This window comes from Musca autumnalis, unplaced genomic scaffold (genome assembly GCF_047663935.1).
Source record: "Musca autumnalis isolate F117 unplaced genomic scaffold, ASM4766393v1 scaffold_2, whole genome shotgun sequence".
Taxonomy (NCBI): Eukaryota; Metazoa; Arthropoda; class Insecta; order Diptera; family Muscidae; genus Musca; species Musca autumnalis.
In genome coordinates, this window is record NW_027411755.1 from 159,156,042 (window position 1) to 159,228,130 (window position 72,089).

A 72,089-nucleotide genomic window follows, 5' to 3' on the forward strand; every position below is an offset into this window, starting at 1 on the left:
GCAATAATAGCTCTGTTCCAGAACTAAGAAGTTTTTACAATTTTTACCACTTTTATACATTTTGCGCAAGATCTATTTAACAGGTCACGTAAGTAGCACAACAACAACTCCATTTTGACCGAAAATTCTTCAATATGTCAAAATGTTTGTTTACGTTTTCATACAATTTATTCACAATAACAAAATATTTGACAGATTGAAACCAATCAGCTGGCAGTTTTACGCCACCTTATAATTTCATCATGATTTTGCGTTCCCGTACACAAAATTTATATGAAAATCGTTTACAACTTTTACAACTTTTACGACTTTTACCACTTTATAAAGTACGGGAACAAGCCAAATGTATTTAAAAAAGTGGTCAGGCATTAACCCATTAATGCATGAAGATCCCTGACGACTTTTATTCATACTTTTTTATTGTTTTAGAATGAGAATAAAAAAAATAAACAAGTTCAACAACAACTTTTATCCTTTATTTATAAATTATCTTATAGTGCCGTTACACTATAGTTTTTTGCCGGGTTAACCCAATTTGAGAAGATTTATTTGACGTTTGTGCTATGAAATTGACATTTTAAATCCAAATCCACTGGGTTAATCCGGTTAAGTGTAACCGTGGTATTAGATTTACAGACCGTCTGTTATATCGGACTCTATGCAATGGGAACACTTAGCGTGTGATATACATACTGTTACGGAATTAGATTTAACTAATGTCCGTGTAGACGTTGTTTTATTCCCCGATACGATTTGTACCAAATAAAACAGGGTTCGTTTTAGATTACGTTTCTACAATGCTTTATTTACTTTATTACACTTATTCAGAACCGACTTTAATTACAGAGCACACAGCAAGTCTCTAGTTAGCACGCAGCTCTTATTTAACCGATCTGTTCAGTTCAACGCTTAAAACACAACTACTCAATCTTGCCATTCGTAACTCTATTTATACCCAAAATCTCCTTGGTCTAGAAATATCTAGAACATATGGCAACCTCTCGAATCTGTGCAGCGAACACACAGACACACATTCGCACTAAGGCCTCCATCAGACCATCTGCTTTTTCACATGTATGTTGTCACTTTGGGTATACTAATATACAGAACAGCTGATTTCATACATGTGAAAATGCAGATGGTCTGATGGCGGCCTAAGCGAACAACCATACTCACATACATACAAGTAGACAAGCACAGTAATGACGTAATTACAACAACAAATGAATGTAAGAAAAGAAGTGACAAACTAAACAATAATTACATGACTATGGCAAACAAAATAAAAGCACATGAATGAAAGGTAAAGAACATCTAGAATAATGAAGATAATTCTACATGATAATTGTTGTTGCTTAAATAGAGTAACTGCGTAATAAAAACTTTACGTTACAATTCAAATTTTTGAATTAACGGAAATTAAACTAAACTAACTTAAACCTATCAGTTACATTCGTAACATTGCCTCCCGCTTAAGCCTGTTCGTCCCGAATAGGCACAGTTCCCTCTCGGTGGTATGGGCATTGGTAACACTGCCTCCCGCTTAAGCCTGTTCCTCTTGACTAGACGCAGTTCTCGACCAATTCCGTAGTGGTGGCAACCAATTCCGTAGTGGTGGCAACCAATTTAGACGTACCCTCTACGCCGTCAGCTTTGGATGTTTGCTCTTCTGGACGACGTTGCTTTCTCTCCAGGAATCTTGACGTTATACCTTCTTTCTTTGTGGCCACCTTCTTAAGTGTCACCTGGTCTTCATCGGACTTGTCCTTCCTTGTTGTACGGCCGCTTTTCGATGGACGTTTCCTCGACGTACATCTTCGCTTTTTCCTCCTCGTTGCGAGATTTTTCCGCTTTCGTACTGGCCATTTTTCGGCGGCTTCCACCTTCAGCGTACGGACATCTACAGCGATTTCGTCAGATTCTGCGCTAGGGCGACACATGCTTTTCTTCTCTTTGTAGCCCACATTAATCGGTATTTCCACATTGGACCAAGTCATCACACGGTGCTTTATGTCCAGGTTTATATCGAAGGCAATCATGAAGTCTACACCAAGTATAACTTCGTCCATAATATCGGCCACTACAAAATCGAAATTTACAGATTTTCTACCCATGCTCAGCCTTTGGTAGGCCTTTCCATGCACCGTTGTAGTCTCGCCTGTGGCCGTCCGCAATTTGACTCCATTTAACGGCAATACCTTCCCTTTTACCAAATCCGGTCTAATAATGGACTTTGTTGCACCGGTGTCCAATGTCAAGGTACGCAATACACCATTGACGAAGCCTTTCACCGTTAAGTTGTGGTTCTTCTGCTGGACTATGGCTATAGAAATTGTGGGACCATCGTTTTCATCCTCTGCCAGCGGCGCCTCGTGATCGACGGAATTCATTTTATTTGATTCACCTGATATCTCTCTTTCCAGATTCTTGGCCACCGGTTGGTCGTCGCTTTTTGAAGGCGGTGAGGTGGATCTGGGCCTTGGTCGTTCCAATATGCATTCTCGTGCAATGTGTCCAGCTTTACGACAGTTATAACAAGTCTTTTTCGTTCTAGCAGCCCCTCGTTTCACACGCATCAGTGCATCTTTCAGCAGGTCGACAACGGTCTGGGAATTGCTGTCCTCAACTTGCAGCCTCCGCACGTTGTAAGCTTTAGGTTTCACCAGCATCTTCGCGGTTTCTTGGGCCAGGGCAAAGGACACGGTTTCTGCAAATGTTCCTATCGGTGCCGCAAATTTTATCTCGCAAATTTTATCTCTGGATCACGAATACCACTTGCAAATGTCTCAATCTTTATGCGGTCCACCAATGGATGTGTCTCTCCTGGATATGCCAACTGCGCCAACCGCTCTATATCAGCCGCAAAGTCTTGTAAGGTCTCATTTGGCTTCTGGATTCTTCCCCTCAGTTCCATTCGGTAGATCTCTTGCTTGTGTTCACTACCGTACCTACGTTCAAGAGCAGCCATTATATCTCCATAGTTGTTCCTAGAAGCGGCGGGAATACTCTGTAATACGTCAGCAGCATCACCCTTCAATGCCATAAGGAGTGATACCGCCTTGTCGTTGTCGTTCCAAGAATCTCTAGCAGCCAATGTCTCGAACTGTAATTTGAACACATTTAAAGAGGTAGAGCCGTCGAACACTGGAGGCTTGATTTTTATCGTGTTATGAATAGCTCTAACTGGGCCGCCTTTGATTTCCAGTTCCGACATTTTCTTCTCAAGGTTCACAAATTTCTCATCATGGGCCAGAACTTTCTCGTCAACAGACAAAATCTTTTTATCCAACTCTTTAATTTGTACCTCCACGTTCTCTACTCTCTTTTCAATCACCATAGTGATGTTCTCGAGTTTCTCGTTAATTTTTCTAGAATTCTCTTCCAACTCCTCTTTTAAGTTTCTTGAATTTTCTTCAAACATCCTAGAATTCTCTGCCATTAAGGTTTCGGTGATTTTTCTAGAGTTCTCTTCTAACTTTTCCTCTAATTTTCTGGAATTTTCTTCGCTCTTTCTGGATATCTCTTCCAACATTTTACTGGAATTTTCTTCCATCATTCTACAATTTTCTGCCTTCATTTCCATCATAAGTCTGGAAGTTTCTTCGCTTTTCTTATTCATTTCCATGGAGCTTCCTTCTATTTTCCTAATTTCCACCATCATCATAGCCAGCATTGATTTCAAATCGTCTCCCCTGGCAGCTACCGACGAAACTTCCTCAACGCTGGATTCGTCCTTTGCCGATAACTCGACTTCCTCCTTACCGTCGAACTCATATTCATCGATGTTCATTCCACGGCGCTCGAACTCTTCCAACAAGCGTTTTTGTAGTTCGGCCTTGTTGCCAGTAGAAAACAACCCCAACTTACTTAGCTCCTTCTTCAAGTCTTCCACTCGTAGATCCTTAAACTTCATTGTAGGATGATCGTAATCTCACTTCCTGACACCAATTGTTACGGAATTAGATTTAACTAATGTCCGTGTAGACGTTGTTTTATTCCCCGATACGATTTGTACCAAATAAAACAGGGTTCGTTTTAGATTACGTTTCTACAATGCTTTATTTACTTTATTACACTTATTCAGAACCGACTTTAATTACAGAGCACACAGCAAGTCTCTAGTTAGCACGCAGCTCTTATTTAACCGATCTGTTCAGTTCAACGCTTAAAACACAACTACTCAATGTTGCCATTCGTAACTCTATTTATACCCAAAATCTCCTTGGTCTAGAAATATCTAGAACATATGGCAACCTCTCGAATCTGTGCAGCGAACACACAGACACACATTCGCACTAAGCGAACAACCATACTCACATACATACAAGTAGACAAGCACAGTAATGACGTAATTACAACAACAAATGAATGTAAGAAAAGAAGTGACAAACTAAACAATAATTACATGACTATGGCAAACAAAATAAAAGCACATTAATGAAAGGTAAAGAACATCTATAATAATGAAGATAATTCTACATGATAATTGTTGTTGCTTAAATAGAGTAACTGCGTAATAAAAACTTTACGTTACAATTCAAATTTTTGAATTAACGGAAATTAAACTAAACTAACTTAAACCTATCAGTTACATTCGTAACAATACATATTTTATTATTGTTCTTGTTTTTACGTTGTTTGTTGTATTTGAGACAAATGAATTTACTCTTTAGACTATAATAAGCGCATCATTTTTGGGTTGGATTGAAGTCAAAAATGTGATATTTTACGTTTAACGAGTATTATAGCTCATTTAGATTAGCCATAAATCCTCGACTGGATTTAATAAATCCAGTACAAATCTCATTGCATTTAGATATACATTTTGAAGGATTTAGATGGCATTCAGCTGATTTTTGTTCATAGCACAATTACCAAGGTAGATGCATCAGCCCATCTGAACAAATTTGAAACGTCAAACGAATTTTTTTTTTAATTGAATTTAAATTGAAAATTTATTCTTTTATACTGAAAATGTTAGCACATTATGCTACTAATGCTAACTAAAGAGCAAATAAAGAATTATTTTATCGCAGTTTGCCCATCTAAAATAAATAAACGAATTATTTTATCGTTTAGACATCATAAATATTAGTCTTGGTTGATTAAAATCAACTTTGTACATCAAAACAAATTTAATTTTTCCGCCTTGTTTACAAATTTTTACATTTTAAATTATTTTTAGTGTAGCAATTCACCGATGCATCTACCTTGTTTCTTGTGCCAGCTTGCAACTTTTTGTATTTTCTAGCAACATGTTGCAAAAAACAGAGTTGTATACGAGGATTTATGCCAGATTTAAAACAAATCCACTCAATAGGAGGATTTATTTTTGTATGGGAAATCTGGTAGATTTTGGCTGGATTTAGCAAATAAAACCTGATAATGGGCTAAATCCGGCTAATGGTGTCATATCTAAATGGCATATTATCGTGTTATAATGTACTGAAAGATAAGAACGTCTGGAGGGAGGCAATCCATATCTTTCCAAGCATTATGTGGCTATAGTACAATTTGGATAATATAGGTACACATTTTTATTAATATTTTATTAATATCCATGCATTTACTAGAGTTGTGTCGTTCATGAACGAACCGGTTCAAAGGAACGATTCCGTGAAAAGAACGAACGGATCCGTATCCAGCTCATTCTTTTACATCGTTCATTTAGATCTCCGATGGAGTGATTGCTGCTAACAAAACCACCGCGATTAGCTTTGCATACACACAAGCACACAAGCAAGCAAAAAAAAAACAAATGCATTGGTTTTGCAGTCAAACTCTAAACAAACGCTGCGTTAGAACAAGCAGCACAAATTTCCACACAAAACAAACAATGATTCAGAGAGCTACTCTCGCTCAGTAACAGCACATCTCGATCATATCTTTCTTTTGCATCATTCGTTCATCTGGTTCTTTCATATCAAATCCAGAAACAAAACCACCCCCATTACCCCACAATTTCTCATTCGTGAACGAACAATTTCAAAAGAACGATTCGGTGAAAAGAACGACGGAGTCATATGCAGCAGAGAACGAACGACTTCAAAAGAAAATAACACAGTCAAATGTATTGTTGAACGAAAAAGAGCCAACGAACGATCTAAACGACCCGGATCTTTTTGGTGAACGGAATGAAAAAGATCGATCCGCTCAATGAACGAGATTGCCCAACACTAGCATTTACCACAGAAATGTCCAGAAAATTGACGAAATTGCACCACCAATTCCGATATTGCATTCGTGTCGTGTAAGCAGCCACTAACAGGTCCATTATATAAACCGACGTCTGTGGGTATATTGCCCGTAATTTCTAGCCCTAGGTAACCGGGTAGGTAGCTACCTATTAGTTATTTTTACCTACGCGTTTGGTAATTTCTACATGCCATTTACCGAGGCGTGTAAATTATGAAAACATGTGGTAACATGCTAATTTTCATTCATGATTTCGTAAAAACATTGCCACATATAAGTGTTTTACAATTTTTAACACATTGGCAACGATCAATCAGGCAAAATCCTTGGTGTAAGTAACACGGCCGTTTTCGACCCGGTAACGTTACCTATGGATTGAAATTGTGAAATTTTGCTTACACGGGGGATATCTATGAACTCATAGATAGCTACGCGTAGAAATTACGGGCATATGTAGAATATCGTTACACAAAAAAAAAACATTAATTTCGTCCATACCCACTATTTTCTCATCATAGCTGTGTTCCAGAACTAAAAAGTTTTTACAATTTTTACGACATTTACACATTTTACTCGAAAAAGCGTTCCCGTACACAAAAAATTGTAAAATGTTCACTTCTCTTTAAATAAAAATGGCGCTGAATGACGCTCTCTTTAAAAACTTTTTACACGACAAATTTGGGCGAGTAAAAAAATAGTAACATGGTTGCCGGCGTCTGATTGGCTGATACGCCGACTTTGACATTTGTTCCAGTTTTTTTGACGTATTTTCCATTTTTCCGTTCCCGAACTATTTCAAAAAACTTGTGTGTGACAACAAATTTTTTGCAGTTCTCTCTTTTACGAGTTTTACCATTAAAAAGTACGGGAACGAAGCTCATATTTCTGAAGTTCGTATATTTTTTAATGGTTCAAAGCATTTTGTTGGGTTCTTTGTGGACTGCGCTTACTGGGTAGGGCCGATCCCCATCCCCTTTCAATTCGGTTGCATGGATCTGCTCTACGCCATCTTTTTCCTCTTTGACTTTGAGTATCCGCTTAATTACTCCGGAAACGTTTTACAGTCATCTATATACAACTGCGAGGAACAACAAAAATATTGGTCGTGTTTATATCATCATTCTATGCAAGATCATCTAATATGGTTGATACAGTCAATGTAAAAGTTAAAGCATAGATTGAGAAACCTGGCTGCATATCGTCCGTTTTATCGGACGCTTTAAAAATATTTATTTTCTCCCTATTAATGGAAATTAAATATCAAACAAAGGCAGATTTTGGTCGTTGTTTTGTTTCGAAAGCATTTATTGACATTGACATTCCGAAGGCATTTATTGTTTGCCTTGTCATCGGAAATAAAAGGACTTAACAGTAAGGTGAGGACTTTTAGTGCACAGTGATATTTATTTGAAGAAAAATGTTTCTACAAACTATGATAAAAATAACCGTGGCTCGTCCGCAGTCTCGTTACTCGTTAGCTACGATTCGAACACGCTCCTAGTAAGCTCCAAGTCTCTTAGCAAGCTCCAGTCTCTTAGCAAGCTCCATGCTTTTATGGGTACTTTACACGATATGTTTTTTACATATGAGCTGTCACTTTGCTTATATATTTTGTATGGGAGAAGTGACAACTCATATGTAAAAAACATATCGTGTAAAGTACCCATTAGTAAGCTCCAAGTCTCTTAGCAAGCTCCAGACTCCTAGAAAGCTCCAAGTCTCTTAGCATGCTCCAGACTCTTAGAAAGCTCCAAGCTCTTAGCAAGCTCAACGCTCATAGCCAGCTCGACGCTCATAGCCAGCTCCTTAATATTTACCGATCTCTTTCCCCCACAGCAACCCGAATGCCATCGACTCGAGACATACACCCAACTGCCGAGCTGACAGCCGCCCGATTGCCCAGAGGCGAGTCGTGTAGAGCCGAGTCCACCCGACAACTGCCGAGCCGAAAGCTACTGATTGCCACGAGCCGACAGCAACCCGAGTCGTGTAGAGTCAAGTCCACCCGAAAACTGCCGAGCCGGAAGATACTGATTGCCCCGAGCCGACAGCAACCCGAGTCTTGTAGAGCCGAGCCACATCCGACAACTGTCGAGCCGAAAGATATCCGATTGGCCGACCCGACAGCCGCCGAATAACACAGAAACGAACTCAACTAATAATTAATATTGCATCCACTCTCCACACACATATATTATTCGTACATCAAACACAAGAGTTCACAATAAAGATTAAACTTGTAAAAACTCGTGTTTTACTTAAGGTTTGTGGGACCTTAGGCCGACCCTGGCATCGACTGAGCGTACCGCAGCCCTAGATAAAATCACTCGTTATAACCGATATGAGTCCTTTAAATGGAAACTTTCCATGAAGATCTATAGTCAGTAGCCCTGGAAAATAGAAAATCTCTTTCATACGGGCCCGAGCGGGGAAATGTGACCTCCAAGTAAAATACCTATAAACTTGTATATTCGATGAAAAATGCATTCAATGCACTTAATACCAGTGATGCCAGATAAGTTTGGTCGAAAATCGTAAATTTTCGGGAGCCAAAATCGGCAAAATATGGGTAAATATTGCGAAAAAACTTGTTTTGGGGATCGAAAACGGCAAAGTGCGAAAATGGGTTTAAATATATATTTTTCAGCTTATACTATTTTATAAGACAAATTTATGCATAAATTAGCAACGGCCCATGTATATTTCAGGATTTTTTAACCCACGGGAATGACATAGACCCACGGAAATGATATTTAAATATTAAATTTTGTAATATTCATTTGAATGAAATGAAAGGCATTGTTTTGATTAACTACAGCCTTGATTTTGAAACCGGTCTATTTGGATATAGCTCCCAAGTACAATTTAACATATTCACAGTGGTGTAGGGTATCATATAGTCGGGCCCGGTCGACATGATCCTTTTCTTATTGACTATTTATTTTTCCTCTGCATTTCTACTTTTTTCTTTATGGTTCCATGTTGTATTTGATGGTTTGTTTAAAAATCCTATGATACATTAATTTATTTATATTTAATAATTATCATAGATTGAATAATCACAAATTTTAGAGTTGGGCAAGATAGTTCCTGTAACGGATCGATCTTTCTAGTTCCTTTTGCCAAAAGGAGCTAGTTCCTTAATATAGTTCCATAGTTCCGAGAGCGATATAGTTCAATGAATCTTTCTCTTTCATCGTTCTTTCTATTTCCTTCGTTCCAAATAGTTCCGAGACCTATATAGTTCAATGCATCTTTCTCGTTCCTCGTTCTTTTTATTTCCTTCATTCCAAATAGTTCCGAGAATGAAGTAGTTTAACGAATCTATCTCTTTCTTTTTGTTTTCATCTTTTGGTGGATTGACATACAAATAAATAAATTGCAGCAATGTAACGAGGATGTGATTTACATTTTTTTAACATTGTGGCCGCATCTGAATGATGAAGGAACCGAACGTGAATGATCGAAGAAAGAAAATGAATTATATAAATGAAAGGAATTATATGCACGGCTGGAACTATATGAACTAAAGGAACTATATAAATGAAAGAGCCGGATATAGTTCCAATAGTTCCTTGTCCGGAATAGTTCCTTGGAACTAGTTCGTTCCCATGGTACAATTATTACAGGTAACAACAAGTGCCAGCTGATTTTACTAACCCGTAATACTAGTGTCAATGCTGATATGAAGTTTTAATATTTTGATTTCTGTTTTTTGTCTAATTATGTTTACATTTTCCAGAAGAAAATATTTTTCCCAAATGAAAACTCGTTAAGGCCAGAACAGAATCAATCGTCGCTTGCTTTGCTTGCTTCCCCAAATGTCAAATTATAGAGGAATGCCAGAGCCTCTTTGCAAATCCGCCTGCGTTCCCCATTAGGAGGCTTTGACATTCCTTTATAATCATGGTTTAATTAAAAAGGTTAGCTAAAGCTATCTGCCAGTTTAAATTTTTTCTTTCGAGTGTTCCTAAAACTTCAAAATTATATACACAATGTGTGAATGTGTGTGTGCTGTTTGAAAAATATGTCAAACAATTTTAAAAGCAATAAAATTCAATGATTTTTAAAATTGTTTTTAGAACATTTGTATGGAAGAAATTCTTCAGCTTTGCATTGAAACAATCATTTCATCATATCCACAATTCGATTATGTGGAGAAACTTTGACACTTCATTCATTTTTCGCGTTTTTTATAAAATGCTCAAAAAATGTATTGTAAACAAACCCACTTGTTGCTTTAATGTTTAGTAATTTTGACGTTTTAGGAATTCAGGAAAAACCAGGGTTCTATAATTTGTTTTCATCTAGATCTACCTCTTTACTTATACCATGTTTATAATTTTACATTTGGGAAGCAACTGACGATTAATTCTGTTCTGGCCTTTAGATTTTCAATTTGAATGTTTCCATATCATTCCACTAAATGCATAATTTTTCGCAGAATGTAGAATTCTTGCAAATATGTTTGGGGTCGATCATGGCACAATTACCCAGGTAGTACACCAGATGATCGAATATGAAAAGTCAAATCCATTTATAAAAAAATTATTTTTGTCGTAATTTCCCCAACAACATAAAGAAAGTTTTGACATAACATATTAAAAATTTTACGATGCCACTACATGGGTAATTGTGCCATTGGGTCGCTGGTAATTCATCGAAAAAAGAGAAGCTGCTTCAAACTTTTGTTTTTGAAATCAAAATAACAAACGTTTATTAGGGCTTTATTCTTTTCAAGTTTAACAAAATTCCACGCATATTAACAAATATTGTACCGCCTCTATAAGCGGTGTTTTAGTGTGCGACACGTCGTTCGGACCTGGAGGAAGTTACATGTAAATAATATGAAGACGTCTTTATGGGAAATAGTTTTTTTTTTTCTGATGAATAATTTATTTTATTCAACCTTTTATTGTTCTACATTGATATACATGGTAGAATAAGAAAAGGTAGCAGCAATACACAGATGACTGAACTGGGTTGTAACGTTAGTGTCAAACTTCATATGACATTTTATACATTTACCATGATTGATATAATTCAATGAAAGCTTAAAGGCCTGCGTACATGGTAGAACAAATATAAGGTAAAGTTAATACTACAACAAATACAACTCGAACAACAACCACAAAGGAATTTGTTTTTGTTTGTAACGTTACTGCCAGTTGTATTTGTAAACAAAACAAGGAAATGTCTATAAATTATTGGAATTTAAAAAACTAATAATTTTTCACATTAGGTTCAATATTTTGGAAAACATGAATGAAAATTCGTTACATTTTAAATTTTTTATGTTTCCACATCATTCCACTAAATGCATAATTTCTCGCAGAAAGTAGAATTCTTGCAGAAAAATTTGGGGTCGCTGGAAATTCATAGAAAAAGGAGAAGCTGTTTCCATGTTTTGTTTTAGAAATCAAAGAAGCACATGTTTATTATGGCTTTATTTTTTTTAAATTTTAACAAAATACCTCACATATTAACAAACGTTGTATCGCCTCTAAAAGCGGCGATTTACTGCTCGGCTTATCGTTCGAACTTGGAGGAGGTTACATATCATTGATATGAAGAAGTCTTTATGGGAAATGTTTTTTCCGAATGATATATTTTTTTCTAAAAAAATATATGTCCCCAATGTACATCGAAATAGAAATAAATGTATAAAATGTCATATGAAATTTGACACTAACGTTACAACCCAGTTCAGTCAGCTGTGTATTGCTGCTACCTTTTCTTATTCTACCATGGCCTGCGTACATAAGCTGCCTTACCTGCTTACCTTGCTTACTTCTGATAAAAGAATAAAAAAGAAAAGGGCAACCCAGTTCAAAATTCCCTCGGCCTTCTTTATTCTTTTATTTTTATTATGTCAAAAATGAAGCAGGAAAGCAAGGCAATCAGGCAGAGCAGCTTATGTACGCAGACCTTTAGAAAGGAATACACCATTACCATAAATTTGGAAATTATCACATAAATAACGGAAAAAATACTCCCCACGGGAATGAAAAAATGTCAGGAACATGCACAAAAAAACACTAAACAATTCAACAGTTCTCAAACAACTGACTATTAGTCTGTTCCTTTAATTTTAAAAATGGTAACAGTGGCAAGAAGTGGTAAAAGTGGCGAGCTGCTATCATGGCACAATTACCAAGGTAGTGGTATCACATTAGCTGTTCGAATATGAAATGTCAAATCCCTTTATAAAAAAATATTTTTGTTGTAATTTCTCCAACAACATAAAGGAAATTTTGACATAACATATTGAAAATCTTACGATACCACTACCTGTGTAATTGTGCCATGGCTGCTATCATATAAATTGTATGCTTTTTAAAGTAAGGGAACACTTTGCGGGTAAAAAGTGGTAAAAACTGGTAATCTCAGGCACGTAAAGGAACACGACCTATGCTAGGTTTACATTTACGAAATCCAATCGATTTCAACTGTCAATTCCATTGCTTAAACGTCAAATTAAATTCAAAGGGTTTCAGATGTGATTTCATTTGACGTATTCGCACAAGGAATTGACAGTTGAAATATACTCGATTTCGCAAATGTAAACGTACTCTTATATTTTTCTACTATCTTTAAAACTAGCGGGAATTTTCGCCACCTTGACAGATTACATACACATAAACAAAAATCGGTTTAAAGCATTTTTTCTTAATAAACACACTGGCCCTCGGGAATGGCAAAAAATAGGAGCACGACTAAAATGTCTCAAAACCATAAGTTGTTGCAGGCCCGGCTAAAACGAAAACCTATCGTAAGAAGCTTGAGCACAAGCATGCTGGCCGTCAGGGATCCTAATGATTTTGCCAAAAATATTCCTCATGTATGATTTCTTTCATATAAAGGTGGGAGGGGGTTTAACAGCGAGGTTGAAATTGCTTAAGTATCTTTCAAGTGACAGTGGCATTATGCCTATTCCTTTTATTGAGCGATAGCCAGAATACTTTTTCCTAAATATAATCTTGTGCGTTGATGAAGCACAATTGTAAAACGTGTGTATTGTCAAAGTAGTGGCGTGTTCTAGAATGATGGAATGGTTGGCTAGGGATCGCATGTTCGAAAGACGACCAGTCAGGGGTGATCAAAGAGGTAGGATATTACCAGGCGCAGAGTTGTATCGAGTGGGGACCTAAAGCAAAAGCGGGCGGAAAACAAGGCGAATTGGATTTCAGGAGATTTATAAATATGGACGTTTACATTGAACAGCACGTTCAAGATCGAAAAGGTTGTAAAATTCGTACTATTGTATGCATAGATATTCAATAAAATATAAACTTGGACATATATGAAGGTACTGGTAAAATAATACGATCGCGTATAATCAGGGAAAGAAATAGGAGTGCAGTCATTCGAGCAATCTGATGACCGTTAAATTTCAAAAACCAGATCAGGTGTTAATATAGCATTGCCATTCAATATCCAAAGAATCATCCCTGAAGAAATACAGAAAAAGAAAACGATTGGTTACCGAAAACGTTAGAAGAAAAATCGGTAAAGAAAATGGTGTTGGCTGGAAAATTTGGCTTGTGGCGGGAGAAAAGAGGGCTATATAAGCCGTCTGGTTGAGAAAATCGTCATTTTGGAGTGGATCGTTACGTTAACCTGTTAAAACAAGAGTGAAAAATAAAAAGATTATTTTGTATTTGCTGTGTTTTGTGTGTGTATTTAATATCTCCTAAATCATTGGTTTGCGAGTAACACTGGCCTTCATAGCAATTGACGGAGGCCAGTGTATTTATTTAATTGCTGGAGGAAACATTTTGGATATCTTGGCTGGAGTTTGTTAGTGGCCCCTTGTGTCTCGCCCGCAAACGTGATTATTCCGTGGCATAGTCTGGTGTGAGTGCGGCAAATAAATATATGTATCCGTTGGATGGATGATTCTGGTCTTTGTGTTGCAACTGCCGTCGAATCAATGTAAACCAATCCATGACCAAGGGGAATCTTGCGACATATTGGAACCTAGAGCGTCTGCCGTTACTGCCGCCATTGGTGCCTAAACGGAAAGTGGTGTTGCTGCCATTTTTTTTGTATTGTGAAATCTGAAACCAGAAAAAAAAACCAATTGATTATTGTTTTAACAACAGGTAATACTGTGTCGTACCTTGTGTCGTCTTTGTTGAACGTAACGATAATTTGATTCAAGAACATCACCTGAAAGGAAAGAAAATATAAGCTCTTCATTGAATATTCGGCAAATGAGCCAGAAATCTATCAGACAAAGAAATAAGGAAAATAAGGATATTAATTAGAAAGAGTTAGCGTTAAGTAAATTAATAATTAAGTTTTGTACAGGGAATAATACCTAAGGTGAAAAATATTAGTAGGCGTAGGGCAACAGTAGACTTAACTTTGAGCCTTGTTTTTTTTTGTATTTTCTAGCGAGCCGTGATCAGAGGAACGGCAAAAGCAAACTGGTAAGAGAGCTCTTTTAGTGGTTGTGTAGAGTAAAGCGCTTGTGCCGGTAGTGGGCACTAAGAACAAGGAAAAAGCTTAATCCTATTGGAAAGCCTTAGAAATTGAGCCTGAAGTCGTGAGAGATAAGTCTAGGTATTATTCTCCTAATTTGTTCTTCAAAAAATTTATTGTTCAATTATTGTGTAAGGAAAACAAAAGGGAATTTCTATTGAAAATTTAATTTTAATAAATTGTCTAATGTAGTGTTGAAGATTAATTAAGATGTGTTGCTAATTGTTTGTGATTGCGTGGAGAACGCTATGAGGTAAGTGTGGGAAGTGGAGTGTGTGGTTAATGGGGTCCAGGAGAGATTATCGATGAGGACCATCTGGACCATGGTAGGGTGGGCCAGTGTAGGGTCGGGACAGCAAGACCCGTGTGTGGATGTTTTCTCGTAAAGTAAGTAAATGTGAAGGTAGGAAAGAAAATTCACCCTCATTCAATGTTTGTGTGTGAGTCCTGTTTTGGCGGGTTGAGACCCCATGCCGCCTTTGAGATGTCTCTAGCTAGTCTGGTGGCTAAAGCGGACGCCCTAAAAGCACACATAACAGAGATGGCGCCCAAACGAAAAGAAAGATAAATTAGTACCTGATGCGCATTTCAAAATGGCGCGGAAACGAAGTCGTTTAAGAACTGTGATGTTAGGAGATAAACAGTGCAATATTACCACCTATGCACCGAGAAATAGACAACTAATGAACTAAGTAATAGACCTAAGGAAACAATTCATAATCTTTATGCAAACTATGATTTCCGTTGCAGCCGAATTTGTATGTAACAGATTATGTTGTGCAATAATAATTATAGTAGGCAAGAAGGAAATGTTTTCTCAATTTAGCATCGGGGTTGTGCAGTAGCTCAGAGATTCGTTGATGAATAATGAAGTATTGCCAATGTCGTATTTGTTTTCTTTTTAGTTTTTTTTTATATAATCAATAAACAGGAGATAAAGCATGAGATTTACACAGACTTCAGCTTAGGGAAAATAAGCAACAGCCAATCGGCTATTTAAGAGATTCAGCGATTGTAGTGTTGCAAGTACCGTGCTATGAGCTTGTTTTTTATATTATTGATGGGAAGATGTCATAGTCAGCGAAGAAGTACATGTTTTAACGTTGTTTTTTTTTATCTGTTTGGGGAAACATCCATATATCTCTATAGAGAGCACTGTAATGAAAATTCAAGTACAATACCACACCACATCCATACTGCCTCTGAAAGAAAAGCCGTACCCATGCAAATATATGTATGAATTGTCCTTTAGTAAATTATTGCGTTTATATGTGTTTGTGTAGTTCGTAATATTGAGGTTTAGTAGAATTATTCTTGTTAATTAGCATTTTAATTGAGACTACCGCTCGTTTATCTAAAAATACGATCACTCTTGTCAACTTAGTTGAAAAAAATACCAACATTTTCTGAGAGGCTAGGGGATATGAATTATAACACTAGGTCTAAACAACGAAACAAAAGAGGTAGGCCAGAAACCTTTGATTTCAACAGATCGGTATATTACCCAAGTACTCGTAAACAAAGAAGAATAGGCATCGGGGACGAAATGGCGGAATCGAATCCTAATATGACTCCATACCAATTCATAGACTTGGCCGATTCTATAATCAGACGTGAAAATAACAATATGCCAAGTGGGGGAAGTAACCCGGTAATGAATGAGTCAGGTGAACTCTTAAACTCTGAGGTAAGAAGTTTAGTACACGAGGAAGCAGCATCTGTTCAGAAATCCCTGGAGGATAAAGTTAAAAGCTTGGTACAAAATGAGATGTCAGAGGTGAGAAAAATGATTGATAGTTTGACAAGGGGAATGAAAGATCTGTCGGAGGTTGTTCGCGCACAGACCGGGTCTACGGCGACGGCAAATCAACCAATTTCTAATCCAGAGATGGTTAATTCTGCGCCTATGCAAATGCCATCAAACGAGGATAACCCCATTACGACATTTACAAACAGTCAACAAACGTCCAATAGAGCGACATTTAGTTCTGCACCTATACAGGTACCAGCCAACAGGGGTAATCCTACGATGATAAATACAAATAGTCAACTAACTTCTAACCCGGCGATGGTTAATTCGGTACCGATACAAATGCCGACAACCAGTGGTAACCCCTTGATGACCTATATAAATGGTCTGCCAATTATCCAATATCCTAGTACAAACCCCACACCGGCGGTTAATCAGGGGATAGTGCCAGTGAATGCACCAATGAATGAACTTTTGAGAACTAGGGTGGACAAACTAGGTCTGAATTTTAGTGGAGATCCGAAAGATCTTAGGGTAGCTGATTTTGTATACCGCTTAGAAATCATGAGGGAACAATATGGTATACCATGGGCCGAAGTCCTGCGGGATTTTTCGTTCCTTGTCTCCGGCCAAGCCAGGGAATGGTATTGGTTGTATCGCCGAAACAATATGGGGACTGATTGGGAAGGTTTGAAACTTGCATTGCTTAGTCAGTATCAGACTCCTCAGTCGAAATTCGATCTTCTTCGAGAGTTACTGGAAAGGAAGCAGAGGTACAATGAACCAGTGAACGCTTATTTCCATGAAATGGGAATATTGCGCTCGAGGTTAATGCAGCCCGTCTCCGATAACGATATGATCAAAATATTGAAAGGTAATATTCGTGAAGACATAAAACGACATGTCTATCAGATGACCATATCGTCGGTTGAACAATTGCGCATAGAGTGTATAGACGCAGAGCGAAACTTCCCGAGACGTGAAACGAAACCTATGACTGTACCTCAAAGACCAAATAGGCAGGTTAATGAAATCTATGAAGAGGAACAATGTATCAACATCGAGAGCGATGATGTTCTGGCGGAAGACAATATTTCAGCAATCCGTTTCCAACAGCAGGCCAAGCCGCAAATTAAGTGCTGGAATTGCCGTGAAAACGGGCACCTTTTCATGGATTGTCCGGCGGAGTACAGAAAGTTATTTTGCTATAAGTGTGGTAAGCCAGACACAGTAACTCCGAAATGCCCGAATTGTCGACAGGGAAACCAGAGGAGGGGCGTGGAGAATACAGGGGACCCACGTCCGGCGGAGAACCCTGCGACTCAAAATTAGTACCGGATATATCGGTTAAAATTCTAGCGAGAAAAAAAGAAAACCCCGTGAAAAGTAAAGTATACAATACGGAATTTTCTCCAGCGGAGAGACACTATATCCCACTGGAAGTGCGCCAAGAAAATTATAAGAGGACAAGAGAGAGAATTTTTAATTCGGAAATTCACAATATCCCTAAGAAAATTGAACATTTAAGAGAAAAACAAAAACAATGGCGTCAACAAAAGAAATGTTTAGTCGATTCCCTATCAAAAATATCAAAAAGCACAAAAGATCCCAGAGTTTTTGCAAAAGTTAGTATACAAAATAAGAGCATTGAAGGTCTTCTAGATACGGGAGCCTCAGTTAGTTTGTTGGGTAGAGACTGTAGGGAACTAGTGGAGGAATTGGAAATTCCCATCATTCCAATGACCAGCAGGGTTGCCACAGCTGGCGGAAAACAATATATGGTTTTGGGCAAAATACAAGTTTCGGTACAATATCAAAACCAGAAAAAAAGTATGATGTTATTTCTGTGTCCAGAATTGGAACAGCGACTGTACCTTGGTATAGATTTCTGGCGAATCTTTCAACTAGCTCCCGACGTAGTGGGGGTATCGGAAATCAACGTTGAAAAGATTACTACAGATATGGCGGAAAAAGACTCCAAGTATAAACTGAACCCGCATGAGTTGACAGAGGATCAAGAAAAGAGACTAAATGAGGTTATAAGTAAGTTCCGTACTTTCGAAAAAGATGGTTTGGGGTGTACAAATCTCGAAAAGCACAGTATAAAATTGATTGAAGGGTCAGAGCCGGTCAAAGACAGGCATTACCCGATGTCTCCAGCTGTCCAGGCAATTACATACCAGGAGGTAGACAATATGTTGGCTTTAAACGTTATAGAAGAAAGCGAAAGCCCCTGGAGCAATCGGACAACGATCGTACGGAAGCCCGGGAAAAACCGCTTTTGCCTAGATGCCCGGAAGTTGAACAAATTGACGATAAAAGACGCCTACCCACTGCAAAATATTGAGGGAATATTAAGCCGGATTGATGAGACTTATTTTATTAGCAGTGTGGATTTAAAATGCGCATTCTGGCAAATTGAGCTGGACGAAGAGAGCAAATCGTACACCGCCTTTACTGTCCCAGGTCGTCCATTGTATCAATTCCGCGTGATGCCGTTTGGCCTGTGCAATGCCGCACAAAGATTATGCCGTCTGATGGACAAAGTCATTCCCCAACGATTAAAGGAGAATGTCTTTGTATACTTGGACGACCTGTTGATAATATCAGGCGATTTTGACGAGCACCTGCGTCTGCTAAGCGAAGTTGCCGAATGTTTGCAGAAGGCCAATCTCACAATCGGGTTGAAAAAGTCTCAATTTTGTTTTCGACAGCTAAAGTATTTAGGGTTTATAGTCGGGGAAGGGGTTTTGCGTACGGATCCAGAAAAGGTAGAAGCAATTCAGAGGATTAAAGTCCCCAAGAATGCTAGGGAGGTTAGAAGTTTTCTCGGTACAGCGGGATGGTACCGCAGATTTATAAAGAATTTCGCTACCATTTCCGCACCCCTCACTGACACTCTTAAAAAGTCCATCAAATTTACCATGGATGAAAATGCGAAAAAGGCATTCGAGGACCTCAAAAAGGCATTAACATCAGCCCCTGTTTTGCGCCATGCTGACTTCTCAAAACGGTTTTATATTCAGTGCGACGCATCAGAGTATGGAATCGGTGCTGTTCTCTTTCAGCTTGATAGCGAAGGAGAAGAGCATCCGATTGCCTTCTACTCGCAAAAACTGAATAAATGTCAGCGAAATTACAGCGTCACTGAGAAGGAGTGTCTCGCCGCGGTAATGGCCATAAAACGATTCCGACCTTACGTAGAGCTCATGGAGTTCACCGTAATAACCGATCATGCGAGTTTGCAGTGGCTAATGAGCCTGAAAGACCTCAGTGGTCGGTTAGCTCGTTGGTCATTGCAACTCCAAGGGTACAATTTTAACATCGAGCACCGTAAAGGGAAGGAAAACGTGGTAGCTGACATGTTGTCCCGTATGCCCAACGCTGATGAAATGGACATCGATCAAATTTTTGACTTTGAGACAGTAGAATTTGAGAGTGAAGCCTATAAAGAGCTAAGAGAGGTGGTGGAGAAAAATCAAGAAAGTTTACCTGACCTCAAAATCATGGGCAATATGGTTTTTAAAAAAGGACATGCGTCATACGATCCGGAAACACAAGAGTTTCAATGGAAACTGTGGGTTCCTGAAGCGTTAACGCAAGTCTTGATAGAACAAGCCCACAATCCAACCACTTCTGCTCACGGAGGGATCGCAAAAACTTTGTACCGATTAAAAGAAAAATATTACTGGCCTAATATGGCGGTCCAAGTACGTAAATACGTCTCGAATTGTACAACTTGTAAAGAAACGAAACCCACCAATGAAAATACCCAACCAACCATCGGAGAGGAAGTCGTCACCCAACGTCCCTTTCAAAAATTATACGTGGACTTCTTGGGGAAATATCCACGCTCTAAAAGAGGCAACGCGTTTATTTTTATAGTGGTCGACCACTTTAGCAAATTCACCTTTTTAAAGGCAATGCGTGAGGCAACCGCTTCAAATGTGGTTAGGTTCTTAGTAGAAGACATTTTCAGAAAGTTTGGGGTACCTGAGACGATCCATTCGGACAACGGGGCACAATTCGTGGCAAAAGCCTTTAAGGAAATGATTGAAACTTATGGCATTAATCACCTCCAAACTGCACCGTATGCCCCGCAGTCCAATGCATCGGAACGGGTAAACCAATCGGTCCTTGCAGCCATAAGAGCCTATTTAGAAAACGATCACCGAGATTGGGATCTGTATTTAACAGATATCGAATGTGCTTTAAGAACATCGATACATAGTGCGACTGGTGTCACCCCTTTTTTCGCCTTGTTTGGCTATAGTATGTATACCCATGGGGCGGATTATAGGTTGGCTCGAAAGCTACATTCCCTGTCCGATCATGAGATCGTGAAATTGAATAGAAATGATAGACAGGAACTCATCCGAGCTAAGATAAAAGACAATATGCATAGGACATTTGAGCAAAGTGCAAAGCGGTATAATGCCAGGGCCAGAACGGTTATTTTTGCCCCAGGACAGGAGGTATTTAAAAGAAATTACGTTCTGAGCGACTTTGGCAAGAACTTCAATGCAAAATTTGCACGCAAATTCATAAAATGCCGTATTGTTAAACCGGTCGGCAATAATATGTATGCTATAGAAGATCTAAAGGGGAAATCAATGGGCGTGTGCCACGCCAAAGATCTCAAGAGATAGTTCATTAGTAGTAAAGAACTTTAAAAAGGCCAGGACCACATTGGATAGTCACTTTCAGTGATCTACAGTGCTGTGCAAACCGTTGACAACTGGAATGACTGTTTCACATTTTATGTAGTTCTGATGCAAGGCACATTTATAGAAGGTAGAAGTGACAAACAGCTGTATTTTTACTTTTTTTTGTAAATTGGGTTTCGTGAATTTTGAAACTTCGAAATTTGCTACCATAAAATACTTCGTTTCATCATAAACGTGTAATAAAAATTACCTACGAGAGTTCTGAACGCGTTATATTTACATTTTGATTAAATTTATTCTATTTTAGATGATTTTCAAAATGTATTTATGTCTTTACTGAAAAGATTTTTTTGGAGAGACCCTATTATTCAATATTTATCTTGACAATTAATTTTCAATAACAACAATGTTGATTTTGTAAATTTGTCAATTGTTGTAATTCATGCATATAACTTATACGAATTTGCCTTGTTCCGATGCAATTTATGGTTTGAAGTGCAAATGTTTTCCTAAGTCCCTTTTATATAGACTAACGGCCTGTTTTTGCAACAAGAGTCTTTCTATACATTCGTTGATTTCATCGGCAAAACCATATTTTTTTGTTTTTTTTGATCAAATATTGTCTTTCTGGGGGTGACCAGCAAACAGAACTTTTGATTTTCCACATATTGTCCTCACAATTTTGGGGTTCGTAACAAAATAAACGAACGAAAATGTCCGAAAGAAGCGATTTGCATTACAGAAATGTCTAAAACAAATCTTGAACTCACGTTTGGTTCTGCCCAGCACATTTGCAACTGAGAAAAGGATTCAAAATCTGAAGAAATTATTTTTATTTTGATATTATATTGTGAGTTAAACCTTGTGTTTGTTATCTGGAGAAACCACAAGGAATACTGTTTACGTAATAAATTAATAAATTTTGTGTAATCTTGTGATTCTACGTGAATTTATATCACTTCTGCTGATCGGGTCCGATAAGAAGACAAGGCTATTTGAATTCATAATATTTCTCCGGTTATTTCCTGAAAAAAAAATAGCTAGACTTCATGCCTCTAGTACCACGACTGTCCATAAAAATACCTCCAGGTCAAAATGAAACACCGTTTAAATTCTGAACCTTTTTGTACGAGGGGTCAAATTCTATTATCTTTCGACCTGGTGATCCGGTACAATTTTTAAGCCATACAACCTCAATATAGATTTAAATCGACAAAAAGTAGTCGATTCCGGCACTCCAAAAACAATTCAATATTTTATGCAAACTCTCTAAGGAAAATTCGATTTTCTTGCAAGTTATTGACTTCTAAAATTTTGCCTATATTGGTATAACAGTATCCGTGAGATGTACCTCCTTCCATCTGATGGCGATTTTAATACTTGTACGCGGAATCCAGCTCCGGTTTCGGTACTGTATTGTCCCTTGGATTGGATCCATATCCATAATAGGTATTCGTACCACGGAGTGCAAACATCTTCCGATGTTTCACACATCTTCCGATGTTTCACACATCTTCCGATGTTTCACACATCTCTTGGGAATAATTAAATAATCATTTTGTGTCTTGAAAATGAACCAATAACAGATCAAATAAAAAAAAACATACATATATTCCCAAAAATGACGATGTCCCTGGAAATAGATTGGAAGTGGGGGGAGGCAGCCGAATTGCAGATAGTTGGAGCACTTCGATATATTCGTTTTTAGTTTATTCTAAATGATAACAAGAGGCATTCCTAAATGACATGTAAAAATACAATAGTCCCCTTATTGGGTCTGTCTATATGTTCCCCGAAAAGGAATAAACGTCGGACATTACAAAAGATATTACTAATTGATACCATCACTTCCAGCTTTCACTGAATCAGTGTCCATTCCATAACTCGTGTTTTAAGTCATCAGAAAACGCCATTTAATTAAACACTTGGTAGTAACTCTGGAGAGTCTAATCAATTGTGAGTCAACAAATGCAAACACATAGAGATTAAAACCGAAATACACTGTCAACCATTTCCAGTACGAACAAAGATATCCACTTTACATCCTTTGTTGGAAAAAGTCCCACAAATTCTTTGAACGTAAAACCCAGTAATAACTTGGGGGATGTCATTTCCAAAAGAAAGAATTCCAAAGTATGTTGTTAGTAATAAGTTCCCGCACTTTATTCACAGTTTTACAGTTTACATTTTTTTGGGGGTATACACCACGAAAACCTGTCTGAGAGTTACATCTGATCAAGACACATATTTCCAGGGTGATCTCAGGTCAATTGCCCATGTGAGATTGTATTCCGCATATCAGCCGTATATATTACACTTCAAATAGTTTTAAAATCCAACCGAAGATGACCACAATTTATAAGGACAAAAACAATAACACCATTGTGGTGAAGTAAATACGGTAATTGGAGGACTCATAGCCACAAAGGGTTGACACCGAATTACATTGCAAGTACAAACACACTAAAGACAGGGTAAAACTCAAAAACAGGACATCACAGCTACGAACAACAGAGATCTGTACCTGTAGCCTCAATGAAAACAGGGTGGGTTTAAATCACGATTGTTCCGGAGGGAAAATTGTATTATTTTCCCCATAATTCTCCTGAATCGCACACCATTTAACTGAAAGGGAAACCGCGAATGAGGTTTGTCCATTACGTGCGCAAAATATAAGATTTACCTTGGTGGAACTATCCTATGAATATAGCCCGGCATGAGACAAGCAGGGGTGGGTGTTCCCCACGTGGTGTGCCAACCCGGCCATGCACATCAATTGCGGCTGCGAAGTCTCGCCGAACTTGAATGTTTGTTGCAGGCCCGGCTAAAACGAAAACCTATCGTAAGAAGCTTGAGCACAAGCATGCTGGCCGTCAGGGATCCTAATGATTTTGCCAAAAATATTCCTCATGTATGATTTCTTTCATATAAAGGTGGGAGGGGGTTTAACAGCGAGGTTGAAATTGCTTAAGTATCTTTCAAGTGACAGTGGCATTATGCCTATTCCTTTTATTGAGCGATAGCCAGAATACTTTTTCCTAAATATAATCTTGTGCGTTGATGAAGCACAATTGTAAAACGTGTGTATTGTCAAAGTAGTGGCGTGTTCTAGAATGATGGAATGGTTGGCTAGGGATCGCATGTTCGAAAGACGACCAGTCAGGGGTGATCAAAGAGGTAGGATATTACCAGGCGCAGAGTTGTATCGAGTGGGGACCTAAAGCAAAAGCGGGCGGAAAACAAGGCGAATTGGATTTCAGGAGATTTATAAATATGGACGTTTACATTGAACAGCACGTTCAAGATCGAAAAGGTTGTAAAATTCGTACTATTGTATGCATAGATATTCAATAAAATATAAACTTGGACATATATGAAGGTACTGGTAAAATAATACGATCGCGTATAATCAGGGAAAGAAATAGGAGTGCAGTCATTCGAGCAATCTGATGACCGTTAAATTTCAAAAACCAGATCAGGTGTTAATATAGCATTGCCATTCAATATCCAAAGAATCATCCCTGAAGAAATACAGAAAAAGAAAACGATTGGTTACCGAAAACGTTAGAAGAAAAATCGGTAAAGAAAATGGTGTTGGCTGGAAAATTTGGCTTGTGGCGGGAGAAAAGAGGGCTATATAAGCCGTCTGGTTGAGAAAATCGTCATTTTGGAGTGGATCGTTACGTTAACCTGTTAAAACAAGAGTGAAAAATAAAAAGATTATTTTGTATTTGCTGTGTTTTGTGTGTGTATTTAATATCTCCTAAATCATTGGTTTGCGAGTAACACTGGCCTTCATAGCAATTGACGGAGGCCAGTGTATTTATTTAATTGCTGGAGGAAACATTTTGGATATCTTGGCTGGAGTTTGTTAGTGGCCCCTTGTGTCTCGCCCGCAAACGTGATTATTCCGTGGCATAGTCTGGTGTGAGTGCGGCAAATAAATATATGTATCCGTTGGATGGATGATTCTGGTCTTTGTGTTGCAACTGCCGTCGAATCAATGTAAACCAATCCATGACCAAGGGGAATCTTGCGACATATTGGAACCTAGAGCGTCTGCCGTTACTGCCGCCATTGGTGCCTAAACGGAAAGTGGTGTTGCTGCCATTTTTTTTGTATTGTGAAATCTGAAACCAGAAAAAAAAACCAATTGATTATTGTTTTAACAACAGGTAATACTGTGTCGTACCTTGTGTCGTCTTTGTTGAACGTAACGATAATTTGATTCAAGAACATCACCTGAAAGGAAAGAAAATATAAGCTCTTCATTGAATATTCGGCAAATGAGCCAGAAATCTATCAGACAAAGAAATAAGGAAAATAAGGATATTAATTAGAAAGAGTTAGCGTTAAGTAAATTAATAATTAAGTTTTGTACAGGGAATAATACCTAAGGTGAAAAATATTAGTAGGCGTAGGGCAACAGTAGACTTAACTTTGAGCCTTGTTTTTTTTTGTATTTTCTAGCGAGCCGTGATCAGAGGAACGGCAAAAGCAAACTGGTAAGAGAGCTCTTTTAGTGGTTGTGTAGAGTAAAGCGCTTGTGCCGGTAGTGGGCACTAAGAACAAGGAAAAAGCTTAATCCTATTGGAAAGCCTTAGAAATTGAGCCTGAAGTCGTGAGAGATAAGTCTAGGTATTATTCTCCTAATTTGTTCTTCAAAAAATTTATTGTTCAATTATTGTGTAAGGAAAACAAAAGGGAATTTCTATTGAAAATTTAATTTTAATAAATTGTCTAATGTAGTGTTGAAGATTAATTAAGATGTGTTGCTAATTGTTTGTGATTGCGTGGAGAACGCTATGAGGTAAGTGTGGGAAGTGGAGTGTGTGGTTAATGGGGTCCAGGAGAGATTATCGATGAGGACCATCTGGACCATGGTAGGGTGGGCCAGTGTAGGGTCGGGACAGCAAGACCCGTGTGTGGATGTTTTCTCGTAAAGTAAGTAAATGTGAAGGTAGGAAAGAAAATTCACCCTCATTCAATGTTTGTGTGTGAGTCCTGTTTTGGCGGGTTGAGACCCCATGCCGCCTTTGAGATGTCTCTAGCTAGTCTGGTGGCTAAAGCGGACGCCCTAAAAGCACACATAACAAAGTCCCAATTTACATTAGGCGAGTTTACTTGCGGCAATTGTCAGTTTGTAGGTGAGAGAGGGGACTGAAAGGCAAAGGGTTACCATGTGCCTCACCTCTCTCTCCGTCAAACTGACAATTGCCGCAAGTAAAATCGCCTAATGTAAATTGGGACTAATTTAAAAATAAAATTAAAATAGACTTTGTCCATTCTTCTAGAATAACTCGGTGTACTTCATTTATATAAAGCGGCCCATACACTATTGGTTGGCTTGTCCAACCGATGAACTCCTTCGGCACGTGTGTGTTTGATAAGTGTGTAGCAAAGCAATCAATAGGGGTGTCTTTTTACTTACTAAATGTTGCTGAAACATTTTTTTCGGCAACTTTTCCTTATACAACTGTCAAAATCTGCAACATTAGTAATAAATTTAAATACAAATTATGACTTGCGCCAATGATCCGGAGCTGAGTTCCACATGGCTATTGTGTTAAGGCCTCGGTACATAAGAAGCATGGCTTTCTGGCTGAAATCATTTCTGCCTCTTATGTGACGAGGCCCTTAAGGCCTGCGTACATAAGCTGCCTTGCCTGCTTACCTTGCTTACTTCTGAAAGAAAAACGCAACCCAGTTCTAAATTTGCTCGGCCTTCTTTATTCTTTTATTTTTATTATGCCAGAAATGAAGCAGGAAGCAAGGCAATCAGGCGAAGCAGCTTATGTACCGAGGCCTTAAAGGTTAAAATACATTGAACTTTGTTGCTTGCTTCACGCTCAATTTCATGTAGAAGAATAAAGGCCAAGTACTACCTAATTAAAATGCGATCTTGCATTTCTTTATTCTTGTACATAAATTTATGCTTGGATAGGGGTGAATTTCTCATTCTGTTCGCACCTTAAAGGCCTGCGTACATAAGCTGCCTTGCCTGCTTACCTTGCTTACTTCTGATAAAAGAATAAAAAAGAAAAGGGCAACCCAGTTCGAAATTTCCTCGGCCTTCTTTATTCTTTTATTTTTATTATGTCAAAAATGAAGCAGGAAAGCAAGGCAATCAGGCAGAGCAGCTTATGTACGCAGGCCTTAAAGGCCTCGACACATAAGAAGCATGGCATTCCTGCTTAAGTAAATGACTAAAGTTCGACCTAATTCAAATGTGATTCTGAAATCTTTTTATTAGGTCGAACTTGGTCGTAGGTCTTTTATCATATATGACTTCAGCAAGAATGCCATGCTTCTTATGTGTCGAGGCCTAAGTGCTTTGAAAGTAACTTCAATTTTTTTGCAAGTGTCAGTTCGAAAAAAATCGAGTTTCACACAACTGTCTTCAAGTTACTTGCATGTGTAATCACCGGGTAAAATATTCATCCCTGCTACAACTATGTATTCTGTTACAAACATCGAAGGCAAGTGATATTTATGACGTCGTTATTGCCAAGCTACAAGTACCGCCGACAGAAATGCAAAGCAAACTCTGTTTTTATTTTAACGACGGTGAAAAAAATCACGCAAAATCTGTTGTTGAAGTCGAACAATTTTTTGTGATTATTGCGGCCGACAAAAAACGTCAATAATTATTTTTGTTTTTGTAATAAAATCAAGGCAAACGCCAACATAAGAAGTTAAGGGAAGAAATAATTAACGACTTGTAGGGCGTGAAACAAGGAAAATTGTGTTATTTGAATTACCAAAAAAGGTCAAATGAAGAAAAAGGAACCTATATGCGGAAAATTTCAATAAAAAAGAAATGATAAAATCATTGTCGGAAGAACTATTTGTTGTACAATAAATTAGTAATTATTATCAATCGATAGGGAATAAATTAGTGTTGTAGGGACGCGCCGCCGCCGCTGCTCCTGTCGGGAAAGTTGTCAAAACGACGAAGAACATTCACAAGCAAAAATATTCGCATACAACATTTTCATACATCGTCGTTCCGTACCGTCAGAGTCAGTAGTTCGTGTCTGTAGCTGTGTATGTGGCTCTCATTGCGTATACGTACCCGAAGAAGAAGAGGAAACCTAGAAGAGGTGCTAGCTGCTACTCTTACAACTGTTGTTTTTTTATTCTTTTCTTCTTGATTTTGTTGTGTTATACCCAACCGTGGTAACTCCGCCGCGATAATAATCTCAAATAGACCAATAATACCGTAAACGAAGATCACCCGCAAGTGACGCTATAGTAAACGGGATAATATGCGGAGGATGTTTTTTTGATAAAGAAAAAAAAAACTAAACAAAAAAAGACTATAAATGAAGTAAAGCTTTTTTGTTGGAAAATAGTGTCCTCAATTTAAGGATTGTAGCTTCTTCGGCTTCACTTGTATCAAATCCCGTTGGAATTATTAACCATATAGAAGGTATGACGCCCAAATTGTAATATCTGTGCAAATTCGTGTTAAAATTAGCTTTTTTACAGTTTCGAGTTCAATTCCATTGTTTATTATTAAAGGCGAACTGGAACTTTTTGTACATGCATTTGAAAGTGTGTTATGATGTAAGATGTATAATATGTTCTCATATTTCCTTGATATCCATCATCATAAATGCCACCAGTTTTATGGAAAAATTAAAACTATGGGAAATCGAATGTAATCATCATATTGAAGAAATATTGACATCATTAAAACAAATAGGAGATATATAGCGTGGGTTAAGTCCCTAGCGTTATTACATGCCTTAATAAGTTGTATTTATAAACAATATCATTTTTTAAATAGAACTCCACAGTGTGAAACAAAAGCGACACAACGATGTCGTGTTATTATATTGGAATAATATCAAATGACATTTGATGCAGCATCCCAAGTTCAAGACTTTTGTCGTGAAATTTGTAATAGATGATAGACTAGTTAAAGAAATGTAGCTTATCATGAGGCTCAGCACCAAAAAGTCGTCATATGTTATGCGTGGTACTAAAATTTTTGGTCTATTAAGATTTCAGGCAACTGTGCCCTCCCCATATATATTGTGCCAAAGCAAATCATGTTTGTTGTCTACTAATTAGCTCTGCTTCTAGCTCCATATAACGAATTATAAGTCAGCGGTTTGGTAGAACAAGATGCAATGCGGCCCATTATTGCATGCGGGTAGATGTACTGCATTGAGTTTTGCGGTTGTTATGCTCAGATCTTGATTTTGACAAAAAGAATGTAGTTTGTGCTTTCGTTTCCCACCCATGTCGGTTAAATTCTGAGGATTCACTGGCGCCGCAAAGCTTACCACAGATCGAACTATCGCGTTATATGTGGTCAACAAGATTTCTTAATTGCAGATATATGTGGCATACGCGGACGACGTGATCATGCTGTCGAATATGACCCTAGAATCTTGGGCTACTTGGTGGTCGGAATTCTGCTACCATCGACCACGACAATAAACTCTATTCTCACCTCTGCCGTCCATGTGGTGAACAAAGTGGCCGTAGATTTGGCGATGGATATTTGCATATTCCTCGCGCGGAAAAACGTGGTAAGATCAGTAGGAGTTCACCCTTTCATAAATGACGTCAGGGAAGCAACTAGTACTTTGGGGTTGTTGTAACAACCTATGATATGATATGTTCGTTTTTTTTTATCTGTTTCTGGGTCAATCTCCAGTTTTAGGAAAGTGGCCAATTCGATGGGTTGTAACCACAAAGCTACTGGAGTTAGTTCAGTAGGTTTGGCAAGACAATTGATTATGTGCAGTGTGTCGTGCGGGCCAGTACCGTATGCTGGGCAAAAGTTTTGCACGGTGTAATCAATCCTTGCTCTATTAGAATTTATACGGCTGCAACATCCCGAGCGTAGTTGAGCCATACCTACTCTGGATTGAGGTGGCAGCTACCGCTCGTCAGCTGCGATAGATGGCATCTGGGAATGCTATTTAAACCTGCTAGATATGCCTGTTAATCTAGTGGTTCTCTCTTGGGCATAAGATGAATTTAGTGGCTGGACTCAGAGGGTAGGGAGGTATGTGGGGCATTTTCCCGAGATATAGGCTACGAAAGTTCGGAAAAACCATATGATTTATGACAAAAAAAATTTTTTTGAAAGAAAAGTGTGATCGCGTTAGTTGCTAAACTGTCCATAGGAGAAAGTATTAAATTCCGGCCAAATGCCGCCAATTTTCCACAAAAAAATTATTTTGAAAACTTTCTGTGGAAAAAGTTTCAAATCCAGCCACTAAATTCAACTTGCTCCCTCTCTTGTAACGCTATAAAGCTCCCTCCCAACAGGCCTGGGGGTCCTATCCACCATATGGTTATTGGTATAGCTCTCACGGTAGCACCCGAACAAATACTGCAATACTGTGCTGCTGTACTGCAAGAATCGTTGCCTCCTCATGTAAATGGTCACTGGAGTTATAAGGAGGCACCCTGTTGAATACAGGAGAGATAAAAATTCCAGATATATCACCCCACTGGATGGACTTCTTGTTCCTGAATTCCATGTACGCGTTGCGTCCACACATATAATAATTGATTATCCAATGTTTCGAACTTGTTCGATGAGTAGTCTGCTCAATGTCCTCAAACAGCGTGGAGGACTTGACAGTATCAAAGTCTTTGATAAGTCGAGCGCCACCAACACTGTCCGCTCGCACTGTTGGCATATTGTGCTGTTCTGCTTAAGGAGGCCATGTTGATGATCGGCAACTGGATAAAGGAGGCAAAAGTGAAATCAGTCTGTACGATTCAGCTTTGCTGGCATCCATGCCCGGCTGGCTTCAGTAACGGGACAGACCTAGCCATTTTCAGACTTCGGCAACGATGTGGGTGGCTAGCAACAGGTTAAGAACATTATTATTATCTACTTCAGCATTATCATTGAAATACCACCAGGGCCCAAAACTTTGGATGATTTTGCGTTCCAGATGGCATTCACAACATCATCCATTGTAAATTGCATTGTTTCCTCCTGGACAGGAAGAGATCTAAGAGACGTACTCTTCTCTACGCCCTGTCACTCACGGGGTGAATTATTTTAGCAGCTCTTCGGATCAGTCAGCGTAACGTCGTCATACGTGACTGAGGTCCTATCTTCTTTCTTACCAGGGTTCCAATGTTGCAACTCTTCAGATGCTTTAACCACTTGTTCCGTTGCTAACCTATTAACTTCCAGTTTCAGCACCCTGTTTTCCTTTTAATAGCGTACTTAAACAAAACTCCCATATTTTAGCAAGGCAAAACAAACTAACTATATAAACTATATAAATAAGGCTTAAAATTATGATTTTTATATAATTTCTGTGTCATATATCCAGGTTTTTATTAGTCTCGTCTTATACTGGATACATCAATTTATGAAGCTAGAAAAGTTACTTGAATAAACTCAGAGTATTTTAATCTAATTTTAATTAGGTTGGAAAATGCCGAGAAAATTGTATAACGGGAGAATTTAATCTAGGATTGTCCTTAAAAGTAGCTTATAGTTGCATACAAAGCCCACACAACATAAATTTTATTGAAATTTTTCACGTTTTTGGGTGATTTAGTCTGCTGAAGTCAATAAAAAGAGAGGGTCTGCTGTAAATAGCAACCCCATACCGGGCCCATTTATGTGGGTTCCTTAAAATGACAAAAGCCTACAAGTTTTAGCTTACAAGTTTATTTATAAAAGGTCGGAAAATATAACAAAATCAAAAAATATTTTATTTACATATCAATGCATAGGCTGTGTGCAGACCCACCCTCTTACCGTTACCAACTTAAAAATTTGTTGTATTATGCTCCGTAACAGGGACGTACGTAGGGGATGGCATAGGGGGCGCGAGCCCCGCCCCTAATGAATATTTTTCATACACTGTTTGTTGTTGTTGTAACAGTGTTTATTATTGTACGTTTGTCTGTTCGTTCTTCTGCTCAATCCGGCTCTGGGACCATCTCCAGTTCCAGGAAAGTGACTATTTTGATGGGATGTAACAACAATCTTTGCCCAATAAGAATTCGGGCGACTGCAATATCATGAGCGTAGTTGAACCAAAACTACTCTGGTTTGTCGTGGCAGCTGTCGCTCCTCAGCTGCGATAGATGGGGGATGTACTTCGAGGATTTCATTCACACTTAGCAACTGCGTCTGTGTGAATGTTATTTAAACCTTCTTGATATACCTGTTGATCTAGGCGTTTCCTCCTGTATCGTTGGACCTCTTCCTCTAGAGCGTGGATATCCTTCTTGATGTGCCTGGTTGTGTCGGGCCTCCACCAGATGGCGTATGGGATGGGTCTCACGGCAACACCCGGGTAAATACTGCAACAAAAGCATCTCTTTGTCTTGCTGTACTGGAAGAATCTTTGCCTCCTAATGTCTTCAGTGGATCATCACTCATGTAGATGGTCCACTGAAGACATGAGGAGGCACCCTGTTGCTGTTCTCAGGGCGGCATTCTGACAAGTTTGAATCATTTCCCATTGTGTATCACATAATCCGGGGACCAAGAAGGCGCAGTATTGCTCACCACAGCCCGACCTATCGCGTTATATGTTGAGGACCTTGTTCCTACTTTTCAGTTTGTCGCAGATAGCTGTGACATGCGAGGACGACGTGAATGTACTGTCGAATGTGACCCCTAGAATTTTGGGGCAGTTTGTGGTCGGAATTCTGCTACCATCGACCACGACATTCAACTGTCTTCCCACCTGCGCCGTCCATATGGTGACCAGAGTGGCCGTTGATTTGGTGGCGTATATCTACATATTCCTCGTACGATGCCGTCACGCCACCTTGAGGAACTCCCTGTTTCATTGTACAGGACTTGGACTTCTTGTTCCTGAATTCCAGGTACGACACATATAATTGATTATCCAACGTTTCAAACTTGGCCGGAGGCTAGTTTGCTCGATGACCTCAAACAGCGTGGAGTACTTGACAGTATCAAATGCTTTTGTTCTAGCACACGACTTTCTCTGGTTGAGTCATAGACATATATATGTGGAGATGGCGTGCAGCGCTGTTGTCGTGCAGTGTTGCTTACGGAATACATGCTGACGATCGGCATCTGGATAGCTATTTCTGACACTGGGAAGGACTAATGACTCAAGGGCGTTTGCCACGGGCGACAAAAGCGAAATCAGACTGTACTTTGGCTTGGCTGGCTTCAGTAGCGTGACCACCCTGTCCATTTTCAAGACTTCGCGAACGAAGAGGGTGGCTAACGACAGATTGAGGTGCTCCACTCCCGGCACATCCAGCTGTTTCAGCATTACCATGGAGATTCCATCAGGGCCCAACGCTTACGGTGATTTAACGTTCCCTATGGCATTCCAACATCATCCATTACAAATGGTGGTGGCATATCCTCGGCAGGAAGAGATCTAATGCGACGTAGTACTATTCTCTTCATCCTGTCACTCCGGGTGTGCTCGACGAACTGTCGATTAACATAACTTGCTCACCTCTTCGGATCAGTCAGCATAATTTCGCCAAACGTGACTGTCTTCCTATCTTCCTTCTTTCCAGGTTTCGAGAGTGACTTAGCCGTTGCCCACAATTCACGAAACGTCCAATCTGTTACACGAACATCAGGAGGGTTGGGCAGATATCTGAAGCGACGAATAGTGAACTCTCTGAAAATGGGCCAATTAGCTTTTCCATGATTGATGAATGTGAATGTGCGGCGTTTAGAGGTGATCAAATTGGGCGGTCTGCTGATGGAGACAATTATGGGGAGATATTCTGACCCAAGGGAAACAATGGGGTGACAAGTGACACAATTGTTATATCTGACGCACTGTGACAATCTCCGCTAATTCTGGTAGGGGCGCCCTCATTGACCGTGCAAGAGTGCAGAGCTATCTACCTGCTCAGCCAGCGCTATACCCCTATGGTAATTTCCTAGGACCGAATGTCACAACTCATGTTGAACATTAAATTCCCCCAAGACAAGACGGTTGCAACCTTCCAAAAGCGGAAGGCTTGTAAGCTGAAATACAGCTATTTATCGGCAGAATGTATACGTTCAGCACCTCTACCTCGGGAAATCCACGCCTGACTGCTACCCAAATACATTCCATGTACGGGTCATTAGTCAGGATCAAGCGAAATAGGTCTGTATTCAACAGACTGGTGCATAAGGAAAGCTAATCCCCCACCTCCACTAATCGTAACCATTACAACGCTGTAAACTTCAGTTGTTGTTGAGCTTGGTTTTCTGCACCGCCGCGACCTTGATATCCACTATTTTCTCGATCGTACCTCGGAGTCCATTGCAATTAAATTGCAAAAAAGGATGCATTTTCTGGGATTTGAACAACAACGGCTGGTGTTAAAAGCTGCGTGTGCGGTTGCTGTTGGGGCCTATTCTGGTGACGACGACTCACCGTATTTTCCTCGGTTACGGTACGAAATTATATACTCAGATGATGAAGACTAACTAGGGATCGCATTGACGCAGCATATATCAGTATAATTCCCATAGCTGCAATCTCTCCCTGTCCTGGACCTGGCCGAAACGATGTACTAACGAGCTAATTTTGTAAATAGAACTGGCAGTCGCCGTATGGATTCCTGTTTGTTTTGGCAGTAGACGATATTCCACTGTATTCTTGTATGAAAGGCATGCAGTGTCTGGATATGAAAATGCTGCTGTCAGTGACAATAGGCATATCCAGTATAATGACGTGCTGATTGTCAGGACTTGACTGTTCAACTTATTTTCTTTGTCTTGATGGATGGTTCGTATCTGGCCTTAAGGCATCTTAAGTTTGGCATAATTATCTTCCTCTCGTGCATACAGAATACTGCTGCAGTACTGAATGGGGGTTTTCCCCTTTTGATTTTCGAATAGGGGACCACAAGCTAGTCGATTTCTTTTATGAGACTGAGAATCCTTAAAACCCTGTTTTTTTCAATGCGCGCTGGCTAATCCGACTTGCGGGCAAGGTCTTGGCAAAGAAGAGCGGAAAATCTCATAGAATAACCGCAGGTTTCCTCATAAAAAGTGGATATTTTTTCTTAGAATAGCAGATGGTCTTATAGAAGAGCAAAAAGTTTTCTTATAGCATAGTACAGAAGGTCTCTTTATAGACGAGCTACATGTCTTCTCATAGAAGATCGGAAGATTTATCATAAAAATCTGAAGTTATATATAGAAGAGTAAAAGTTCATTTAATAGAAAAGTTTAAATTCATCTCATAGAAGGCCAGTAAGTCTTCTCATCAAAAAGTAGAAATTCTTTTCGTTAACCAAAGAAATTTTTAAGTTTTTGCCTTATTAGGGGCGAAGGCCATTATTTGTGAGATTTAATTAATTTAATTAATCGAGCTTTTTTATGACCTAAGGAGATTACATTGAAAAATTTATATCTAATTTTTTATTAAATAAATTTATTCCCGTACAACAGTTTTCATTTCATGTTCGATTTCTTTTTTATCATTTCAGATTTCCAAATGTTGTCACTGGAATTAAATACTGTAAGCTCAGAATACTCATTACCAATGTCTACAAAAAAGCATCATTGGTCATATAGATTCTGATAGAGCGAGATCACGTTGAATCATAAAAGTCAATCAGGCATTCTTCCTGTTGTTATTATACAGGCCTATTGGCTTGTCATACCGCGCATTATAACTTAACACGTCTCTATTGTGCAGAGAATGTTTACACCCATTAAAAATTTAATAACCTACATACAAAAGAATGCAAATTTTGGATCGAATACAACGGGAGCTACTAATAGTGAAGAAAATTCAAAAATGGAAACAAAAGATAAATTAAATTCTCAAACAGTCGCTGCGGCTAATGGAGTAAGTGATGGTGAAAGTGTAAAAGGTCATCCAAAAGATGAACATAAATCGGATAGATCTGCAGTAGAAACAAATAAAAATTCAACAATAAAATTAGCATCCACCTCCGCTTCCAACTCAACCACAGTGAGAACAACATTGCCACAAAGAACTATGGAACAAGTAACAGCAGCAACATGTAGTGCGGAATATGAAGACGACGATGATGACATTGAGTCACAAATAGAAAGTAGTATTATGCTAAAGAAGCCGGTCAAAGATGGCAGCAATAAAAATAATGAAATACTCGAAGTTAAGAAATCGCCCGATCGTAGTATTGTTATTGGCCATGATTGTGGACCACGTTCTCTGGTCGTTGCATCACCCATTGATGATGAATTGGAAGATTTTCGACATGCACCACCCGAAGTCATAACATCATCACCCATTAATAATCACAATCACGAAGATGATGAAGGAGAAGACGAGGCCGAAGTAATTTGTGTGTCTGAGGAACATAAAGAAAGTGGTAACAAAAATGTTACAGAAAAAACCAATGGCTATATAAGCCAGGGAGAAGAAGCAAAAGAATATGCTGCAGGTAAAGGTGAAAAAGGCCATGAATCCATTTTAATATCTGACACAAGTGGTAGTGAAAAATATAACGATACTTCTGATAAGATTAATCTGGTGGATTCCGAATTCGAAGATGTTGAAGATCGAGCAGAAACATTGTCTTCACAATCAGCAGACGAAGGCGAAGAAGCAGAGGAAGATGATGACTCCGATGTAACATTCTTGGACTTGGATAACTTTCCAGGTAAGTGATATCGAAGTTATATTATCATTAACAACCATAACAGAGAGGGACATCCTGTCTGCTCATAGAATGGCAGATTGTCTTCTCATAGAAGGGTTTAATTTCTTCTTATAGATAACTCTCATCATTGAAAATCTGAGGTTATCTTCTCATAAAAGAGCAGAAAGTCTTCATAGAGAAGAGCAAAAGGGTTTTCATGGAAGAGCAGATGGTCTCTTCTCATAGAAGATCTGAAGCTTTTCTCACAGAAGATCTGAGGGGTTTCTTTCAGAAGATCTGATTGTTTTCTCTTAGAAGATGTTTTCATGGAAGAGATGAAGGTTTTCTCTTCTCACAGAAGATTTGAGGGTCCTCTCATAGAAGATCTGAAGGGTTTTTCAAAGATGATCTGAAGTTTTTCTCTTGGAAGATCCGAAGGTCTTCTCTTAGAAGATCTGAAGGTGTTCTCGTGGAAGATCTGAAGGTCTTCTCGCGGAAGATCTGAAGGTCTTCTCGTGGAAGATCTGAAGGTCTTCTCGCGGAAAATCTGAAGGTCTTCTCGTGAAAAATCTGAAGGCATTCTCGTGGAAGATCTGAAGGTCTTCTCGTGGAAAATCTGAAGGTCTTTTCATGGAAGATCTGAAGGTCTTCTCATGGAATTTCTGAAGGTCTTCTCATGGAAGAGCAAAAGATCTTCTCATAGAAGATTTGAAGGCCTTCTCATAGAAGAGCAAAAGATCTTCCCATAGAAAGTTCATAGAAGAACCGAATATTTTCTCAAATAAGATTTGAGGGTATTATCATAAAACATAGGTGTTCTCATCGAAAATGTGAAGGTGAATTCTCTCATAGAATATCTTAAAGTCTTCTCATAGAAGCTCTGAAGGTCTACTCATAGAAGATCTGAAGGTCTTCTCAAAGAAGAAGGGTTTGAAGGGTTTTTCATAGATGATCTGAAGTTTTTCTCTTCGAAGATCCGAAGGTCTTCTCTTAGAAGATCTGAAGGTCTTCTCAAAGAAGATCTGAAGGTGTTGTCGTGGAAGATCTGAAAGTCTTCTCATGGAAGAACTGAAGTTATTCTCGTGGAAGATTTGAAGGTCTTCTCGTGGAAGATCTGAAGGTCTTCTCGTGGAAGATCTGAAGGTCTTCTCGTGGAAGATCTGAAGGTCTTCTCGTGGAAGATCTGAAGGTCTTCTCGTGAAAGATCTGAAGGTCTTCTCGTGGAAAATCTGAAGGTCTTTTCATGGAAGATCTGAAGGTCTTCTCATGGAAGATCTGAAGGTCTTCTCATGGAATTTCTGAAGGTCTTCTCATGGAAGATCTGAAGGTCTTCTCATGGAAGAGCAAAAGATCTTCTCATAGAAGATCTGAAGGTCTTCTCATAGAAGAGCAAAAGATCTTCCCATAGAAAGTTCATAGAAGAACCGAATATTTTCTCAAATAAGATTTGAGGGTATTATCATAAAACATAGGTGTTCTCATCGAAAATGTGAAGGTGAATTCTCATGAAGTCTTCTCATAGAAGCTCTGAAGGTCTACCCATAGAAGATCTGAAGGTCTTCTCAAAGAAGATCTGAAGGTGTTCTCATAGAAGATCGGACGGTCTTCTCATAGAAGATCTGAGTTTCCTTTTTTAAAGATCTGAAGCTTTTCTCACAGATTTGAAGGTATTCTCATCTAAGATCTGAGGGGTGTCTTACAGAATATCTGATTGTTTTCTCTTAGATGATCTTTTCATGGAAGATCTAAAGGTTCGAAGGAGTGAAAGTCTTTTTATAGAAGATCAAAGGTCTTCTAATAGAAGAGGTGAAGGTCTTCTCATAGAAAAGGTGAAGTTCTTCTCATAGAATATCCGTAGATTTAGAAGAGTTGTTTAGGCGGTACTTCAAATGACATTTGATTTTCTAGTTTTTCGTTATTGGAAACCCTAAAAAATTATAATTTTTTTTTTCATTTTCTATTTCAGATAGTGAAGTCATTGTCATCAGTGAAAATACACAAGAAAATAGTGCTATGATGCCTATAGATTCCACAGATGCTGCCAGTACAAGTGATGATCCGCTGGCTATTGCCTGTGATGAAGAGGAAGCTTTTGCCGCTGACAAAATGTCGGCGTTGCAAGAATTGAATTTACTCAATACAAGCGCTAATTCTCAAGATGAAGATACAAGAACAACGGCGACAACAACAGCCGATGATGATATACTTTGGATAAGAACTGATACTGTGACAACAACAACAGCAGCGTCCAATGAACAAGCTTCGTGTAGCAAATCTTCTATGAACATTTTGTCTAATGGAGAAAATGTTGGAACTCCAGAGAAAGATGAACGAAACGGTGAAGGTTCAGATTCAGGATTGGGTAGTGAAACTTCAGCTTTACATACAACCAACACCAGCATTGTAGATACTAGCCATTTAAATATGACCTCATCAGTGGCGGCAACGCCCGTCACTTCACCCGTCAACGGTCAATTGACTAAAAATCAAGAAAAAGACATCAGCAGTGAAGTGATAAAAACAACACCCACAAAACCAATACGTTCGAATTTGAAGCGTCGTTTGGAAGTGGATCATGATGATGTTGTTGACACTTTAAGGAATATTACATCATCTGCATCAACGTCGACGAGTACGAGCTCGGCATCGCTAAGTGGCAATGCAAATAAAAAACCAAAGCGTTCGATAAATTTCGATACGGTACAAGTCTATTATTTTCCACGACAACAAGGTTTTAGCTGTGTGCCTTCAGCTGGCGGTTGTACTTTGGGTATGGGTGCGCGGCATGTGGGCTTTAAGACTATGACTTTGGCTGAACATGCTGCCGAATTGCGGCGAGCCCATCGTATGCAACTACAAGAAATTAATCCACGCGGTTCTTCCAGTGACGACAGTGAAGAATCTGAAGAAGACTATTTAAGCGAGGGTAGTGGTTCAGATCTTGATGGTGAATCAAATGGTTTCCTACAACCTGTTTCGCCAAAACAACGTAGAACCATTCTAAAGGCCGCCGGTGTACGAAAAATAGATGCCAGCGAAAAAGCCGAATGTCGTGATATACGAAATAGTCGAGAGGTTTGTGGTTGTTCGTGTCGAGAATTTTGCGATCCCGAAACATGTGCATGTTCACAATCTGGCATCAAATGTCAAGTTGATCGTGACATGTTTCCATGTGGCTGTACCAGAGATGCGTGTGGTAACACCATTGGTCGGGTGGAATTCAATCCATCGCGGGTGCGTACACATTTCATACATACTCTAATGAGACTGGATATGGAAAAGCGACAACAACAAAATCCCTATACACCTGCCGCCGTTGTTCCCACAGCTACAGTAAACTCGTCTTCTTATTATCAATCCCATTTGCAGCCACAATCAAATTATAGTTCTGGTTATGCATCACCTGCGTATAACCCCAGTGCTGATATGCATCAACAAAATGCTGCCAGTAACTTTTATCATCAACATCATCAGCCTACAACTTCTACAGGTGGAATGTATGGTAGTGGTGGAGGTGGTGCCTCCATGGATATGTCCCATGCTACATCAACATCCTCAGCATCCTATGGTATAGATAACATCGACAGTAGTGGCATTTACAATAGTGCGGGTTCGAGTGCGACACCTTCATATGGTGAACTAATACCGGTGGCATCCTATCATCCACATCATAATATGAATTATGGAAATGTATCGGAAACTCAGGTAAGTGAAAAACATTTTCGAAACGTTATGTTATGAAACATTTGGGAATCTATTATTGGCAATTCTACATTTTCTTTTAAAGATCTTTAGTTACATAAAATATCCTTGGAGTCACACATGATAGTTGCTGGCAAATCTTATGTTTTTCAAAGATCAGTATTATTTTGGAAGTTTTCCAACTTTCGTATTTTAAGGGTATAGACAGACACCCATCAATTAAATGCATGGTTTTATACCATGCATATTGGAAATAGTAAGTCACTATTTTTGCTTCTTTCTTCAATGCGCTTTCCTATTCCTTTGTAATATCGCATTTACTATTAACCAACTTGCATGGAGAAGGAAAATACTAATGAGTTCTTGACCGATATTAATTTTTTCCTTCTCAGCTTTGAATGTGTGTATGTCTTTGAGTAAAGGAAGTTGTGCGGATTGCGATAACTGAAAACGCAACAAATGATCACAGTTTTCTTTTAAGATATTTTTGCACTTGTTCCCATGATAATCTTGTGGTCTTTTTAGGAAGGCGTAATAACTTTTTCTCAGCTAGGAATTTCAAGCTGGTCTTGGGACCGCTCCCAGACTACGTGTGCTTAGATATCTGAACCGATTTTCAAAAATTTTAATGGGGTTCGATTTTGGTAAAAATCCACTTTAAACAAATCGAATTTTAAGACACGGACAACATTTAGAATTTTTTATCCCTTTTACTTTGTTTTGTCACGGAAGCAGACACTTCTCAGCTGCGAGAAGCGGCTGTAGCATCATGAAACCTACGTAGAAGCATATGTTTGATACTGGGTTGGTGGCCGCTGGTCGAAACACTATGGTTTCGGTTCAATCCCGTACGAAAGAACCCGGCGCCGTGGGATTGAACGATTCAAACGGTAGCTGTTTGTGGTGTCTGCGACTGCATCTCTTTGAATGCTATCCAAATCTGCTTTATAGACTTGCGGATATAGGTGTTCTTTGTTGTAACGTTGGACCTCTCTCTCTAGATCATGAAGAACCCCCCTGACTTCCGTGGGTGGCGAGTACGATCCACCATATGATTGGGACGACTCAAGGTAACACCCGAGCAAATACTGCAACAAGAGCATGCCATTGTGCTGCCGTTCTGCACGAATCGTGTTGTTGTTGTAGCAGCATATGATTGGTTGTTGTTGTAACAGTGTTTTATTATTATGTTTGTTCATTCTCCTGTTCAATCTGGCTCTTTGTCTATCTCCAGTTCCAGGAAGGTGGCTACTTCGATGGGATGTAACCACAGATCCACTGGAGTCAGATGAGTAGGCTTGGCGGGGCAGTTGAATAGGTGCTTAGTATCGTGCGGGCCCATGCCGCATACTGGGCAGATGTCTTTCACGGTGCGATCGATTCCCGCCCAATAGGAATTTATCGTAATTGAACCAAAACTACTCTGGTTTGTCGTGGCAGCTGACGCTTTTCAGCTATGATAGATGGGGGGTGTACTCCCATGACTGCATTCACACAATTATTGCTTATGGTCTTAGCAACTGTGTCCGTGTGAATGCTCTTCAAACCTGCCTGATATGCCTGTTGGTTGTTGGTGATTGAGATGGCTCTCACGGTAACACCCGAGCAAGTACTGCAACGATAGCATCTCATTATATTGTCGTACTGGAAGAATCTTTGCCTCCTCATGTAGATGGTCCACTGTAGATTTGAGGAGGCACCCTGTTGCTGTTGTCAGGGCGGCGTTCTGACAAATTTAAATCTTAACCCACTGCGTGTCACATAAATTCGGGGACCAAACTGGCGCCGCATAGCTTACCACAGACCGATCTATCGCTTTATACGTGGCCAAGAATGGTTTCTTTATCTGCACCCCAAGTGATGCCGGCTAGGGACTTGAGGAGCTTGTTCCCACATCTCAGTTCGTCGCAGATAGCTGTGGCATGTTTGGGCGACATGAACATGCTGTCGAATGTGACCCCTAGAACTTTGGGTAGTTTGTGGTCGAAATTCTGCTACCATCGACCATGACACTGAACTCAGAGCTTATCTATAACGTCCATGTGGTGAACATAGTGACCGTAGATTTAGTGGCGGATATTTGCATATTCCTCTCGTGGAAAAATGTGGTAAGATCGGTCAAATAGGAGTTCAGGGAAAGTACCTAATGCCAAGATCGTACAATCATCCGCATACGTTGCGATATCAATGTCGTTTGGAGGGGGTTAAATACAATAGAGGTAGAAGTTAAACAGTTCCGGAGATATCACCCCACCTTGGGGAACTCACTGTTTCACTCTTCGTGGGTTGAACTTCTTGTTCCTGAATTCCACGTACGACTGGGGTACATACATATAATTGATTTTCCAACGTTTCAAACTTGGCCGGTGGGAAGTCTTCTCAATAGCCACCAACATCGTGGAGTATTTGACACTATCAAAGGTTTTTGATAAGTCCAGCGCCACCAACACTGTACCCCATACTGATGATAGGCAATCGGATAGCTATTTCTGCTGACGCTAGGGACAAGTAAAGTCCCAAGAGTCTTTGATAGGGGCGACAAAAGGGAAACCGGTCTGTACTATTCACATTTGCTGGCATCCTTGCAAGGCTTCAGTATCGGGACCTCCGTGCCCACTTTCCAGACTTCGGGAACGATGAAGTTTGCTAGCGATTGGTTGAGAACTTCGGCTCATCCCGTCGTTTCAGTAACATGGAGATTCTGTCAGAGCCCAACGTTTTGGATGGATACACATCGTTGATGACATTCGCAACATCATCCATTGTGAATTGTGGTGGTTCTTACTCGGCCGGAAGATATCTAATGCGACGTAGTACTCTTATCGTCACCCTTTCACCCCGGGGTGCTCGACAAATTGTCGACTAAAACAAGTTGCGCACCTCTTCGGATCACTCAGCATAATTTCACCAAACGTGACTGAGTTCTTATCTTCCTTCTTTTCAGGGTTCGAGAGTGACTTAACCTTTGCCCACAATTCACTTATTCTGGCTCCAATGTTGCAACTCTTCAGAAGTTTTTGCGGATTCTGAAACTACAATGTTCATAGATGAGAAAAATCAAAAAACAAAATAATCGCCGGAGGGATTTTCAAATAAATCGCGGTCAAAGTTCACATTTTTAGGATTTTTTAGGTTTCCACGATTTTGCTTGGAAACCGCAAGCCCTATTGTAACGGGGCATCTATTGCATCTCACCGAAATTTGAGTGTGGTGTATGTGGATGTGACAAACCAAGCACATCCATATTGGTCTTGGGTTTTCATCAGTCCCAGCACGAACCAAAAGAATCCGAAGCAGGCATTCCGGGTTATGCTGCTCCCAACATAGAAAAACGTTTCAAATACTGTGACTGTGAAAGAGTTTTATCATAACATGACTACAAAATTGTGTATACACGGAGAATCCGGGGATGTCTACAAAACCTAAATTCCTTGGAAGTCACATTTTCAGTTTCTAACATTATACGCATGCAATATTCTGCCGTTAAAATTAGCAAACCTTTACAAAAAATTAATAATATTTATTTTCTTAACTAATTGCAGATGTCCGGCTACAATTCCTATCATAATAACGCCGCCACATCATACATAAATACTAATGCCAGCACAAACATGAATAATACTTCGACTAATTATAGTTCGTGTTCGGTGCCATCCTTGCCACCATATGGAGCAGCTACAACAACTGAAGCTTCGGCAACGTATCACAGTGTTAGTAGTCTAACGACTTTGGAGACTACAACGGCACCATCTTATACAAAGGCACAAACTTCAACACTAATGGATAATGATGATGTTGGAACAAGTTTTATAAATCTAACAACTCCCTTAGCAAGTTCCTCGAGATTAACGCAGCAGATAAATGATTTGCTAGAAAATAATCGTAATAATAGTACAGCCCTAGTGGCAGTATCTGCACAAAGTATTGATGAAACTATGAACAGTGGCAGCAGTGGCGATTCCAACAAAAGCCGTGTGGCTCCTTTGAATGGCATCAGTGGTGATGAATCAACAAGAACTGAGATGGCGCATTCTTCAAATAGTAGCAATACATCCATTAATACACCACCCATTGAAGATGTTAATAAATCCTGTGTTTATGCAAGCTTACAAACTGCAATACCTCCTCTGAAACCAGCGCCCATTGTGGTGGACAATAATGAAGCTGGACCAGAAAAATTGCCAGCACCACCACCAGCAGTAGTAACATCTTCATCGTCACCATCAATATCATTGGAAGAGGAGAAAGAGAATAATAATGAAGAAGCAACACAAATTCCAATTTCTGCCACAGAAACAACTACAGCTACTACCACAGAACCAATGATAGATTTAGCCACCCAAGTAGTTTCAAAAACGGAGGAAACTCCAGTACAAGCAAAAACTGAAGAAGTTGAGGAAAAGGTAGATGAAGATAAAATGGATACTGCGGAAACAGTGTCAGCAACAACGTCAGGGGAAACAAGTGATTTAAAAGCTATGACTGAAACAACTGTAAATGTTGTGGAAATCCCCGCCGCCGATGCACCATCATCCTCCTCCTCACCTGCGTCCCCTGCCGAAGCTGCACCATCGTCGGCCATTGAAGTTGCAGTGGCCGCTGGTAATTAAAAACGTTCAAACTGCAACGCAAGTTTGGAACTTTGTATTCAATTTACTACCCAACCCCCTTTCGCCCCAAATATGAAGTAAGTCATTCTAGTGCTAATAGCAACAACAAATAACCACTAAATGAGGAAGAAATGATAAATGAAAAATATGATGCAAAAGTATTTAGTTAAGTTCCAATTTTAATTTTAGCCCTTAAGAAGCGCGTTAAAACAACAACAAATAGCTACTGGCAAAACAAACAAACCCGCTCATACATATATATAAATATCAAACACTCACAACATACACACAGTGAAACAAATAATTTAAGCAAAATAATCAAACCATTAATTTTCAATAATGAATATTCTAAAAGAAAAGAAAAACAAAAAAATGAAAATCAAAGATACAGTGACAAACAGCATACATACATGTGTGGGTGTACAAATCCCCCACCCACGCACACATTTACACATCTTTTAGATAAAAAAAATACAATATATAAAGACAAACAACGTGAAACAGTAAAACAATTGTGTGAGAAGATTTTTTTAAGTTTTGTTTTAATACGCAATAATAGTTTTTGTTTAGTTTTTCCTTATTATTATTATTATTGTTATTACACAATGGGTTCCAAAAGATTTTTTTTTTTAATTTTTTTATGTGGACATTGTTTCCATCAATTTAACAAATTTATTATTCGGCCCAAAGATGGCATAAACGTTATCTTAATTTAAAAAGCAAATTGCCAAAACTTTAAAATTGAGTAATATTAATGTTTAAGGCAATTCTTTAATAAAAAAACTCGTCCTAGCATATCCTAAACATTTGTAATAACTAACTTTGACTGTACTATATTATAATTACATTTTGTTTTCTTTCATTTATAGTTATATCGCTGTAGATTTTGTTATAGAATTCTTACCCCACCACAACCACATCCTTATAATTGTAAATAATTGTATTTAATTGGATGTTGTATTGGTAGCTTAGTAGATTAGATTCCTCTTATGCTCAGTTCGAACATTTAAACGCCTTGTAACAAAAAGTTTTCTTTCATTAGAAAGGAAATAAGTATGAATTTATTGTCCTCCACAAAAAAAAACTTATTTAAATTGATTATTTTTTGCATTTAAAAGTATATAGAAGCACAAAATGTTTGTGAGAGAAGAGAACTAACAGGAAAAGAAAATGGAAACGAATAAAATAATTTTTCGTAGGAATCCATCAATCAAAGACCTACAATTGTGAACATTTCATTTTGGTTCCCTTATATGGGTATGCAATAAGGACAATTTTTTCTTTTTAATTCTAACGGTTATCTTAAATCTTCAAATTTCTACTTTAGGTAGTGCACCTGCTCCATACGCAACATTACAACCCAACGTGATCATCCTCAATTTAGAAGAAAGACATGATCGATGAGAGGAATAATGAAATAAGAGCAATAATTTAAAAATTAAATCATGGTGGGTGGCGTTTATCTGATTTGATTTTTTTTTTAATATTTGAATGTTGTTGTTCTCTCTTCCAACCAATTCATTAAATTTCTGATAGTGGTGACAACCATGTTGGAATAAACTGTGAGACTATTAAAAGAGTGTGCCGTGAAAGTTTATAACTTCTCAGGAATGCAGTGAAAACTAATAACTTAACTCATTGCCGATGTTTAATACATGCATCTAAAACAGAGATGGTGCGTAAGACAATTTTTAAGTTTATATATAAAAACAAGCTCGACTTAAGTTGCCGTAAATTGTATATTAAAATTTTAAGCGATCACATTGGGGGTATACACCTGATAAATAAACTGAGATTGTATAAGTTGTTGCGGTCATAAGGGATGACCAACTAAACTCACATCAAAGTGGTCATTAAAACTAAAACAACAAATGGCTCTTTGTGCGTCGATCGTCTCTATATGGCCTTCATTTTTCAGATTACCTCGTCTTCAAAGATGGTGTCATGATAACAATTGAGCCTCAATATTTAATCACAACAAACGCGATTGATCGGACTTTTTGTGCTTTTACTCAATATTTTATTACAATTTTCCATCCACCGGCTTGGATAGAAGAATTGTTCCAGTTTACTCTTCTAAGCATATAAGGACGCACTTCCTCTGGTTAGCTCAAATGATCGTACTTCTGTCCGAGTTCTCTTTTACGACAGGTCGAGTTGTGCAATCTAGTTCCCGGAGCGGATAGATCTTTCCTTTTCCCAAAAGGAACCATTTCCTTAATATAGATAGTTCCATAGTTAGTTCCGACACAAAAATGAGGCGTTAAATTAAAGGAACGAGAAGAACGAAAGGAAGTATATGGAATTATATAAATGCCAGAGCTGGATATTGTTCCAATAGTTCCTTGAAACTAGTTCGTTCCGGAACTACACAGCTCTACACCTTTTTCAGATGTAATTCGAATTATTTTAATTGTAATTCGAGAATTCTATTTGTAATTCGTAACATTTTATTTGTCATTCGAGAATTCCATTTGTAATTCGAATTATTCCATTTGTAATTCGAATTATTCCATTTGTAATTCGAATTATTCCATTTGAAATTTGAATTATTCCATTTGTAATTCGAATTATTCCATTTGTAATTCGAATTATTCTATTTGTAATTTGAATTATTCCATTTGAAATTGGAATTATTCCATTTGAAATTGGAATTATTCCATTTGTAATTCGAATTATTCCATTTGTAATTCGAATGATTTCATGTTTAATTTCATATAAAATAATTCGAATTACAAATGGAATAATTCGAATTACAAATGGAATAATTCGAATTACAAATGGAATAATTCGAATTACAAATGAAATAATTCGAATTACAAATGGAATGATTCGAATTTCAAATGGAATAATTCGAACTACAAATGAAATAATTCGAATTACAAATAGAATAATTCAAATTACAAATGAAATGTTTCGAATTACAAATGAAATGTTACGAATTACAAATAGAATTCTCGAATTACAAATTAAATGTTACGAATTACAACTAAAATGTTTCGAATTACATCTGAAAAAGGTGTAGTCTTTAACGACTGTAACAACATGCTGCTCCTCAATAAGCTCATTTGTTATTCTTTTTTCCTATTATTATCGACTGTTCCTTATTACGCTCGATTGTCGTTATTTCCCCCTTTTGTCTTTTCTTCTTTTGTCTGCGTTCGATCCAGACGTTGGAAACGATCCTTCGCGATGTCACTGTCCATGTCTTCTTAAGTTTACATCATCATAGAGATCTTCCTGGGTTAAAATATTCCTGTCATTATGCTATAATTTGGATACTATATTCTTATTTTTGATAACGTAAAAATTGTCTATCGTATATAAGTGGCCTCAAAGGGGAATTTTGATTTAGGCCCCAAATAGAGCCTTTTAGCCTGTTTCTCTAAGACGATTCGAATTGAAATTCGTTCGAATTACTATCAAAATCCTGTTGTTGTAGGAAATGTTGATTGATTGAAAATAAAAACAATTCAAATATTTTTCAAAAAACAGAAGTTTAGTAGAATTTGTATTCGAATCGTCTTAGTGAAACTGGCCATTAACAAATCAACACTCTCAAATTGCAAGAGGTGCACCTCAAGGATGAATAAAATAAATAAAAGTTCTAGTTGGCTGGTATGGCGCCCATGAAATCGATCGTATGTTAATAGCATTTTTCAAAATCGATTATGTTAGTACACAACCAATGTACTAGATTTTGCTGGAGTCTTTTGTGTGTCCTGAATATAAAAAAGTGGAAAGTATTTAATTTCCCTTTAACTGCTCATATCTGGAAGTCATTCCCCACCTATGACTTCTTTTCTATCTATGTATATCCTAGGTCTTATTAATGATTATATTTGTGCAACAGCGTTTTTTTGGGGGGTGGGAAATTCCCTTTGGAGATGAAAGCCTTTCTTGAGTATATTAAAAACACAAAAGGAACTTTCGCCATAGGTCAAGTTTCTGAGATATTGCGTGATGAATTGTTGATTTTCCCTCTATAATGCCTGGGAAAATAATTTTATATCGCTGTTTGGCATTATTGTAGCGTTGTTTTAATATTACATGTATTCAGTCAAATCGAATGTCGAATCTTTTCGTATAATATTTCATCCTTGTAACTCAATTCCTTTCATGTCCTTTTGGTCCTTTATTTCCTGAACCGTAGTAAAAGTACCACAAGATGAGATTTTCCAATATCAAAATATTCTACAAAAATGTTGCTTTGAAAATTTTAGCTACAGTTCTCATTGGCAACTTTTCAATGCATATTGTCCCCTTTTAATTGTGCTTTTTGACATTTACTCGGTCTTGGCTTTTATCTCCAAAAGGAATTTTCCACCCCCAGACAATAGTGAAATACTTAATAGGCGGCTTCTGGCATGTCTCAGTTAGAGACACAAAATAGTATGGACAGAGGCATTCCCAGCGATTTTTATCACTTTTAAGATCATCTTGGAAGAACAATGATTATTCCTAAAGGGTTCATAGTTTATCCATTCTTCTCCATATTTCTTTTTAATTAGATGATCTTTGGAAACAGATATTTAAACGTATCTCTCTTTACATTTTGTGTTTTATATTTAGCTTTGTTTACAAAAACAATTTTTATTTAAATTATAATCTATATTAATTTAATTTCAAAAGTGTTGATCAATTTTCATTCTCCAATCTTAATTATGTCGCGCAAAATTTTGTTTATTAAATATTAATTATTATAAGAAATATGGGTCTATTTTAATTAAAAAACTATTGAAACAGAAGAAACCTTCTTCTCCAAAAGTTTTTTTAAGAAACGATCCAATTGCCACAATTTAATGATAATAACCACAAGATAAGAAGTGCTTATTTAATTGTCTTTCCCCTTTTCCTTTCGGAAAAAAGAGTCGTTCATTTTCTTCTTTCGTATCGCGGAAAAAGGTCACAAAATTGAAAGAGTTTCTTCTTTTTTATACAAACTTTTAAATAAACTCTTCAAAATTCTTACATGTTACCATAATTTTTTTTACATATTTTCCAAAACGGTATTATCTTTTTCGTAACACCCCCAATTTTTTCCGCAATTATACTCACCTTTTTCATTTAATTTAAAAAATATTTTTTATAAGTTTTTTTCATTTTTTTGTCGATGTTAAATATAAATAGCTTTATTAATTGTTCTTCTTATTAACAGCAGGGTTATTTTTAATTTTCTTACATTGTTCTACAATTGTTTTATTGTTCTTCTTATTTTCTTCATTCTTTTATTTTTCTTTCTAATGAAATTTACAGTTTTTTTTGTTTACGTTACGTTTAAACATATTTTTATAGTTGAGAAAAAATCTAAGATTATTTCTTGTTCTTATTACAATATTTTTTAAGAATTTCCTTGTTTTCCTTTTTCCATTATAAAAAAAGCGAAATTAAAATTATAAGATAGATTAACATCCACACACACACACACTTACAACATCTTACACGAGCATAGGAAAAGAAACACACTAACGGAAATATAATTTATAGAAATATAATTACAAATATAAAAATATATACTTGTAATTCTTAAAAAAACATATAACAACAAAAACATGAATATTTGTAGTTTATAGACATAATATATTATATAAATAGTAATTAAATCAAATTATAATTTATTTAATTTTTAAAGGAAAAGAAAATAAATACAAAACAAAAAATTATACCGAAAATATTTGAAAATTAAAGAAATTTAAATGTGTTTTTCTTTTGTTGTAACAGTTACAAGGATGAGGATGTGGGGACTTTCAAAATTGTCTCCACGATACCCCCAACATGTCTTAAGTAAATCAGCATCGTGTTCCGGCAGTGTACATATTTTTGTATTTGTATTTTTTCTAGAGCTGGCAAACTATCAATATTCCCAACTTAGAAATTTTCGATATTTCATTTCAAAAAATCGATTGTTATCTTTATTATTGTTAATTTGGAAAAACAAGAGGAATAAAGTTACGGTACAGAACCTAAATAACCCAGAACCGTCAGCAAACGTTTGTCGGACCACAAGCCATGTGCCGTCGAGATCAAGCGATTGTGATCCGGCTGTCATAGGTGTGTATGCCTTGGCACCTACAGATGTACCTATTACAAGTGCATTAAGATTAATGAAAAAAGCTATGGCTTGACAGGACCGCAGCTATGGACTGGGACGACCTGCATGTGACTCTTAAAACTATCGAAAATAGTTTAGAGAGTAGGGAACTCCTCGACCAGCTGGAAAGGCTTGTTAGGTGCGAGAGAGTAGACACCCCCGGAGGATTGTTACAAAATCTGGGCCTGACTGATGATGAACTGGACACCACGGTGATCACGGCCAAGTCTACTGGAAAGGATGAGTGGGACATTAATGGACCTTGACGTTTAACGGACACACATCCAATTTTGACTGGTCCTATGTTGGTACATGCCGACAAAGGGCTTCAAAGGCAGAGTGCAGATGATGGAAAATCCAAGAAGACTCCAACAACGATCAATGACTCTATATATATATATAAGGACGGACCTGCCGGAGGAGCTTCGGATACGAAGCACTATAAACAAGATGTTTCGTATCTTCGCAAGCTCGTGGGACGAGACGCGAACATGCAAACGAAAGCTGAGGTTCGTACGGAAATTAGAAATAATTTATCCTCATGCGCCTCCACACGAACTTCAGTTGGACAGGACCTTTCGTCCAAATCCTGTAGTTGCTCAAGCCAGAGACTCCGGCGAAAAGCAAAAAAGTTGACAGGGTAAACTTCGAACCCAAACTGAATAAATTTAATGAGCCCACTCCTAAACCAAACGACATCCCTATTGCCTAGTTTCACAGAATTCACCGCTTCAAACATCTGAGACATCACCACTACTACTGCAACCGTTCTCTATATACTTGCTAATCGCGATTACTCGAAGTGAGACCAAATTTCCCAGAAGAGGTGACGGTATTAGCAAATGAGTCACTTAAATCACTCTGGTAAGAAGGAAGACTGAGGTCCTAGTCGCGTTTGACGACGTTACGTTGGCTGATCCGAAGAAGTGGGCAAGTAGTTTCAATCGAAAGTTTGTGGAGCACCCCTGGAGTGACAGGGCGAAGATAAGAGTACTACGTCGCATTAGATATCTTGCTGCCGAGAAAGACCCACCACAGTTTACAATGGATGATTAGATCATCCAAAGCGTTGGGCCCTGATGGAATCTCTTATGGTAATGCTGAAACAGCTGTATGAGCCATTAGTCGAATACCTTACTAAAGTTCTCAACCTAGCCACACACATTGTTCCCGAAGTCTGGAAAATGGGCAGGGTGGTTCCGCTACTGAAGCCAGCAAGCAAGGATGCCATTGTATAGACCAATTTCGTTTTTGTCCGCTTAGTAAAGAATCTTGAAGCTTCACTCCTCCACAGCATCAGAAATAGCTGTCCAGCTGTACTAAGAGGATCTTATAGTACCTATGCATACAATAGGATTTAATAAATCCACTGGATTTAAAAATGTCAAATATCTGGAAAAAAAGCAACGGTATAATTTTAATCAAATAATTAGATCTCCATTTTCTAGAATTAAGGTCACTTACATATAAGATATTCACCCTTATTACGGTTGGCGTAGTCGTATCCAAAATTGCAAGCTGACGTGTTGTAACGTCTAATTGGTATTATGTATGTTTTTGTACAAAAAAGCAAAAATTTCAATTTTTAAAGAATTCTTTTGGTAACTAACATTATTAGAATTATTGGTAGATCATTTTTAAACTTTTAATTCAGAAGAAAAACTAACCCTACAGTTTTTACAATCAAAATAAGTGTTTGGCGTAGACGTTTTTGTGTTCGTTGGCGTAGTCGTTGTCGTAGGGATATTTTTTGGTACCACGTAACATTTACGACAACGACAATTTTTTTCTCATACAAAATTTAAAAAATATATTTTTTTTTAATTGTAAAACAATTCGTTTGAAATCATCTTTTGAGCAAGAACTAAGAAATTTACATTGCATCAATCTTTATATGAGGACTCTAACAGATTTTCAATAGAACGTTTGTCATCTGATAAAGACACGAAATTTATCTTATGAAAATGAATCAAAGTAGTAAAATTTGTATTTATTATAGTTATTTTCCAATATATTTTAATAACCATTGCCAAAAAATTCTTTTGAAATAATTTGTTTTTATTTTTATATGCTGTCGTTTACAAAATCGGTCACGACTCTTTCCTCGTATTTCAACGCCATACGTAATACCTATTTGTCGTGATACGCCAAACGTAATACCGATTTGTCGTATCAAAAAAAATAAATGTTGTATTTAAACCAAGAAATTCGTTTTGGGAATTACAAATGTATTTCTTTCGATTTTTTTAGGATATTAAAAGCTATAAAAGACAAAAAAATTCGTTGTATATAATTTTTCATCATATAAAAATTTATCTTACGACTACGCCTACGACAACGTCTACGTCACTTGAACGTCTACGACTACGCCAACCGTAATAAGGGTGATTGTTTTTAGAGTAACTAAGAAATTTAGGTGGTTTCTTTATTTAAATTGGCTTCAATTATAAAGCAAATAAATAAAAAAAATCTCTAATGAAAACGCAGTTCTGTAAGGAGGATAGTTCCTCTAAATAATTCTATATTTGTTTTTTACGGTTGTTACAGTATTGACTAAGATGACAATCCTAGGTATATAATATAACTAAACTAACTGCGGAATATACAGTCGTGTGCTACATGTTCTGTCCCATCGACTTACCTTTATTCTTTTGTTTATGGTGGGTGATTTAAAAGTTGAAATAAATACAAGGCAATGAAATAAATTTCCACATTAAAAAGACAATAGCATTTATTATTACAAAATGGTTATAGCTACATATTATATTGGTTTTATATACATTTGTGCATAATTCAAAAACTCGATAAGCTTAACACAATTTTTAGTTTCAATTTTATCTAATCCTCGGGGAAAACAACACCTATTTGCTTGCGTATTTCATCTTCAATTTGTGCAAACAGCAGACTATCATTGTGGCTAACATTTTCATTTTGCACTTTACCCTCAAGAATACATTGACGTGCTGCTTCAGCTTCGTAGCGTAAACCTTCAGAATTCAAATAGTTTGTGGCCAATTTACCTTTGGGCAGAACCCATTCTTTTTCTTGGCCATCAATGTCAATTAGTTTGGTGGGACACCAAAATTGTAAGAGCTAAACAAATGGAAGATACTTATACATATAAAGTTCAAAATAATTAGATGCTATTAAAGCTTACAGTTATTTGACCTTTTGTGCCTTTAATGACAGCCTTATTATCCAATTCCTTCTTGGCACTTGTGTGCATTTTCGATTTCCTTTTTCCCGAATATATTAATTCAGCCTGGACATCAATATCAACACCTTCTGAATTTACTTCGCCTTTGGCAATAATTTGTTGTGGTGGTTCTTGAAATGCCCATTGTGATACTTGTATGGTATAAATGCCCAGGTCAAGAACAGTGCCACCTCCTAGGTCCTTCTTCTTCAATCTATCCACATCTTCAAGAGTAAAGCCAAATGATACTTCAACTTCTTGTATATCTCCTAGTACCCCAGATGCAATTTGTTTCTTTACATATTGATAGGCTGGGAAAAATCTTGACCATACTGCTTCCATAAGGAATAGCTTTTTCATTTCAGCATATTGTATTAATTTTTTGGCTTGTTTGTGATTCATGCACAATGGTTTTTCACACAAAATATGTTTACCATGTTCCAACATTAGCATGCAAATGTCGAAATGTTGTGGATTTAAGGCGCCAACATAGACAATATCTGAAACAGAAGATAAATAAATCTGTTAGTAAATAAAAATAAGTTAAGTTTATCGGAAGACATATCCTCCCACACAACATAGGGACTCACTGTATCCAAAATTGGAACTACACTCCGTAATGACCAGAGTTCGACACGGTCGGAGGTTGTCAACTTAGTGACATCATCATCGGCCATCAACCGATAGTTTTTCCACGGATAAGCAACATATTTCGTAAACTGTTGGCTCGTATAAACAAGATGTCTAATGTTTATACGAGCCAAACAAAATAATTAAGAACTAGTAACAAAAATAATCCGAAGGAAATGGCGGGTTCTATGCACCGATTGACTTGGAAGAATCTTCCGGTACCTCAACAATTGTGTTTTTGTCATTTTTGTAGCCCGGTTGGGTTCGGGCCAAGTACGGCAACTTTTACAGAACACAGCAGAAGTACAATGAAAAAGGTGACTAGTTTTGCTTTGATTTTATCCCATTTGACCTGGGATTTGAACTCTGAAATAGATTCATAACAAAACTGTCGTTCATTATCATTTGTCGACTAACTACATACCTACCATAATTAAAATCTTTAATTATTATATTATTATCATTAATTTATGTTACTTACCTACGTCACCACACTTTGCCAGCTCTTCATATGTTCCAAAGTGTTTTGGCATTTCATGTTTTTTAGCAAATTCTTCAGCTCGTTGTTTATCACGAGCAGCCACCGCAATCATTTGATGTTCGTCGGAGGGTAAAGTAGACAGTGCTACACAGAAGTCATGGCTTATTTTGCCCGCTGAAACAATACCCCAACGCAAAGGACTAGGCATGATGGAAATTTGCGACAATGCACAGGTCTACTAGCACTGAATAGCGACGGAAAACTAAAATAGTAATACAAGCAATTTCATTAAATTTACGGTTGATTGACTGGTTAATATTTGTTTATAGATAAGCTTCTAGTGTTCTATTGAGTTGAGTTAATGGGTTGCTGTTACCGGCAGTTACTTTGTTTGTCGTTGGTGTTGTTAATAAATGCACACACATACTTCATAATGATGTGTGTATTCACTTTAAGTACCTGAAAAAACTATTCCTGATTGCGCAATAAGTACTTACATTTATTTATTCATCCAATAACCGCCTTTCCCACTTTAATTTGTATTCTCGTTCAATTTCAAAACAGTTATTTTTATTTATTCTGTTAGTGTTGCTGTTTGTACCCTCTTTGGAACTAAAAACCCAATTTTTTCCGGTACAAAACGTTTCAAGTTTACTCAGGCAGAGATACGACTGCAAGTGCAATATTTGCAATGCATAGATGTCTTTGATTTTTGTTTATAACATAAGTGCTCACAATTTACGTTTTCGTGACAACGAATACCCGTAGAAAAGAAACACGTCGGCGTTTTTACACGAACTGTTAAATGTGAACATTGTTGCCAACATTTTCTTATGATATGTCTGCTAATTCATAGTCGGTTCCGTTACTTTTAAAAATGGTAAAAGTAGCAAAAGTTGTGTTCCATTCATGGCACAAAAATTCCAAAAGCCATGTTTTTATCGAATTTTTTCTTGTTATTGGCTGATACTTATAGAGATATTCTTTGAAAATACCAAGTGTTAATATTATATATACAAAAATATATTAATATGAAATTCTGTAGAATGTGGTTATATCGGACTTGTTTGGATGAATATTTTATTCATTGGAGAACATAATGTTCATAGTTCCCAAGGAACATTGTTTATAACAATTATGTTCTACTATCTAATAATTGGCCTGTTCCCGTACTTTATAAAGTGGTAAAAGTCGTAAATGATTTTCATATAAATTTTTTGTACGGGAACGCAAAATGTGTAAAAGTGGTAAAAATTGTAAAAACTTTTTAGTTCTGGAACAGAGCTCATATAAATGTTAATATTTTAATAAAGTGATGAACTCTGATTATGAAATATCATGATTAACGCTTAAGCTGAAAACAGATACAACGTTTGATTAAAGTTTTGCGTTGGGCGTCGAGAAAAAAACAACAACAACAGGGCGACGACGATACCAAAGTCCAGCGTTTGCATTTGTGTTCTACATATCGTCGGTGTCATGCTTAAGTGTTCCATACGCCATTTGCCTAATTCGAGAAAAACTCAAGTTAATGTTTCAGGTCATACAGGACAAAAATGGTGCAATAATCCAATACTTTAAAAGCTCAGTTCTAATTATCTAAACTCATAGAATATAACAGTAGTTTTTTAGTCAGATATCTGTGATAGTCTAGAAGTTATGGCCAATTTTTATAATTGCAAAAAGTTGCTGAGTTGTTCCATGGAATCTTTTTTTCATGTTTTTGGCAGTTTGTGTCACATGGAACACATTTTGTCACTGTTACCGCCGCCACTGTCTTATTTACATTTTATTTATTTATGTAAAAATATTCCACATATTTACTTTGATCATTATTCGTTGCACTCATAATTTGCCACTTGTTTATTTCTATTCCTTCGTTGCCCTTTTCACTCACTGCACTTATGTATATGTATGTATGTACTAGTAATGGGTCATTGTTGTTGCCCAATAACGGCAGTGTCTAGTTTAGAAAAACAAATAACTTCAAAAGGGCAACGAAGGGACTTGTTAAATCAGTTCTAAAATACGCGTTGAACAAATTGTTTTTAAAGTGCCTTAGCCTTTCAATATTTTTAATAAACATTTTATACGAATTAATTTCAAAGTGTTTAATTTGGAAGAGGGCAACTATTAAAAGTTGTTTAATAACGCGCGGAACTCAACATTCTTTAAAAACAATTTAGAGTTTTTTAATAAAACATAATAAAAATAATTTCGAAAGCTCGTTATAATTACCGCGGTTTCGGCAATAAATTTACAGAAAGTGTACAAGAGCATTTGTGTCACAAAAGAATAAATTTAAAAGCCGTGAATAACATCAAAGAACCGTGGAAAGAGTGTCGCAAATAAGAAAAGGAATTATTTTCTGAAAAATAAAAAAAAATATTTTCTCAATAAAATAACAATAATTTTGTATCGTGTTTCAACAATTTGACGACATGTCAGAAACCGATTTTAATTGCAACAAATGCGATTTAAAAGACACCGATCGTATGGTGCAATGCGATTCTTGTGACAAGTGGTTCCATTTCGAGTGTGTTAAAGTGGATAGCAACATTGAAAATGTAAGCTGGAGTTGTTCGTGCTGTGGTGACCAATCTGTGGCCCAAAGTAACGAGTGTGATGGATCGGAGCATATGCCAGCCGTAAATAATACCGCTGATTTCACCGCCGGGAGGCAGGCTTCATCATCACCAGCCAATATGGCGCAACCTGGCACATCACAAAAACAACAACAAAAAGAAATGGATCCCGTTCTTGGAAAAGGTGCATATAAAAAGGCACATAATCCAAGTACAAGTAAACATGGCTCCAGTACAGTGTCTTCAGTACCAACAACTATGTCACAAACGACAGTTATGCCACTGACAAAAACAACATCGACATATTCAAACAGTGTTAATAAAAATTTTCATAAAGACCGCCATTTTGAGAATTCCGGTAATTCTGACGTGGTTCCAAGCAACATGTCTCAGACTCAATTGCAGCTGCAGATGTTGGAAGAGGAGAAAGAATTACAAAGGCAATATTTGGAGAAGAAATATAAAATTCTGTCCCAAGGCAACGTAAGCCAGCCATCGTGTTCCTTTTCTCAGACGTTTACAACATTTCAACCAACAGCAGCTCAAATTGCAGCCAGACAAGTGATACCAAAGGATTTGCCGAATTTTGATGGAAACCCAGAGGATTGGCCGTTGTTCATCAGTAATTTCAAAAATAGTACCGAGATTGCTGGTTACACTGATGGTGAAAATTTAATGCGTTTGCAGTCGTGTCTCCGTGGTCGTGCTAAAGAGTTGGTGAAAAGTAAATTGTTAATTCCTTCGATGGTGGGTGAAATTATCCAGACGTTGGAAATGTGTTTCGGTCGTCCTGAGCATATTTTGGATGGCATGATCGATAAAGCCATGAAGATTCCACCATTGAAGGACAGACTGGATAGCATAATTGAATATGCTTTAACAATTAAAAATATTTGTTCTACAATGGAAGCGTGCGATATGAAGGCTCATTTAAATAATCCGATGTTGGTGAAGACATTAGTGGACAAATTGCCGAATAACCACAAATTAAGTTGGGCTATGCATCAAAAGGATTCTAATGTTCCTATAGTGAAAGTGTTTAGTGATTGGATTTACAACATAGCCGCTGCTGCCAGCCAAGTCGTGTCTCCAATAACAAGCAAGAAAGGAGCATCAGTGAATACACATCAGGATAGTGGCCCAAGGAAACCAATTTGTTTTTCGTGCAAAAGTGAAGCTCATAAAATCCAGAGTTGTGGTGAGTTTCAATCCCTAAATTTGGAAGCTAAATGGAAGATAGTGAAAGAAAACAAATTGTGTAGCCAGTGCCTAAATTCACATCGCAGAAAGTGTTTTTCCAATAAATTGTGTGAAATCGGTGGTTGTAAAGCAAAGCATCATCCATTGTTACATAATCATCAATCCTCATTAAATGCGAGTGCTAATAATTTCGTGCCAACCGAACAAAGCCGAAGTGTAAATTCGCATCGTGACAGTGATAAAGAGAAGACATGTTTTAGAATTTTGCCGATTCGAGTTTTTTATGATGGTGGCTCAGTGACAACGTTTGCTTTTTTGGATGAAGGTTCTTCTGTGACCCTTATGGAGAAAGAATTCTTTAATAAGCTTGGAATTAAGGGCAAGAAGGAACCTCTGGAATTACGTTGGACTGGCAACACAACTCGTTCTGAAGATGACTCGGTGAAAATTAATATTGAAGTGTCTGGTGTCAAAGGTGATTCTCGTTTTATGCTGCACGATGTGAGAACAGTGAAAAATCTTGAACTGCCCAAGCAAACATTAAAATTTGAAGATGTTGTGAAATATAATCCTCATTTAAAAGGATTGCCAGTCGAGTCATATGTCAACGCAAAGCCAACGATTTTAATTGGAGTTAATAATTGGCGAGTGGCTGTCCCAATGAAAATTCGTGAAGGTGGTTATAATCAGTTTATTGCAACGAAGACTCGACTTGGATGGACTCTTCAAGGTAGTGGCAAGGATGTTGGTGAAATAGCTTCGCTGAATATACACACTTGTGAATGTGAACGTCGTTATCAAATCTTACATGATGAAGTAAAAGAATATTTTTCTCTGGATGCGTCGCAACCTAAAAGTATACTGTCGATCGGGAATCAAAGAGCCATGCAGATTTTGGAAAACAACTGCGTAAAGAAAAATCAACAATTTGAAGTGAGTCTACTGTGGAAAGATAATGATCCTCAATTACCTGATAGCTACAATGTCGCAGTTCATCGACTAAAGTGTCTCATGAGGAAGTTTAAGAAAAATACTGAATTAAAGCAGACTATGCAGATGGAAATCGAAAAGCTTCTCTCAAAAGGATACGCAAGAAAAGTTTTGGACTCCGAAATTAATAATTATCCTGGTCGCACCTGGTATCTTCCAATTTTTGTGGCTCTTAATCCGAATAAGCCTGGTAAAGTTCGTCTAGTTTGGGATGCAGCAGCCAAATCCAATAATAAATCACTCAACGATTATTTGCTATGTGGTCCTGATTTGCTTACGTCACTCTTCAATGTTTTAATCGAATTCCGAGTTGGTCAAGTTGCAGTCTGTGGTGATATTGCTGAGATGTTTCATAGAATCAACGTCAAAGATGAAGACATGCATGCTCAACGATTTTTGTGGTTCGAAAATGGTGACGTAGACAAAATCAGTGTTTATGTGATGAAGGCGTTAACTTTTGGAATTAGCTGTGCTCCATGTATTGCTCATTTTGTGCGCAACAAGAACGCAGATGACTTTCGTGAAAATTATCCCAGAGCAGTTAAGGCGGTTGAGTCGTATCACTACATGGATGATTTTATCGACAGCGTACACAGTGAAGAAGAAGCCCTAGAGTTAGCATTACAAGTTAAAATGATACATGCTGCTGGTGGCTTCCACATGAGAAATTGGGTGTCGAATTCAAAATTGGTGCAGGAAAAATTAGGCAATGGAGAGCTGACAAAGAATACGTTTGGAGCCGTCGAAAAAATTCTTGGTATGTATTGGGAATCCAATAATGATGTGTTTCAGTATAATTGCAGATTTTCACGGCTCTCGAGAAACGTATTCGAGTCGCATGTGGTCCCTACGAAGAGGGAGGTTCTTCAAGTCCTGATGTCCATATTTGATCCGCTTGGATTCATCTCCCATTACACGATTGGGTTGAAAATACTTCTACAACAGATTTGGCGATCGGCAATTAAATGGGACGATGAATTAAATGACGAGCTATATAATAACTGGTCTTCATGGTTGTCCAATTTGAAGGTGATCTCGCAAGTACAAATTCCGAGATGTTACTCCAACTTTTGTTGACGCTGGAGAAGACGGATACGCAGCGTTGTGCTACTTTCGCATTAAGTATCTCGAAGAAGTCAATATCAGTCTTGTAGCAGCAAAATCCAAAGTGGCTCCCCTCAAACCAGTTTCTATTCCGAGATTGGAACTTCAAGCAGCCCTAACTGGTGTGCGCCTGTCAGACAAAATAGTAAAAGCAACGAGACTTCAATGTACAGAAAGTTTCTTCTGGTCGGACTCAAAAACTGTACTGAGTTGGTTGTCCATGGATCCGAAGAATTTTAAGCCGTTCGTAATGTACAGAGTTGGAGAAATCCTGGAGTCTACAAATATTACCCAGTGGAATTGGGTGCCATCAAAATTGAATCCAGCTGATTTTGCGACGAAAATTGGGTCCTGTAATGACGATTTGTGGTTCCATGGTCCTAAGTTCCTTGAAGAAGATGAAAGTTCTTGGCCGAAAAATCCCGTATTAGGAGAAACAAAAGAAGAGGTGCGTAATTGTCTGTTGCATATTTCGAAATCACATACGTTCACCATAAATGTTGAGTATTTTTCATGCTGGAGACGACTTTATAAAGCGCTGTCGCTATTTCTACTTTATATGGAGAAGTTAAAGTCTGTGGTCCGTAGCTGCAAATTACCAGAAAATGCGAATTTCGAATGTGTCCAGAAAGCCAAACTTGTTTTGTACAAGTATGCACAAAAAAGCGGGTTTCCTGACGAAATATGGTGCCTCAAGAATAACAAGCCGATAGAAAAAGGCAGCAAGTTGAAGCAAATGAACATCTATTTAGACGAAAATGAAGTTCTACGTGTCTCAGGAAGAGCTGAAATGTTAAGTTGCAACAATGCAATAATTCTACCCAACAGTCACTACATAACATTTCTGGTGGTTCAATTCTACCATCAAAAATTTCATCATTGTTTGCATGAAGCAGTGATGTCAAATATTAAATCCGAATTCTACATCCCCAGATTGAGAGCACTCTATAAGAGTGTACGAAGAAAGTGTCAACAATGCAAGAATTTAGCAGCAGTACCATGTCCACCTCAGATGGCAGCGTTACCGTCAGCCCGAGTATCTAGTTTTGAACGTCCATTTACTTACGTCGGAATTGATTTCTTTGGCCCATTATATGTCACAGTCGGCAGGCACAAAGAAAAGAGATGGGGTGTTCTGTTTACATGTTTAACGGTACGTGCTATTCACATCGAAGTGGCTCATAGTCTTGACACCAGCTCCTGCATAATGTGCATTCAAAATTTCATAAGTCGTCGTGGCTCTCCCAGAGAAATTTTTACCGACAACGGAACAAATTTTAAGTCTGTTGAAAGAATGCTCCAAGAGGAAAGACAGCATTTAGAGTTCATGAAGATGTGTTCCAAATATGATTTTATCAAGTGGCGATTCAACCCTCCAGCTGCCCCGCATATGGGCGGTGCATGGGAACGTTTAATACGTTCAGTTAAATCCATCCTGTACTCAATGTGTCCAGCCTTCAAATTCAACGATGAGATCCTACGATGTGCCCTATATGAAGTTGAGTTTATCATCAATTCTCGCCCGTTAACATTTGTGGCCCTGGATACTGTTGAAGATGACGCACTGACACCTAATCATTTGTTATTGGGATCAGCATCGGGACAAAAACCTCTTTGCGAATACAACTATGATCTGCGACAACGATGGCATCAAACCCAACAATTTGCAAATAACTTCTGGAGAAGATGGGTACGTGAATATGGACCAATGTTGGTACGAAGAAGTAAGTGGTTCGAAAAAGTTCCACCACCCAGCGTCGGAGATGTTGTTATAATAGTCGACGATACACTACCTCGCAACAGGTGGCCCAAAGGTATTGTAACTGAGTTATTTGCAGCAAAAGATGGTCAAGTTCGAAGCGTCAAAGTCAGAACGAGTTCCAGCGAGTACGAGAGGCCAGTAACCAAAATAGCAGTCCTAGACGTCGGTATTGAGAAGGATGAAAGTAAGCTCACGAGGCCCTAGTTTGCTTACGAAGGGGGAATGTTACCGCCGCCACTGTCTTATTTACATTTTATTTATTTATGTAAAAATATTCCACATATTTACTTTGATCATTATTCGTTGCACTCATAATTTGCCACTTGTTTATTTCTATTCCTTCGTTGCCCTTTTCACTCACTGCACTTATGTATATGTATGTATGTACTAGTAATGGGTCATTGTTGTTGCCCAATAACGGCAGTGTCTAGTTTAGAAAAACAAATAACTTCAAAAGGGCAACGAAGGGACTTGTTAAATCAGTTCTAAAATACGCGTTGAACAAATTGTTTTTAAAGTGCCTTAGCCTTTCAATATTTTTAATAAACATTTTATACGAATTAATTTCAAAGTGTTTAATTTGGAAGAGGGCAACTATTAAAAGTTGTTTAATAACGCGCGGAACTCAACAGTCACATTTCAACCAAAACACTTTTTATCAATCGTGTTCCACCTCCCTTATATTAAGTGCTACTGTTGAGTTGATAAATCAGGACTTTAAATGAAACACTTATTTTTCTCATATAAATACAATAAGGACCATTATTATATATTTCATTAACATTTATTTAAGGGATTGCCTCCACTTATCACTATTTTTGTGTGGTAAAATCGGACAAAACGGATTGATATTTTGCATTTCTAAGGTAACATAAAATATTTAACGCGTTTTTCTTATAATACCATTTTTTAATCGGTGTCCACACTAGCTTCAAGTCGAATGAACGTTTTTGCGTATATTTTTGTGGACTTACATCAAAATTTTGTCTTTAAACTAGGGCTTTTTTTGTTTAAACGATTGATAAAATTTCATTTTCATATAACAATACAATATTCAAAAATATTTGGATTTATAAACTATTATTCTTCAGTTTTTAAACCAAGCCCTTTAAAACAATTTGTTCCATACGCCACATTATTCGTAACTTGGCTAAAAATGGGCAATTTTTTGTTCCAAACGCCATAATTTTTGGTTGGGAACAATTCGTTTTTGTCTCTTTTTGTTCCATACGCCAAACGAAATGGATATGGTACTAATAAGTTCAAGGTTGTTTTGTTCCATACGCCAGGCCTTATTGATATGGAACAAAACGACAAGATTTTTTGGGTCACAAAGCGGATATAAAAACATACTGGCATCTGAATATCTCAGAAACTATAAGAGATAGAGAGAAACCGACTAAAGAATCTGAAAGAGCACGGTTCAAAATAGGGATACGTATTACCAAGCAAAAATCGATCTTTCGATATTTTGATTCTTACTTAGAACTCAAGAATCGATCTTTTGATTCTTACTTAGAACTCAAAAATCGATTTTTCGATTCTTACGTAGGAATCAAAAACCGATCTTTCGATCCTTTGATTCTTACTTATAACTCACTTGGATAAAAGAATCGTTCGATCGAGATGACTCCTAGTTGAAAATGTGAACGTTTTAGTGTACAATGCTTTTAACACTGCCGTACCGTTAGATTAACTTTGTTCATCAGTACAACAAATAATTGGTCTGTTCCTTTACTTTTAAAAATGGTAACAGTGGCAGAAAATGGTAAAAGTGGTAAACTGCTATCATATTTAGCTCTGTTCCAGAACTAAAAAGTTTTTACAATTTTTACCACTTTTACACATTTTGCGTTCCCGTACACAAAATTTATATGAAAATCGTTTACGACTTTTACAAGTTTTACGACTTTTACCACTTTATAAAGTACGGGAACAGGCCATAAATTGTATGCTATTAAAAGTAAGGGAACACTTTACAGGTTAAAAATGGTAAGAAATGGTAACCTCAGGCACGTAAAGGAACAGAGCAAATATAATATTGTTGTCTTGCTCTTACCAATGTAATCTGTATATTTCATTTTCGTGGTACATCAAGTCAAAACAGAATTGATCTTTCGATTCCCTCTGCAAGAACCGAAGAATCATAATATTACATCGATTTTTCGATTCTCTATGAAGTCAAAACTCGATTCTGATTTTTAGATTCTTCAAATCAAAGAATCGAGGAATCGATTACTCGAAAATCGACTTGCGTATCCCTAGTTCAAAACCTTGTAAGGTACCTTTATCTCAAAATGTCAAAAATGGCGTATGGAACACTTAAGCATGACACCGACGATATGTAGAACACTTTCTGAGAATGAATTAAGAATAAGAATTAGATTGTTAATAGCTCATTTAGACTGGCCATAAATCCTCGACTGGATTTAATAAATCCAGTAAAAATCTCATTGCATTTAGATATACATTTTGGAGGATTTAAATGGCAGTCAGCTGATTTTTCTTCATAGCCCATCTGAACGAATTTGAAAAGTCAAAAGAATTTTTTTAAATAGAATTCGTCTCAAAAAACATACGTCAAATTACAAATTTATTGTTTAATACTGAAAATGTTAGCACATTATGCTACTAATGCTAAGTAAAGAGCGAATAAAGAATTATTTTATCGCAGTTTGCCCATCTAAAATAAATAAACGAATTATTTTATCGTTTAGACATCATAAATATTAGTCTTGGTTGATAAAAATCAACTTTGTACATCAAAATAAATTTAATTTTTCCGACTTGTTTACAAATTTTTTACATTGTAAATTATTTTTAGTGTAGAAATTCACCGATGCATCTACCTTGTTTCTTGTGTCAGCTTGCAACTTTTTGTATTTTCTAGCAACATGTTGCAAAAAACAGAGTTGTATACGAGGATTTATGCCAGATTTAAAACAAATCCACTCAATAGGAGGATTTATTTTTGTATGGGAAATCTGGTAGATTTTGGCTGGATTTAGCAAATAAAACCTGATAATGGGCTAAATCCGACTAATGGTGTCATATCTAAATGGCATATAAAATACATTCTACATAGTTATATTTTGCTATAAACATATATAGATTTTTTTAATAATATATTTTTTGTACAAAATATATTTGTAAGTTATAAAAAAAGGTTGTAACTAATTAAATATTTAATTTTTTATTGTTGGTGTTATTTTCTATGATGGTCACTAATTCGCCAAATTAAGCACGCTATAAGGCATTCACCAAGACCACAATTATGTTGAGGTGAGGTTGAATGAGATCATTAACCGGCTGAAGATCAATAAGACCGGTCCGGATATTACAAAAGATATGATATGACAAAAGAGTATCCCCACAAATACCCCCGAAAAGACAAGGAAGTTTTACTCATATCAGAGAGTATATCCCGATTCATATTCACTCAATGATATGAAACCTATGCCAAGTTTACACTTACGCTCCAAAATCCACGGGATATCACCATGGCACAATTACCAAGGTAATGGTATAACACCAGCTGAATATAGCAGCTGTCGTTACTTACCAATAAGCTAAATTGGATATATCGGAACCTGAGTATAACCTGGCTACGTGAATCCTAGTGATCGCCAAATTTTCGTTCATTCCCCCAAAGGGGTCAAACAATCAATCAATCAAAAATGGTAAAAGTAGCAAAAGTTGTGTTCCATTCATGGCACAAAAAATTTGTAGATTCTTGCAGTTCTGGAACAGGCCACATGATTAACGCTTAAGCTGGGTACACATAACACTAGATCAGTGGACATAACACCGATCTAGCGGCGCGAAAGTCAAAAAATCGAACTATAGAATTGAGAAATATTTTCTATTGTATCGATTACAGACACTTTGCAGACAAAGATTTTGTTTTTTCACTTTTGTTGTTGTAAATATTCACTCAGTTATTCACTATCAAATACAAGAGTTTTTGTTGCATCAGATTTTAAAAAATTGTTGCAAAAAAAAAATAATAACTTCATATTTGTTTAAATGTTAAATAAATTCGTAATGAAACTGGACAAGATTTATTTTTAATTAACAGCAGAGTGATTTAAATTATAAAACTTAGTTTGGGGTCTGGAGGCACTTAGTTATATAGCAATAAATTTTCAAAAAAATTCAATTTTTTAGTGTTTTTATGGATTGTACGCGCTTGTTCCATAGAGTGCATCTTGTAATCTTGGCCGAAATTGTGTTCGATTATTTTTTTGGGAATGAAATTGGACTCTCTGGATAGGGAATAACCACATTAGGGCTGCAAATACATATTTGCAAATCTTGAGAAATGTTTGCAAGGACCTATCTTGAGAAATGTTTGCAAGGAGGAGTTCTACCCCCGGAGACACTATTAAACCATATTATAGCTAAAAATGTTATTAAATATGGAATAACAAGTAAAAATTCAACGAATCGGGGGTACCATAAAAGGGGCTACATTGAAACATAAATCCGTATTGAAAATGTTTTGTAAGAAGATATTACACGCAGTAAGAACACAGAATGCAAAATTACAGCCAAGTTGGTTTAAAAATGTGGTCATGATATTCAAAATACCTTAAATTGGGAGGTACGGTTACATGGGGGCTATATCAAAACGTGCACCTATGTCCACAATTTTTGGTGGAAATATTTTGTGACCACTAGGAACCCTAAGTACCAAATTACAGCTAATTTGCTACGAAATTGTGGCTTAAATCCTCAAAGTACCGTTATATAGGGGCTATACATACACATTAGCCGATATTGTTCATATTTGGCCCATTATTACCCACAGGTTCAAACTGAGTTTGTGCAAAATTTCAGTGACGTATCTCAATTCGTTTGAATGTTATTAATTTCGCGCCGCTAGATCTGTGCTTTCGACCACCGTGCAGCTGTTCAAATATGAAAAGTCAAATCCCTTTATAAAAAAATATTTTTGTTGTAATTTCCCCAACAACATAAAGTGTGTCTGCGTACTCGATAATTTGTAATAATTATTACAAATTATTACTGAATGTTGTTTTTTTACACAAATGTTCAGTAAAAGATTATAAATTGAGAGACTTGTTTTGAAATTGTTATTACTGAGAACTTATAATTTTTACTGAAGGAATTTTGTTCAGTAACATTTTGTAGCTTTAGCAGTTGTCAAAAGTTTAAAATATTCAAATATCATAATCGTCAATAGTATTAATCAAATTGAACATTTGTACTGAATGTTGTCTTTTTACTTTTTTAATTTTTCCCTTGAAAAAGTATAAAATGCTTGACTCTCTAAAATGAAGTTACTGAGTAATATTTACTGAGAAAGTACAAGGACAAACCTATAATGAAAATGTTGACATAATATATTCAATATTTTACGATACCACTACCAGGGTAATTGTGCCATGGTTCCTTTACTTACCTGAGGTTACCATTTTTACTGCAAAGCGCTCCTTAACCCCAAAAAGTGGTAAAACTGGAAGCAATTTTTAAGAGAGAAGGAGAGGAGAGAAGCCAAAAATGCCTTTCTCTTTTACCACAGGCTAGAAGAGAAAAATCAGTAGAACTGAAAGCGAACGCTGACAAAACAAAATTAAAAACTGCTAAATAAAAAGAAAAGTGAATTTGTATGTTTCTTTTTGACATTACATTAAGCTGAAAACAGATACAACGTTTGATTGAAGTTTTGCGTTGGGCGTCGAGAAAAAAACAACAACAACAGGGCGACGACGATACCAAAGTCCAGCGTTTATCTGTTTGTCGGCATATATTTCAAATGAATTTGAATTTTTCGGCATCATGCCCAACAGTGTAAAAACGGCCAAAACGACACAAAACTTTACCCAAACGTTGTATCTGTTTACAGCTTTAAGCGCTCGGCACATACGGTGCGTTGTGCGTTGCGGTACAACAACCACATGAAGAAAGTGTAATGGCCCCGGCACATACGGTCCGTTGTGTGACGCGTTGCGCGTTGAAAACAACAACCACATGAAAAATGTGTAAGTGATGCCAAGTTTGTTCTTGAAATTTTCATGTGGTTGTTGTAACGCAACGCTCAACGCGCCGTATGTGCAGCGGCCTTAAGTGAAGCCAAGTTTTTTGAAAAACAACAATATGGCTGACGCATTAAAGTTAAACAACTGTTTTGGGACAACGCGTGTCCCAACGTGTCACTAAACGGACCGAATGTGCCGAGCGCTTTAGAGTTCAAAGTGGTCAAAATATATAGACACGCTTTTAGAATAGGTTGAATTTAAAGAGCAACATGTGATTTGTGTAAAATCGGCCAGTCGTCAAATTTACTGAGGTTGATTTTCAACTTTCTGAACCCTTTTGTTAAATAACCAAAATAATAAAAGATAAACAAAAGCGGCAACATACTCTCGGCTTCCGTTAAAAATGTTTAGAAATATAATTAATCAAATACATCGAAGCATAGGTAGTTCTAAGGTAAATACTATACAAATATATATAAAAAAATTAACCATTAAAGTACTACTTGTATCTTTGCAGTTCAATCAACAAATTCGTTGTTATGCTAAACCGGTATCAAGTAGAACTCAAGTCGGTGTCGAAACTAGCGCTATCGATTATGAACTTCGAAAGGAACAGATTGATGAAGCCGTCAAAGCCCAGCCACAGTTATCATCCGTTTCTCCGCAACTATGGCAAAAGGCACATGAAACCTTTGCAAACCATGGCCTCAATACCACAAGTTTCCTGCAAATTGTCACAGCAAATCCCAAAGTATTAATGCGTTCTCCACAGAAAATAATCGAAGCGTTGGAACATTGGCGTTCATGTCAATTCGGGGAGTTCTTTCTTTTTCAACTAATTACCAAATATCCCGCCCTAATGGATGTTAACGACAAAAGGAGGTTACTGAAACAAATTACATTTCTCCAGGGATATGTGGGATCGAGTAAAAATGTGTGGAAACTATTAATGAATTGCCCAACGCTGATTGAGCAATCTACCGATGCAATTGAGGCGAAAATTGTCTATATGAAAGAAGTAATGCGTCTTGAAATACCAGAAATTATAAAATCTGAGGCATTATCAAAATCATTGGATGAAATTAAATGTCGACATGTATTCTTAGAACGTTTGGCTTTGTTTAAGGCACGTTCTCCAAAAGCTGATCCCAACGAACCGAGTAAAAACCCGCGTTTATACAAAATTACCGATACATCTGATAAAACTTTTGCAAACAAAGTTTGTCATGTTTCTCATGCAGAGTTTGAGGCATTCAAAGAATTGTTTTCACGAGAACTGGAACGACAACGTCAGGATGAAGAAGACGAAGATGATGATGATGCAGACTATGAAGATGATTATAATACAAATAATTCGTATGTGAAATAAATTAGAATATATTGTAGGTAATTTATGGTTTTCTTTTTTACATATTAACACAAGTTACCAAAACCGGTTAGGAAAAATTAAATTAAATTAAAAATTACAGCAAATGCATTTCGACATAAACACCTTAGGTGGTATGGACATGTTGGCAGAATGAAGGCAAGGCCGTCTGTTACGAGAAGTAGACTCAACACATATTAGAGAAGACTTTGCAAAAACGTATATACTGCAATGTGAAAGAGGTTCAGAAGAAGAATATCGTCTGCTCCGTCGGAAAAGGTCGTAAGTCCCTCTTAATAAATTTTTCAGGAGGAAGAAAAAACATTCCAGCGCTTTCTGTATTAAAGATTTTATTATGGTGGACCACGACCTTTTCCGACGGAGCAGACGATATATATTTTTCGACCAAGTCAAGGTTGCCAAAGGAAGGACAAGGTAGACTTCTCTTATATCAGTATATATATGTATCCCTACTCTATTCTAAGCTCAATGTTATGATAATTACTTTTATTGCCGTACTTCGTATTAAGAAAGACTATTATCCTGGCAAAGTCGGTATAACATTTGCCAAATAAGCTGAACTAATTAATCATGTATGTTCTGAGACACACTTCAAGCTTCAAGCATTTTGTTCACCCCATTTTTTGCGAATTTCTAATTTCTTTCTGGGGCTAAGATTCATTAGGGTATTTAAAAAGAATAGTACACCCTAGTCCGTCCATAAAATAATCGAGAAATAAGCGTTAATCTCATGAACAAAGTTCTTGAGGAGAAGCGAGAGGCGAATAATAGATTTCCACCCGCCGATTACTTTTACTTTATTTTTCCCACTTTCAATACGTGGGGCTCAATTCTGTTTCTATGAAAATATAAAATGAAAATTTTTATAAAGGAAATAAATGTCAAATGAAAAAATTATAAAGAAAATATTTTTTATACCCTCAGCATTTATGCTAACGAGGGTATATACACTTTCATACGGGCAAAATGTGTCTCATCGAAATAATGGTTTTAGACCCCAAGTATGTTTGGACGAAATTTGTTTCAGACAATTTGGAGTCGATTTAGCAAGGTCCGTTTGTCTGTCTGTCTGGCTGGAGCGCACGATAACTCTCTAACGGATGTGCGGATTTGGTCCAAAATTTGGCTTTCGCAATATTTTGTCCAAACTTAGCTTAATTTCGAAAATTTGTGCGAACGATAACTCTTGAAGATTTGGTTCAAAGTTCGCACATCGTGAAATTTCTACCAAACTTAGATGAGGCTCCAATATGGATTCAATCGGTCCACGCCTTCGGGTACCTCCCACACAAAATTTCGGAAAAGTTCAGTTAGGACCTGCTCTCGAATCGTTTTGATTTTTGTTGTAACATCTTGTATTCACGGTCCCCCATACGGCGGCACAAGTTTCATCAGGGGCAAAAACTTACTTCCTGAGAAAATAGCCGGAAAACACCTATGACACCGTGTGTAGTGGTTGGAGCGCAAAATAACTCTCGAACGGATCTGCCGATTCGATCCAAAATTTGGCCTTCATAATATTTTGTCCAAACTTAGTTTAAGTTCGAAGATAAGCCATATATGTTCACTCCTTCACCTCCCCCACAAAAGTTCAAAAATGTTCGGAAAAATTGTGCGCACGATAACTCTAATGGGCCGATTCCGTACAGCGAGGCGAGTCATGTCGCGTCGTCT

General features: G+C 37.5%; 4 protein-coding genes and 1 long non-coding RNA gene across 9 annotated transcripts; 3 read left to right on the forward strand and 2 right to left on the reverse strand.

The window, feature by feature from the left end:
• Positions 1–23,233: 23,233 nt before the first annotated feature.
• LOC141393153 (uncharacterized) lies at positions 23,234–24,214 on the reverse strand. The gene is made up of 2 exons (XR_012410011.1): positions 23,783–24,214; positions 23,234–23,724 (listed from the first exon to the last, which is right to left on the reverse strand). It is a non-coding gene; the product is annotated as an uncharacterized lncRNA (long non-coding RNA).
• A 341-nt stretch (positions 24,215–24,555) lies between these two features.
• Axud1 (AXIN1 up-regulated 1) lies at positions 24,556–45,605 on the forward strand. Of its 5 annotated transcripts, XM_073969667.1 has the most exons (6): positions 27,650–28,531; positions 28,591–28,668; positions 29,446–29,642; positions 35,533–36,696; positions 38,642–40,380; positions 43,920–45,605. In XM_073969667.1, exons 4-6 carry the CDS (start codon positions 35,748–35,750, stop codon positions 44,985–44,987), a joined length of 3,756 nt encoding a protein of 1,251 aa, XP_073825768.1. In that variant the 5' UTR covers positions 27,650–28,531; positions 28,591–28,668; positions 29,446–29,642; positions 35,533–35,747; the 3' UTR covers positions 44,988–45,605. The 5 variants fall into 5 exon arrangements, with proteins under 5 accessions (XP_073825766.1, XP_073825764.1, XP_073825767.1 ...); XM_073969666.1 differs by lacking the exon at positions 29,446–29,642 and having other exon boundaries at positions 27,649–28,531; XM_073969665.1 differs by lacking the exons at positions 27,650–28,531; positions 28,591–28,668; positions 29,446–29,642 and adding an exon at positions 24,556–25,274.
• Positions 45,606–53,779: 8,174 nt separating this feature from the next.
• LOC141394783 (trans-1,2-dihydrobenzene-1,2-diol dehydrogenase-like) lies at positions 53,780–56,144 on the reverse strand. Its single transcript, XM_073969669.1, has 4 exons — positions 55,883–56,144; positions 55,386–55,647; positions 54,236–54,774; positions 53,780–54,171 (listed from the first exon to the last, which is right to left on the reverse strand). The coding sequence occupies exons 2-4, from the start codon at positions 55,591–55,593 to the stop codon at positions 53,917–53,919; spliced, it is 1,002 nt and encodes a 333-aa protein (XP_073825770.1). The 5' UTR covers positions 55,594–55,647; positions 55,883–56,144; the 3' UTR covers positions 53,780–53,916.
• Positions 56,145–57,826: 1,682 nt separating this feature from the next.
• On the forward strand, positions 57,827–63,230 carry LOC141392439 (uncharacterized). Its single transcript, XM_073965380.1, has 2 exons — positions 57,827–60,917; positions 62,368–63,230. Exons 1-2 carry the CDS (start codon positions 57,827–57,829, stop codon positions 63,228–63,230), a joined length of 3,954 nt encoding a protein of 1,317 aa, XP_073821481.1.
• A 6,121-nt stretch (positions 63,231–69,351) lies between these two features.
• LOC141393154 (transcription termination factor 4, mitochondrial) lies at positions 69,352–70,418 on the forward strand. The gene is made up of 2 exons (XM_073966112.1): positions 69,352–69,482; positions 69,546–70,418. The coding sequence occupies exons 1-2, from the start codon at positions 69,432–69,434 to the stop codon at positions 70,395–70,397; spliced, it is 903 nt and encodes a 300-aa protein (XP_073822213.1). The 5' UTR covers positions 69,352–69,431; the 3' UTR covers positions 70,398–70,418.
• Positions 70,419–72,089: the final 1,671 nt, after the last annotated feature.

Excerpts from the sequence above, each read along its gene's own strand:
- Axud1 (XM_073969665.1), top strand. The coding sequence starts at position 35,748 with ATGTTTACACCCATTAAAAATTTAATAACCTACATACAAAAGAATGCA. Across the intron at positions 36,697-38,641 it reads GGACTTGGATAACTTTCCAG|ATAGTGAAGTCATTGTCATC; the intron begins GTAAGTGATATC and ends TTTCTATTTCAG. Across the intron at positions 40,381-43,919 it reads GAAATGTATCGGAAACTCAG|ATGTCCGGCTACAATTCCTA; the intron begins GTAAGTGAAAAA and ends AACTAATTGCAG.
- LOC141394783 (XM_073969669.1), bottom strand. The coding sequence starts at position 55,593 with ATGCCTAGTCCTTTGCGTTGGGGTATTGTTTCAGCGGGCAAAATAAGC. Across the intron at positions 54,775-55,385 it reads GGCAAAGTGTGGTGACGTAG|ATATTGTCTATGTTGGCGCC; the intron begins GTAAGTAACATA and ends CTTCTGTTTCAG. Across the intron at positions 54,172-54,235 it reads GCACAAAAGGTCAAATAACT|CTCTTACAATTTTGGTGTCC; the intron begins GTAAGCTTTAAT and ends CCATTTGTTTAG.
- LOC141392439 (XM_073965380.1), top strand. The coding sequence starts at position 57,827 with ATGTCAGAAACCGATTTTAATTGCAACAAATGCGATTTAAAAGACACC. Across the intron at positions 60,918-62,367 it reads AGCCGTCGAAAAAATTCTTG|TCGGCAGGCACAAAGAAAAG; the intron begins GTATGTATTGGG and ends TATATGTCACAG.
- LOC141393154 (XM_073966112.1), top strand. The coding sequence starts at position 69,432 with ATGTTTAGAAATATAATTAATCAAATACATCGAAGCATAGGTAGTTCT. Across the intron at positions 69,483-69,545 it reads GAAGCATAGGTAGTTCTAAG|TTCAATCAACAAATTCGTTG; the intron begins GTAAATACTATA and ends GTATCTTTGCAG.